The sequence below is a fragment of the Pseudoliparis swirei genome, chromosome 7 (assembly GCF_029220125.1).
Source record: "Pseudoliparis swirei isolate HS2019 ecotype Mariana Trench chromosome 7, NWPU_hadal_v1, whole genome shotgun sequence".
In the NCBI taxonomy this organism is placed as follows: domain Eukaryota; kingdom Metazoa; phylum Chordata; class Actinopteri; order Perciformes; family Liparidae; genus Pseudoliparis; species Pseudoliparis swirei.
Genome location: NC_079394.1, coordinates 3,307,220 through 3,379,308, shown reverse-complemented (window position 1 = coordinate 3,379,308; position 72,089 = coordinate 3,307,220). Strand labels below are relative to the sequence as shown.

The 72,089-nt window shown below is 41.6% G+C and overlaps 2 protein-coding genes across 7 annotated transcripts in view; both read right to left on the bottom strand.

Moving 5' to 3' along the window:
* si:dkey-40c11.2 (drebrin-like protein) overlaps positions 1-19,628 on the bottom strand; it is a 24,140-nt gene extending 4,512 nt beyond the window's left edge. Inside the window, exons 1-12 of the mRNA XM_056420047.1 lie at positions 19,610-19,628; positions 15,452-15,524; positions 9,141-9,196; positions 8,803-8,915; positions 7,974-8,048; positions 3,971-4,114; positions 3,590-3,667; positions 3,276-3,427; positions 1,397-1,451; positions 563-637; positions 304-415; positions 1-166 (exon numbers count right to left, since the gene is read on the bottom strand). The exon at positions 1-166 is cut by the window's left edge and continues 374 nt beyond it. Of these exons, the coding sequence (XP_056276022.1) occupies positions 1-166; positions 304-415; positions 563-637; positions 1,397-1,451; positions 3,276-3,427; positions 3,590-3,667; positions 3,971-4,114; positions 7,974-8,048; positions 8,803-8,915; positions 9,141-9,196; positions 15,452-15,524; positions 19,610-19,628 (1,118 nt within the window). The remainder of the gene's footprint in view (positions 167-303; positions 416-562; positions 638-1,396; positions 1,452-3,275; positions 3,428-3,589; positions 3,668-3,970; positions 4,115-7,973; positions 8,049-8,802; positions 8,916-9,140; positions 9,197-15,451; positions 15,525-19,609) is intronic.
* Positions 19,629-33,919: 14,291 nt separating this feature from the next.
* rhobtb4 (Rho related BTB domain containing 4) lies at positions 33,920-71,758 on the bottom strand. Of its 6 annotated transcripts, none has more exons than XM_056418694.1 (12): positions 71,672-71,758; positions 70,838-70,984; positions 52,361-52,562; positions 51,948-52,051; positions 48,496-48,681; positions 47,283-48,102; positions 46,440-46,659; positions 45,494-45,612; positions 40,744-40,894; positions 40,380-40,468; positions 40,168-40,273; positions 33,920-39,049 (listed from the first exon to the last, which is right to left on the bottom strand). In XM_056418694.1, exons 3-12 carry the CDS (start codon positions 52,550-52,552, stop codon positions 38,871-38,873), a joined length of 2,166 nt encoding a protein of 721 aa, XP_056274669.1. In that variant the 5' UTR covers positions 52,553-52,562; positions 70,838-70,984; positions 71,672-71,758; the 3' UTR covers positions 33,920-38,870. The 6 variants fall into 6 exon arrangements, with proteins under 6 accessions (XP_056274669.1, XP_056274668.1, XP_056274666.1 ...); XM_056418693.1 differs by having other exon boundaries at positions 70,838-71,154; positions 71,672-71,754; XM_056418691.1 differs by having other exon boundaries at positions 71,055-71,752.
* Positions 71,759-72,089: the final 331 nt, after the last annotated feature.

The window sequence follows — 72,089 nt, the reverse complement described above, 5'->3', positions numbered from 1 at the left end:
GGACTTGTTGAGGGAGACGTGGCACGGTGGACGGGGGAGGGGGGAGCTCGGGTGAAGGGGGAGACCAAGGGTGAGCTGTAAGGGGAGCAGGACGCTCTCTCTTCGGCTTTAGAGAACATGAAGGCCGTGTCCGTCAGGCTGCGCTGGTATCGCCTGAAGGGTTTTCCTGGAGGAAAGGGAAACGGAGAAGTTTCGAAACTGCAGGTTGTTGTTCTCGTTTCAATCGGCTTGTTTTTGGACCTCGGAAACACACGTCCCCCACGCGGGACCACCTCCGCTCGAGCTTCCACACATTGTGCATACCAGAGCGGGAGGATCCAGGGCTGGTGGGACTTTGTGATGATGATGATGATGACAGCTGCCTGAAGAACTCCCTCGGGTTCATAGAGCGCTGGGACACCAGCTCTGCTGCCTCCTACAGGTAAAGTAATGTGTAGTATAGGCAAGGAATTGAGAGGATTAAACAGATGGAGACAGTTCCTAATGACACACGTGTGGACCATTCAGGCGTTAGACAAAGAATTATTTTTAAATAATGTCAAGTAGTCTGAGATTCACTTACTGCTGCTTTCTCTATGGACTCACTCCGACAAAGACGAGCCCTCATATCTGCCACATGCTCCCTCTGCTGCTGCTCCTGTCAGTGCAGAAATCATATTTACATATCCACGCATTTTGATGTTTTTAATCTCTTCATTTAGAATATAACTATTTGAAAAGGTAGAGGACAAAGCATTTGAGACGAGTGAAATTTCAGTGTTTTGACATCGAGTCCTAATTAATGATACGGTGACTGGAAGTAATTTTTTTTCTTTTCTTTGAGGCAACTGCTCACCTCTCACTAGACACGAGTACAATCAACCTTATGTCACAAATATGAAGTATGTAGTATGATATAATGTAAGCAGTCTGCACTCAACCAAGCTAAACCGAGGTAACTTTACAAAACCATGAATGTACTGTTTAATATACAACACACAACCAAAACAGAGATTTTTTTCGTGGTAAATCCAGTAATGTTTGTGCATTCAGTTATAAACCGAATGATCAGCAGTACATAGTCCACTTTCCCCAGTAAATGTAAATCCACTGTACATTAATTAGTTTGTGCACATCAGTAGATATTGTGGAAAACCACAGTGGTCGTCACATGGATCACATTATATGGATCAAAGGGTCACCAATAAATAAAGAAACAATTTGAGTATTAAAGATCAGACCTCTCACAGCCGAAGGTCAATCTGGTTCTTACACGGGGGTCAATGAGGTCAGGCACTCTGACCAAAAGTCAGAAGTCAGAAAAGCAGCTGTGCCCTTTGACCCTACAGTGCATGACCACTATTCACCATTACAAATTTAAAAAACACATCTTTAAAAGACGCATCTGTTCACTCACCCATTTAAACTTCTCCTTTCCGCGCAGCTCTTCTTCTTGCTCCGCCTGTTTTCTTCTGAGACAGGAAAACACAAGACAGCGCCATGTTACCGTTTCCCAAAGTCATTCCCCAAAATGCAGTGTCACAGAGTATGTGAAACTATTACTAAACACACATAAACACAACACTTGTTTTTGCACCCATTTTGAGATGAAATAAATAAAAGATCTTCGCTTTTGTTGATGCACACAAACAAACCTAATCCTCTCAAATTGTTTACAATCCATGTTAGTGAGCACTTCTCCTAATCCACCTGAAAGGAGTGGCATTTCTAGATGCATGATCATTACACAGGTGTGTCTTGTGCCGATCACAATAAAAGATCATTCTGAAACGTGCAGTTCTATCACAAAACACAGTGGCACAGATGGTGCAGGTTTTGAGGGAGTCCGCCATCGGCATGCTGACTGCAGGAACGGCCACCGGCGCTGTTGCAACTTCTACGGGGGACAGCCCAGGTCTCTTATTTGTCATTTCCTGAGCCGCTATATTGACGGCCGTTCCAAGGCTCTTATTTCTGCTCTGAGGAGCGAGGAGCCGTGATCGAGGATGCACGAGAGCAGCTTTCCAGGAAGTGTTTTAACACTCGACACGCCCCCTCCTAATTATTCAGCAGCTGATCAATAGAGTTTCATACCAGTGAAGACGGATCACAGACTAAACTTATTTTATTATTTTTCTGATTCAGCGTCTGGTTAAAATATATATATATATATATATAAATATATAATATATATATATATATTCCTTATAGATCTGAGAACGTTCTTTCTTTATTAGAAATAATTATCTTTTCATGATCTTGTATTTCCATTTTAATAATGGATACAATTAAAGTAATTTCTGTTCGGTCGCGTGAGGCTGGTGTACTGTTGGGTTTGATGAGTTATATAATTTAAGGTTAACCTGAAACATTGAGTCTAATAAATTAATTCCAGTGTTCAAGAGAAATCATAATCGTAATCTGGATTATTTTATAATGATGTCACAATCAAAATTCCAAAACATACTGACGCAAATAATTCATAAATAAGACGAATGCATTCCGCTGGAAGAAATCGTCCGTGCGCTTATAAGCAGATCACAGATCACCGTATAACTTCCACACAAGGATGATAACGTGATTTACTGGTGTTAAACTAGTGTCTAACACCAGGAAATCAACTGAAAACATTATACAATCATTTCTATCATCAGTGGATTTTTATTGGACTGTTAGCTAAAAACTATCCGGACTAGGAAACAATCGTGTTACACTGATCATGCTGTTAAAACTGAAAGTCATCAGAAACAGACGTCGCTTCACGTGACGCTTTAGAGGAAAGGACATCGAACATATTTCCTTGTTTCCTCTCTCCTCGCACGGTTTCCTTGCAAAGGAAAAGATGCAAGTGAGGAAAACGAGGATGCAATTAAGAGACTTGGGATGTGCCCTACGAGAAGGAGGCGTGTCGCACTGCACGAGGCAAATGTCGGTCACAGCCGATACTGACTAACATGCATTCCTGTAGCCCGAGTCATGTGAAATCCTAATAAATGTTGGTCTTTTCTTGTGACCAGCCCAAGGCACACCTGTGTAATAAGGATGCCGTTCCGTCAGCATCTTCATATGGCACGCAAAGACGCACGTGTTCGCCAACACAGATTCTAACACATTTGTGCACAAGATTTCAGTGAATAAAACCTTTTGTGCGCATAGAAATCTTCCTGAGAACTTCAATTTAAACTTCATCTTTTAACAAGTGTTGCATTCATATTTTTCCTTGGTGCACTTTGTTCTTCAAATCTTTACAAAATGCCGCCACTGGAGGGCACTATGTAAATCGACATTGTTCCTACCTCTGCTCCTCAATCATCTGTAGCTTCTCATTCATCTTCCTGTCCCTCTCGTCGGCATCCCTCCGCTCCTTTGAAACTCTTTCTCTTTCAATGCGACGTCTCTCCTCTGCTGCACGCCTCTTATCCTCCTCTTTCCTCTCTTCCTCTTCAAGCTGACACACACATCGGGAAACAATGGGTAAAGTGTTATACATTTATTTAACTTCTGAATACACGAAATAACTGTCTTCAATAGCTTTTCAAATATACATTGCAATAAACTATATTTTAACCAATTAAATATGGCCAAATAGAGACAGGGTTATTTTCCATACCTCTGCACATGCCCAGAAGGATTCTCTGTTTATTCGTCTCATCTCCATTGCAGCATTCGTTTTCCTGTAGTTAGTACCCTACAAGACAAACGAAGGAATGAATGAATAGCCACAAATGTTGTACATTTTCCAATAATGTGAACAGAGGCATATTTTTTGGTGTAACTGTATTATACTGCATCATTGTCAGTAACTATAATTACAAAAATGTCAAATATATTTCGATATTTTCATGGGAAAGACTGAATAAACATACTAGAGGAAAAAAGTTAAACGCTGAAGTCAGAGGAGGGAAATGTCGACATTATGTTGCGTCTCAATCTGTATATGAAAGTCTCTGTCTCCATCTAGTGGAGAGATGAGGTATTGCAGTAGACTCACCACTAATTCCTCCTTGTCCGCCGACCGAGAGCTCCTTCTCACCCACTGTGTGGGAGTTTGGGCCTGGACCTGACTGAGCTGTGCGCTTATCTTCTCTTCTGTCACATCCTCCACTTTATCTGCACTAATGAACGCATGTGCTTCCTGAAACACGGACAGCAGGGAAGGAAAAAGAGATGGCAAGTAGAGTAAGAATTTGATCCATCCTTACAAACTGTATTGAAGCCACACACACACACTCACACACACACAAATGCTAGAAATCCACACACACACACAAGTATATGCAGACCCTCTTGTGGTTTCCTCTTGGTCTGACTTGGAGTTATGCATAGTTGGAGCCAAACAGTTGTGAAACTGCTTCAGCTATAAGGATTGTGAGAGAGCGATAATCCTTCCTGGCTATAGCGTGAGGACAGGAATGCTTTGGTTTGGATGGTTACAGATGGCAGAGGGAAGGATAGGAAAAAATTAAAATAGGAGATGTGATCGTGAAAGTGAGCAAAAAAAGGCAGGAAAAGAGAGGCCTAGATTTAAAGGTATGAAAAATGACTATTTACAAATCATATTTAAAAACCACAACACCAACACATAGTGTTCCACTGCAGCTATTTCCATGGGGCAGATAGGTGTTAAACATTGAAATCATGCATGTATACAGGCATTTGTATGTGACCTCAAAATAATTTCGATGGAGAGTCAGACCAGGCTTGTTGATAGTGGGCCAGGTATGTCAGCCTCCAACAGGAAACCAGAGTGTTATCTGAGTGACAACGCTGACACTGACACTGAACAGAGCATTCAATGTGCCCTATAATACATGTCACTCCGGTGTATAATCCATATCACTCTAGCTGTCACTGCCAACTGCACACACACAGACCAGAAAAGCAACCCGCAGTGCTGCCAGGGATTCTGGGAAAGTCACGGAAACAGAGAGAACCAAAAATCTACAGCAAAAGCGCCCAGTAGCAACACATGTTTTGTGTTTTACTGACAGCAACCTGGCCTCCTCCTCGTGTACGGTAGTTGATCACGTACAGGATGTAAACAAACTGGCAGGGTTATCAATGGTGTTCCCATCACTGCATGACAGTTCATATGAAATGGATATCATTAAACATGCACGATTCAGTGTGCAGGTGACTCACAGATTGACAGATTTGCATGAAACAGATTTTACTCTGGAGACAAAACGCTCTATATGTTCTTCCTTGTATACTGTACACACATCTAGTCAAACCTTTTCTAACATAAGACAGCTGGGAGTCATTAAGCAGCGTATAGTAAATAACGCCCTCCTCTACCCTCCTCTTACCTTCCCCTCATTATTTCTTTCCAATTTCTTTTCATTTTATGCTCAACCCATTAAACAAGTGCCAATCTGCTTGCTTTAACATTTGATTCTTTCCGTTTGAGCTCTTCGTACCGCGTGTGCAGTAAAGTGCTCTATTAAGACAAATGTGTCACAAATACCCTTATCGATGCTCTGAAAATCAGCTTTGAGTTATAAGAATATTACCTCTCTGTGCGGAAAAGGAGCTGATTTTAGATTGTGGTACGCTGTCAGCTAAATCATTACCATTTTGAACACTCTACTTTAAATGTATGAAGTAGGAGGAAGAAAGTTGATTCATGGACTGTAAGATTGTTACATTAATAGCTTATAATGTTCAACAGAAGGTTCCTCAGTTACTCACACACACACACACACACCTCGGATTTAACTTTATTCTGCTATTACTTCTTTGTAGAACATGTAGAACAATGGAAACATTTTTACTTTAGTTTTCCTAACTTAACGCCACACTTGAGTACAGTATGTAACCGACCCAAATCTGCTGCTGCAGACACTTTAGAATAAACCTCACTGCCAGCTGGGACATGCAGAGCAAGCTAGAAAGAGATTAGGTGAAGAAAATAAAAAGATAAATAAGGAATACAAACTCACAAAGTGCAGAGGGAAATCCTGACTAACTTCATCCAAGGCAATGAAAGCTAAAATTCTAAGAAGACAAGCCACTCGAGCCCCAAGTTATTATCAACGCTCAATGTATGTACGTGGGTTATCTCTCTAATCTTGTTTCTCGGTCGTCGGGTCTGTGGCATCTGTTTATTTCTGCTAGATGTGTACAACAGTAGAATACAACCTTGCCTTGCCTTGGTGACCTCGGTAGAATAATAAGTAGAATAATCATTAACATGTTGTTTGGATCACAGAGTAATTGAAAAAAAAGAAAGGTGACCTGCATGATGTAATGCCATGTCTTGCATTCACTCAATGTAGAAATCCATTAAAAAAATACAAACATTGACTTGATTGATCATCTATGAATAGATTAATCAATATTATCGTAAACACATTTTTTTTAATGGACAAGACACAGAATCAAAGTATGAAGCCTGCGATTAAAGTAGATTGGTGCTTGAAACACAAGACGGGTGTGAGATCTACACAATTACAAATACTGGTATCAGTTGGCATGAATGTTCATTTCGATACAGTGTCCCTACTTATAATGCTATTTTTTTCCATTTGGCTATAAAATATTTCTAAAGCTTGATAGAAACTGTTCAACAAACCAATTTGAGGACTCATTTAAGGAATTTATCCCACGCCAACCCCCGATAGTTTTCCAGACAGAGGTATGACGCAGACTGCCGTGCTGTTTTTAAAAGCTTCTCATTACTCTTTGTCAGCATATGAGGCCAGTTTTCAAAGGTGTTTTTTGCTCATGAATAACGTAGGTAATGAGAACTGTGAATAATCTTGTGACTTTAACAGAGCACACAGCGTGTATCATCCCCACTAACTTTATAGTCAGACTATTTCTGCAAATGCCATCAATATGCTTGGCTATGATGTCCATGGTGCAAGGTGATAGAGTATGTACTCTTTCATTTCTAACCAGCTATAACTAATACATCTAAGTCTGAAATGATGTGTAAAGGAAAATATATATTTTTTTTTTTCTTACAGTTTATGCAAACAACTGTCTGAACAACAATTTGGTCTTGACCAAAAATAGTTTATGTTACCTTTTTGGTTTTCCTTACAGAGACATGTTAGTAGTGACAGTAGTAAACACAAGTTGATTGCATTGCCGTGTGTGTGTGTGTGTGTGTGTGTGTGCTAAGGTTAGGGGTTACAATTCTCCCACAATTCTCAGGAGAAGAGACAATTTTCTTCACTCCACGCCATATTGACCATGTGATCATTACCGTACAATTTTGAAATCCCGCAATAATATGTACACAGGACCAAGGGTGCACACACACACACACACACACACACAAACACACACACAGAGGCGCACAAAATCCCACCCTCTGCCGGAGACAGAAAACAACGAACATTCCACACATGCCACAATGTTGACTGGGTGATGCCTTTATATGGAAACTAGTAAACCTAGGGGTCACTTCAACCACTCCTAGTTGGACTGAAATGCAAAATAAATAATTTGAGGGACCAGATGGAGATAAGAATATGCAGCTAACTTGGTGATGGACAGAGTTCCTGTTTGATATTCTGCATACACACCTGAATCATAAAATCTCTCTTCTCCATTCTCTCTACTTCCTGTCTGTCCGCATTACCACTTGAGTTTCTGTTTTACCACAAACAATAGAGCCCAAACTCAGCTGTCTCCCCCTGGAAGATAGACCAATCGCCTAGCAACCACATGACCGAAACTGCACTACAACAGGAAGTGGAGAGAGGACAGGAAACTCTCAAAACAATACAAAGTAAACTGCCGTGAGTAAATATAGAGTTTTTTTGCACAAAACTGAAAGAGCACAGATTTGTTTCCCTCCAGCAGATTGGGGAACACGAAGAGACAGTGATGTTCATGAGCTGGCCTGCTTCCACCGCTCAACGCCTAGAATGCCACATGTGGAATTATGTCATCTCGCATGCACAGTTTAATGGGGAAACAAAACAAATAGACAAACTACTGGATGAAGTGCACACAGATTAGTAAAGCACATTGTGATGTACCTTGAAGAAGTTTTTGATGGCTGGAATGTGGCTGGCACATTCTGTCCTTCGGAAGTCATCCACATTTTGACCGACCTGCAGACAAACACAGGATGTAGACACGTGCATTCATACCTCTCTTGGAAGGGACTAAAACAGACGAAAAAAAAGAGGAGGAAGCAAGATTGGGAACAATAGGAACAACATGGTTCACCATTTGGATAGATAGCTCACTAAAAACATAAAAGATTATACATTACGTCATTGTGAGGTACAATTTACAGCTTATCCCCACTATGCAATATTATTTTATGTATTTATAGACCTAAAGTTATCATAATGCATGTGTATGTGTATTGTTTTACAGATCTAACACGATGCCACCGGACCAGCACCATTATAAACCTTCTCACTGCATCTGTTTCTTGGACAAATTCATGACCGGATATTCTGTGGAAACATTTCCACGTGTCTGACAATTATCAGACATGCGCTGTGATCCATGTACGACAATGACAAAATAAAATTCTCAAAGTATTTTCCTACATCTGACAAAACAGTACCATAGACTGTGAATAAGTCAAGTATTTTAAGATTGAGAGTATATCGCAGATTAGTGCATATAATGTATATCTTGCGCATAGATTGTTTCTGTGTATGACCACTTGAACTTAAAACCACTGTCTTGGAACTGGTGCATAAAGTGAAATTCTGTGAGCATGTGTTTGTGCACCTGCTATTTAAAAATGTACGTGCAATGCTTATATGTGATTTTGTCGTTTGTGCTTGTATGCGTGTTTCTTTCACACTATGAACTCACGTGAGCTCCATGAATCTGTCGGCCACTCACCCAGCTGATCATAGCAATCCGAGGGCCTCCTGCATCCACACTTTCAACTTTGCACAGTCCGTATTGAGGCTTGGAGATGTGGAACTTCTCCGCCAGCTCTGCCACACCACCCGCTGCAAGGAGAGCCAAATAAGGAGGAGTTGGAGTGAACATAGAAACATGAGACTGAAATGATCCATTTTCTCTCAATCACAAGTTTTAAGAGTGTTAGAATATTCTAAAACCACAAGAGGACATGTGAATTCCTTTCAGGCAAAAGTGAAGAAGCTGACAAGATTCATTGTTTTTTCAAGTTTTTAAATTCTAACAGGCATACCACATATGACAGTCCGCCTTACCTCCTGAGTCAGCCAGTTTGAGCTTGTTGGAGACCCCATCATATGTGAATATCGCCCTGTGGACATACAGACAAGCACTCAGGTGAGCCACTGAGAAATGTGAGTGACAAAGAGAAGACAGAAACATTCGTAAAGAGTGTCAACAAAACACAGGTTGAATTTTTTGATCTAATAAACAACTCGTGTTTTGATTTCTGTATACCCAAAAGTAAAGGCTCATCCAAAACGTCCATGTCCAAGAATGAGCATGTGGCCAGCGGGGTATGCCATGTGTTCATCTTTCATGGTGCACAGGGGACACACAAAGACACGCACACATGCGTCGCCAGATGTTTTACAGCACAAACTCGCAGTGCAGTGCGAAGCATCTCGACAATGGACCAACAAAAATCAATTGTCTTTAACTGTGACACATGCACGTTACCTTTTGTTTCCTTTCCCAGAAGCCTTTACAGTACAGGTGCAAAACAACAAGGCGCTTAGCAGCACAATAACCTACATTCACAGTATTTACCTCAGAGATGGCTTCTGAATGTGAAAAGAAGAAGTCAGTGCAGTTCACAGCGACAGGTTTTTTTGACATGTTGCAGGTGAAAACCTGTCCTACCGCACCCTTCAGTCAATCAAACCGCAGGTCACTGTGGCAACTCAACAACTCATAACGTGTTGCCGTGATACCAGTGAGATACAACTGAGCTGCTGAACAAACTACGCGAGTGCAGCTGTTTGTTTTGAGCTTTGTTGCAGAATCTCCAAGGCAGAAAAATGCGACTTAAGGATCAACGACAAGGTGCTTTGGTCCTTGTAAAGCTACACATTTTCCTGCAGTGATCTATAGAAATGGTTAGTTTAGAGTCCAAAATGATGCCCATCTGCTATTTGACATGACATGCTACTCACATAATCCTGATTCATGTGTGTGTTTGAAGCTCAACTGGGGTTAAATGTGTGTGTGAGTGTAAGGGACTTTACGAGGTGGCCTGCAGAGAGATAAATTGTCACAGCTTTATAGGACTGTGGTTGTGTGTGTGTGTGTGTGTGTGTGTGTGTGTGTGTGTGTGTGTGTCTGACTGTGTGTCTGTGTACATTTCTCTCTGTAGGACCCCTGGGGGTGTGTCAATAACATCTGGAGCTGAGTGGCAAGAGTGTACGGCCACGAGCAGTTATTACAATAGGCCAAAGGTGAATGTTCTTCTGTGTTTGTGTGTGTGTGTGTGTGTGTGTGTGTGTGTGTGTGTGTGTGTGTGTGTGTGTGTGTGTGTGTGTGTGTGTGTCGGGGAGGAGGGAGTGAATGAGACTGTGAGAATGCATCACAGGGGCGGAGAGTAAAAAAGAAAAGATTTATCATAAAAGGATTTGGCCTTCTATACAAAATCTATGAACTGTAAAAACAACAGCAGTTTGCTTAAAGACTCACAACTGGCCAGCTGACTCAGTCGGCATCTCTGAATCACTCTGTTATTTTTTCCTGATACAACAAGTCTCCGTCTATCCGAAGAACAAAGAGCGACAAAAGTCAATCGCTATGTGTGCGCGAGTGTTCTGAGGACAATACCCATATTGTGCGCCCTGCCGAGCAAGTTGCCCACTGGCCCTGCGTGTGTGACGGGCTGAAACTGATTTTTCATTTGGTTTATTGTGCTGATAGTCGGGACAGGTATTTACTGAATGTATATCAAATCAGCGAGCAAGAACAAGTGAAAAATCCTGGAAACATTCTCCAGGGATTTCTGCCATTGTGTCAGCTTTGGGTCAACTGGGTCTTTCACATATTTCTTCAGTGAATAGTCTGTGTGTGTGTGTGTGTGTATTTTTTATTCAGTCAATCCAATACAATACAATATTATTATATATAATATACAAAACAGAAAGACTGAAAAGGTATAGGTAGAAGCAACATATGCTTATATATTCCTATCCTAATTTATTAACAAACAAATCAGAAAATTAATATAAAATAAAGAAAAATAACAAAGAAAATAAAAAAATAATATATATATATATATATAGATATACACATATCTTCCATATAAATACATTTCAATCACACTGATAACTCTCAAGAATTGTTTTATAAATAATTCCTTTGAAAACCAAAAAGGAGTTCACCATTCTTATATCCATTTTAACGTTATTCCATAATTGGACCCTTACAATAGAAAGAAATCTTCTTTTAATCACACTTTTAGTCACAATATTTATAGAAAAAATGCACTCTGTTCCCTCATTTGTCTTAAAAGCATCAGGGGCTTAGACACCAATCCACATTTACTGATCCTTGGTCCTCAAGACATTCCTAAAGGTCACCATTCACAAGCAGTCAAGGTCAAAGATTAGTGTGTCTCTGAGGGAGTCTTAATTGCATGAGCAAATGTTCCACCCACAGGGAACCGGCTTGCACATAAGGATGCTCTGTGATGTGGGAGGCTCTTTGTTCTGCAGAGCTTCCACTTGGATGGAATTGGCAATGGTCTATTTTTCAGGATTATTTTCTGTTTAAGAATTTACTTCCTATAATCCTAACTTTACAAACAACCAAAATAAAGAATTATTATTCTTTTGTTTTTAAGTATAAATATGACCTGGTACCTTTATTATTAATTCAGCATTTAGAAGAACCATAAATCCCCACTTTGCTACTACATTATTTCTATGGTTCAGGGAATCGTCGTTGCTGACATGAAATAAGGCCCGCGATAGTTCACAGTTGCAGATATTACATGTTTTTAAAACGGTGCTTTTACTCCAATGCATTTACTATAACAGAGGATAACATCAAACCCTGCGGTAAACCCATGGTTGTGAATCTGGATATGCCAGCAGTGTGAGGGACGGTTCTCCCTCTGTACTCGCTACACAGACGGTGAAGGTGAAGATTCACACTGCAAGTGCATTCCCTGATGAAGTGTCTCTGAAGCAGTTTCTCTCTCTCTCTCTCTCTCTCTCTCTGTTTTTGTCTGCAACTTGGTTAGCTTAGTGACTGCAATGTAGTACTCGAAGTATTCAAAATCATTCAGAAGTAACAGAGCAGATAGACCCCCATTCCTTCGCACATGTAGGTTTCATGAGAGCTACACTGACTGATGAGAAAAACAGACTCTCTTATGTCGGTACTCCAGCCCTCAACCAAACTGAGCCAGCTATGACCTCAGCGCTGAGAGGGAGGGAGGGATGAAGGGCGGAGAAGAGACATGTGAAATGTAGGGAAAGAGGCCATCATCTAGGGGAGTGAGGGGCATGCAAAGGGAAGATGGTGAGGCAAAGAGAAGAGAAAACAATGATGGCATAATATGAAACAACATCATCTTTTCTTTTTTTTAAGTAATTAAAAATGAGGAATTAAATCTGTGCATCATTACCACAGCCAGCGACGAAGAGTAGCTCTAAAACAAATAAACAGCCATTCATCTCAGCGTAAACAGAGACAAAGGCCCACATATACAGTATATAAACACAGACATGCACGCACACACACACACACACACAATATACTGTAAGCCTGAGCCAGTAACAATAGGGATTATTTGCTTTGGAGCCCCTATAATACCTCCAAAAATGCTCCGCTCTACCATTTCAAGATGAACATAACAGAACCAGATGGTGAGCTGTGCTGGAGAATGCCTTGTTTTCACTTAATTCAGGCATTCCAGTACACCAGGCTAAAATATGAACCATTACAGTGTTGTAATATGCAGGGGAAAAAACACAATGTACACACTTCTCTTGTATTTTATTTCTAGAGATCTTAAGGGGGATTTTCTTCCCTTGTACTCCCATCCAATTTTGTTTTGATACTCTCAAAGAACACATTTCATTGTACTTGTCCACTGTTAGACAACAAGAAAAAGCTAAATGAACCTATGAGAATGTATGTTTGAGTCTCGGAAGCAATATCCATTTCTCATAAACCTTGTTCCCTCTACCGTCGCCTCTCTGTCCATATATTCTCTATCTCACCATCATTACTACTCTAAATTCATTATTCTGACCCCCGTCTCCGACAACACATATTTCTTCCCCTCCTACTTTAAATCCTGGAGCACAACATACCTCTTTCACAAGCCAGAGCAATATCTCCTCCTCATCTTTTCTCCCTCAACTCCACACATCCTACCCTCTGTGTCTCTCTGAATCTGACTCTGATCTTGTGGGCTCACGGGTCATTTATTCATTCCAACTTTGCCAGCGGGGGAGATATGAGAGATTTGTGGTTATGGATGCTGTTGCGATATGATAAACTGCACATGAAGAGAAAGATATGAGAAAATGGATGAGAGGCGAGGAGCTCCCCTCAGAATTCACAGCCCAGATCAAGCTCTCCACCAGATCCATATTGTGTTCCTGTTTGCCTTTTTCTCCCACATATCACACACACACACATCCCCAGTGGTCCCACCAACTCTCATGGAAGACATTCGACATGTGATTTTAACAATGCAGCCTTTTGAGTGCTTTGTTCATGCTCTAACTTCTTTCAGATATTCACTGCATCTACCTTTCCACAAGCGTCCTTCTGTTCATTTCATTTGACATCATCTGTTTTCTCTCCCCTCCCCCATCAGCTCCCCAACTTCTTACTCTTGGCTCGGAGCTGACCTGGGCTCAGTGCTATTTTTAGTCTCTCTGTCTACCTCTCTAGCTGTCTTGGAGTGGGGAACTCAGAGATGTCCCCACAGCGCTCATTTCCTCTCGCCAAACATGGGCACGAAAAGTCCAGCCAGACTCGACTGCTGAAAAAAGAGTCTCCCCCCCCCACCCCCCCACCCTGTCCGGCATGTTGCTCATATCGTGTCCATGCGGCGACCCCAGTGGTGCGCGCATTCCTCCGTCCGAGACATGTGGAGGTTTATGGGTAGAGGTTGAGAAATGTGAGTAAGCGAGAGGAAGTGACGGAACGAGAGTGTGAGTGGAGAGTAAGAAAAGGAGAGAATGGCTCTACATTTGCAGGCGTGGATAGAGTGATAGAGCACCCTCAGGCGATGATGCATCGCTCTGACTGAATAGCGTGGCACGGTAAGCCACAGGCACATTTGAATTGTAATGTACTGAAAGATGTTTCTCGGGAGCATAAGTTTACATCTTATTCTGTTCTAGTGGAGAAATCCCTACACAAGGCATGAGGACCGTCACATCCCACAATGCCAAGTACTTAACACCGCTGTGACCCAATCAGTGCTTCTCTCTTTGGCCCCTCATTAAGTGATGGAGCGCAGATGTCAACATGATGTAGACTGCTGTTGAGGGTTGGTGCTCATATGAACACCTCTGTACTTATCCAACTCAGAGAAAAACTCCTGAGACACAGGGATAAGGGAGCAAAAGAAAAAAGATATGTGATAGAGTCTCTGGAGAATGGAGAAAGGGAATATTCAAATAAAACAAATAAGGCAATAGAATACAGAAAGGGATAGTCCTGGTTCTCAAACTCATGGCTTGCTGCAGAGGATTCAGTAAGGTGCCCTGCAGAGAGTGGGCTGGAACAACTGTAATCCCCAAAGACCAAGCAAGAGGGCCCCTTAATACGAAGGGGGTTTAAACTCAGCACTTTAGTCTCCTGAAGGACATCTTAAAATGTTGAGTGATATTCATTCTACTTGCCACAAATAAAATGCATCGTTGTTATTAATTTAATAAAGAAATGAATTGCTATTGTATTGTAGAGTTTAGCTCTCTGGAAAACAATGCCGCTGTGCTGACAAAGCCACAAGGCAAAAAGTAGACAGAAACCGAAGACAGCAGCTATGGGGATGTTTGTGGAACCCCCGAATTATGTGGGGTGAAGTTACAGATGAACAAGACAAATATCCTCAAGTAGTATGTGGTTATAGGCGTACGGCGAAATATCGCTTTGCTGTCATTTCAACTGCCAGACCAGACAACACTTAACATGCCGCTCTCCCACTGAGATGAAGTCCAGAGCAAACCAGGTCATGCAAAACACACAACTTGCTTTGCATGCTTTAAATACTTTTGCAAACATTGACAGTTGAACTAAAGGATGTTGGGACATGTTCGAGTACCGTGACCTCCCGTTAATCCACATTTACAGCAGTTTACTTTGTATTAAAGCTGCTTTGTCCTTTATCGTCTTGTTTTTTGTACTCTTGCAAAAATAAAAAGAGTGAAGTGCATGTACATGAACATTTAAAGTAACCTGTACTGTGTCACAATTAGAAGATGTCTGTGTTTTTATATCTTACATTGATGAAGTAATGCTATAGAGTTGAGAAATCATGTTTGAAACTTCCACGTGAGTCAATTTGAAGAATAACTTGGCTGCCTGACCCAGAAGACTGAATAAGAGAACTTACTCAGATCCACCCACTGAGTAACACTGGCTGATGTGCAGAGTGTTTGCCTGGGTGGAGGACACAGCAGAGTCCCCTGGAGACTATTACAGACCACTGCAGCTATTTAGCCTGGAGGGAATGGAGAGAATGGAGGGAATGGTAGATAGTGAGAGAAATGACAGAGGCGGCGGAGAACAAAATTAGAAGAAAGAACTGAAAATGTAGCACAAAAAAGAAAAAAAACATGAGTAAAAGGTGAAACAACAGAGTGCATAACATATCTTCGGTGGGGGTGAGGTAGCAGGGGGCCGGGGGAGGGACTGAATGGAATGCTGCTGACAGGAGGAGAGGAGGGAGGAAAGTGTCTGTTCTCAGCAAAACACAGAGACAGAGCAGTTTAGAATATGACAAACTAAACAAATAAGTAATTACATTAGTGCTAAGGACCAGATGGAAAAGAGTGGGGGATGGACAAAGAGAGACAAAAGCATGCGGCTGTATGGTAGAATTCAAAATGTCCAGAAACAAAAAACAACAGACACAGAAACAACACATCAGAAGTAGTGAGTCTGGGGTCTGACGTCGCAGAACAGGAGTGAACACCGTCATCAGGTAACTGCAAGGCAGTGCTTGAAGTGGTTGGTCTTGTGTTGAAGCAAATTAATGCACAGATAACAATAGCCAGTCATTGTGCAAAAACAGCTGCAAGTGTACTAATTACTTTGCCACCACATTCAACTCTGTGTAATATAATCCCCACCATTAAGAAAGGCAATAGTGTCAGTGTAGGTGTGTGTGTGTGTGTGTCAGAATTAAACACAAAATGTGAAAGCAATAAATATTCCCGCACCTGAAATGCCCCACTATTTAATAATCCTTGGAAAGGCTGAAGCATGGAGTAGCTCAGTCTCACTTTTTTTTTTTAAAGAGATTCACAGAAATCATGTCTTTCTTTCTCAAAGCTATCGGACCTATCTCAATTCAGCAAGAGGAAATAGTCTAGACCTCCCTTGTTGTGTGTTACATACTGGATGTAAGTGCTGATAACAGGATGCTGGTGTGGATGCACACTAAATGTGTGTAGTAGTAGATCAAACAGTTCATTTACTATCATGTGAGCTGCATATTATTGGATTTTCAACATCATTTTAAACGTAGCATTAGCATTAGCGAGAATACAATAAATGGAGTGAATGAAAAAAACTATGTTATTCTGTATAGCAAAGTGAATAATAAAAGTGTTTGGAATAAAGTCTTGGTAGGAAGGACATTCTCTTCTGTGTCTCTGCATGTGTACGTGCCGCGCAGTAAAAGAGACGTGTTCGATTACTCATTTGCATGTAAAATAAGAAGAGGCCTTTTCAGTCTTGCCAAATGTTTGCAATTTGTTAATAAAAGAGAGCAGCGGTGAAATCAGCGTTGAGGTTTAATAGAAAGTGGGTACACCAAGTTCATTGTCAGGAGGGTGTGTGCAGAAGAGTGATGGTGCACGTGGAGAGGGAGTGCCGACCTATTCAGGTTGGTGAAAAGCCACTCAAAGATCGGGTTCACGCTGGGAAAACGATGAAAAGCAACAGGGGATGTAGATAGGTATAAACGGGTAGACTTAGAGGGGTGCATTTAACCATGGTTGGGAACAATGGGAAACAGCCGGACAGTATTGGAGGTTTCCAAGGGGGCTGAAGAGTATGCGTTGTTATTGGGTGTCTAGTTAGGCGCATTACAGGGTTCTCTATGGGGTGAATTGTTATAACTCTTACAGGTTGGTACATGGTGTGTTCAGAGCTACGAGAGGATGGATGGCAAAATAATGACCTGCCCTACACCTGCCAGGGGAAGGAGGAAAAGGAGATGCAGCGAGGAGAGGAGTGAGAATGACGAAGAAACCTCTAAAATTGTGATCCACTGAAATTACTTTGGCATTTCCTGTGGATGCTGTCCTAAACGGCTTACTAACACACACACACACACACACACACAAACACAGGAATAGCCTCATGTTTCTTTACACAGTTATAATGAGTTCATTAAAAACATGATGGCATCTTATCGTCAACCATTTCCTTTTCGAAAAACAAACTAAACTCTCTCAAGTATCACATACCCACTTAGAGCTCATTTGGCTTCTCGGCTGCCTCTCTCAGTGCTTTGATCTTCCTCTCATTCCTCTTCACCTGCCCCCTCACATGTACCCTTCGCTTAGCTCTGTCACTTCCTCATCTCCAATCATTCTGCTGTTCAACAACCTTGTGAAAAGGCCATCTCGCTGAACTTGTCTTAACTCACTGTAATGATTTCTCTTTCCTCTCACGCGTTGTCCTTTCTCATCTCGTTATACCTCCGTTTTCCTGACCAAGTGTCCTTGCCCATTCATTTGCACTTCTTTCCCAGCCTCTTCAATCCCTCTCCACTTATCTCCCCCGCTTTATTCAGTCTCTCTTAACAAACAATCTAGTTTTTTTTTCCCACCAGGGTCGTCAGGACAACAGAGCATTCAGACTCTCATCACCCCCACCCCCCCCACACACACACTCACAACCATCCACCAGCAGCAAGTGAACAAACAAGACAAGAAAAAGTGGAGTTCCCAGTCAAGGCGCTGCAGTGTGACTTTGCAAGACACTCATAGTTAACCATAAGATTATAGGCGTGGTCTTCCTTTGTAACCATGGCGAAGGGAGAAACTGTTGAAGCAAACGATGGGTGCGTCATTGAAGTGGCTCAGTGTCAGCGTGTTTCCGTGTTTATATGTTTGCATGTGTCGATCCACACTTGCATGAATATGTGTGAAAGTGTCAGATGATCTCATCACTGTAATTAGAAGCAACACAACAATAAGCGTATTGTCTGTGAAAGTATTTGTGACTATCAGACACTTCAAGCTCACGGAAAGACGAGACGCAGCCAAACAGAACGTGACGAGATGTTGCGGCGTGCCCTTGGTGACGGCTCCACCACATGAATGCAGGCTCAAGACGCCCGAGAGGAGCGACTTGAGAGCACATCCTAACTTTTACGAGAAGTGGAGCATTTTTTCTAGATTTCACATATTTGGTTTATTTCTGTAAATAAGACAACACACCTGTTATCTCACCCACAATAATCTTCAAGAGGTTACCCTCATTTGGCCCGATTCTAAGACCATCTGTCCTGAGTATTTATTTGAGCAATTACACAACTGTGTGGGAGCTCACAAGAGAACATTGTGTCTCACTGCATCCTGTGTGGCACATTGGTAGGTGACTCTCATATCTGCAATGCTAGAATATGAGTAAAATTGTACCTGAGTGTCAAAAGCTTGGTTTCACAAATTGTATCTTTGTAAAACTCTGCAGATCAAGTAATTATCAATATAATAATCTATTTCTGCAATATCAATTTGTTGCTCGGACGTCGCCTACAAGTACTTTAGCTGGGCTTAGAAAACACACAAACACACACACACCGTATTCATTCTCTTGCCAATGTTTAAAGACACACTAGAATACAGATGTGTATAGACAACTATCTGACACACCCTTGGAAGCACCACACTGTCTGTTACACTCAAGGCCCATTAGTTAGATTAAACAAGCAATTCACCTCAGCCCAGCTTCTATTTTTCATAGCATTTGCCTGAACAATTCATCTGGTTTCACAAACACACAGACAATGTTTCAGCCTTGGTCGTGAGCTGCGAAGGGAAACAATAACATATTTGTTGAACTCACTGCCGTGGGCATAAACAGGACAGATTTCCAGTGGAAACAATGTGCAGAGGGTAACTGGATTAAGGTCAACTGCTCTGAGGCACTTGAATGAACAAAAGGAGGATTTGACAGAAAGGTCAGGTGTTGGGTTGACTGACAAAATACTTATTGGTTATTGTTCACAGCGATCTTTAAACAAACCTTTTATTGTAAAGAAAAAACAAATATGTGACACCTTGAAGAGATCTTTGTCATAGTAGCAGGTCTTTTGTGTTTCTCTTGAAGTTATTTTGTTACCAATAGAACATTGACACAGAGAAGAAGTCATGAAACATTAATTACCAAACTTTTGCATCTTCTGTGGGGCAATTACAAGTCATACTTCAAACAACACGGTGTCAATTTGTGGTTATGTACCCAACAGTTTGCACATATACAGTATAAAGTATAAACTATACTTCAGTCAGGTCTCATCATGACGGAGACCTACCATTACCCTGCAGCTTCATCTTAGACCTCAAATGAACCTAAACAATGTTTAGGGCAGAGTAAGCAGTTGTTTAGTGATTACTGTTAGGGACATTCTTGAGAGAATTACATATAACAGCCATTAAAGCCATTATTGTCATCATCTTCCAACATGCCACCCACAAACATGCTCACACAAGCAGCTAGGTAAGCGTAGGGCTCTCTTCACCTTTTTGCTTTCAGGTGCAAACTGTAGATCTTTGATATGGGCACTATGTTAGTAGCATGCAATAGCTTTTAAAAATGTGTCCCAATGGAAAATTTACATGAATTATGTCAGCCCTAATGTCCCACTAGAAGCACTCGAATGTCCCAAGCACCACTCTGGTGAGCCCAAGTTCGTGCTTGAGTCAATTAAAACCCCTCTGGTGAAGCAAAGTTCCCGTCCAGCTAACTCTTGCAACAGTGGTTTGGCCTGAGTGTAGAATTAATCCTAATCCTGACTCCTTTGTGATTGTCACTGCTGCCCCTTGTAGAGTCTGTGAACACTATGCTGTGAAAGGACGCCCCACTATCCGATTTTAAGGCCCATGAATTATTGCAATTGAAAAACACCGAAACTGGTGTTTCTGCAGCAAAAATAGTGTGACAAGTGATAGGATACACGCCTCATTGGAAACCAAAGGACATCGATGTCTCACAAACATTGCACCGTATTGAACAAGAAGCAAAGATAGAGCACGACAGGGTGACACAGTGAGATAGAGAGTGGACTGGGCATTGGTCCAGTTTAACTTCCCTTTGACTTCCCATGAAGTTTATATTAAGAATCGATCAAACGACTCCTTTTACCCTTTATCGTGATAACAACACGGTGTGCAGCCTTATCCTGAACAGCCTGAGGAAACCAACCAGACTGCTTGCTTTTGTCTGATTTCACAATGAAGCGTTGAAAAGGATTTGTTTGAACATAGAAAGGTGTGACCACTTTGACGAGGCTGGCTCGGGATCACACAACCATTTATCATTCAGTCTCTTCCTGACAGGTGAGTGTTTGTGGATAATTAAGGAACTGAATAAAAAGCAGAACAAGTGCAAGGAAGTTCAGGCAGTGTAACTTCTTGATAACAGTGTGGTGATAATGGTTGTTTATCTTTACAACAAAGATAACTGACTAGCTGAGTCAGGACACACTGTACACCTAAACACAAACATGATGCATGTGCATCTACACACACAATGCCAGCCATGCGTCATAACTCCCTCCCATCCTCTTCCCACAACCACAGGTGTCTCCCAAGTTGCGCGTAACTTTAGACACAGGAACTCTTTAGGTCTCGGTTAATCATGCACGAGCCTGTGGAAATTCTGGCAAGTAGCGGCAGCGCAAACACCCCTGGCTAATGCTGAAATAAAGGCTCCTCCATTTATCAACGAGAGAGTCCCTTCACAGGGTATCAGAGGCCTGGCAAGGAGAGGCTGTTGCTTTTTAAATGAAAATGGGTAAAAGTGCGGAGTGAAGTTTTCCAGAGACAGTTAAAAACAAAGAAAAGATGAATGGTAAAAATAAAAAACAATCCATCCATAGACAGATAATTCATTCATTTAGTGGGTTGAATGATATGTTGTGTTGTACTGGAGGATTATTTTCAGCTACAAAAGAACGACACGTTGGATATTATTCACGTTACTGAAGTGGAAGACTTAAGATATGGGATGCCAGAGGTAAATTTCTATTTCCCAACAATGCTAAAACTGAAACTTAAGTTCTGGAATTCCCTTCCCATAGGGTGAATTAGGGTTATGGGTTAGTTCTTAAATATTTTTTTTTTGTGGAACTCTCTTGAACAGGTAAAGCTAAATAAAAAACACATCACCTTAAATTGGGTTTCAGCAATAAAAAAATTATAAGGAATATCAAAATCTTAGCATGTTGTTTTCTTTATGAAAATAAGGCTACAACACACTTCATTCATACATAGATGACCTGACATCAGTGTAGAGCTAGACTTTCAACTGGGAATGAAGACAAGGTGAATTGCTCTCTGAAAATTCTGTCTGAACTGAATCACTTTGTTACGACAATGCAATCAGATATTTACTTTATGCGTCACTAATAATCCCTGCTAGAGGACATCTTGAAACACTTAACACAGCATCTAAGTGTGGACAGCGAGAAAGAGTTCTATGAGTAAGAAGGTGTGTACGAAGTCACCAGGGCCCACAAATGTCTGGATACAGCCCACACCCAAATCTGACGAATAGTGGTCCAACTGCTCCAAAAATCAGTAAGAATTGTCATCTGATCAGTTTGCAAGGCTGAAACGATGCTGAAAACATTTCTCTAAACTGATTTTTCCCACCACTTTATCGGGCGTGGCTTGAACAATGTGTACACATCATTTCATGCAAAATTAAAAGCAAGAAGCTCAAGTAGCGCCTCTCCTCCTAACAAATAATAGCAATAAAGGCACTAACATTATAGGTTTGGGAGTGGTGTGCTATTCATTAACGCACAAGTGGAGTTGAAATGACGTTGAATGGCTCAAGGTTGTATTGCTTTACAGAAAAAACATAATACAACACACTTTTAACATATAGAAATGTAAGATATATAATAAAGCTCTAAGTATCAAATAAAATGGGAAAAAACAAAGAATACGTCACTTTCAATAGAAACCTTTGATGAATGCTAAATTACATTTAGGAGTTTAAGATCAGAAGTGTTCCTAGTCCCTGTTTGTGTATTGGATGTATTACTACGATGATAATGTTTACCCTGATAGAGCTAAAAGTGTATACGCGTTCTTATGTGGTGTCTCACGAATTTTATATTTTAATAAACAAAATAAGTGTGATCACAAAATGTGTAAAACCAAAAACCACTGAATGCTTTAAGGTCAACAGAATAAGTGAAATGGACCCATATCGGTTTCACCGGCTATTAGATGTTCCACTCACCAAAACTAACAATTAAGCATTAGCGAAGAAGACTGTAAAATAAAATGTTAGCTAGCGAGTGCTAGCAGTAAGTGTTCGCTAACAAATAGCGTTTGACATCTTTTTACAACATTACAATGATACATTATGCACCAAAGTAGCTTGGAAACATTTGACAACCTTCCGATGACTGTAACCAGGTCATCAGACCTAGAACGGAAGTGTTTCGTTCAATTAACTCCCACTAACACCAGACTAGCCATTCCTTACAATGGCTACCAACAACTATCAAAAAACGTGTGTCTCACTCACAGAGTTTCAAACACCTCTAACTCAACGGACACCGTGTCCCTCACGCTCACAGCTGGGCAATAGCCATAACAACTATGTGGCCTCTTGTAGCAAGAATGTTAGTCGGTGTGCTGAGTTTAGGGGAGGAGACTTACGGTGGAAATGACAATGACGGCACGCAGCGCCCTCCAGCAATCGCGCAGACCCTCAGCTTGGGAACAGCGTGCTTAAAAAGACGTTGAACTGAGTAATCATTATACATGAATTATGATGTCATTTACAGAACATTCCATTTCAGAACTATTTCACTTTGATAAAATTTCTGCTTAAACTAAATGGAATTTCACAAACATAAGATATTTCAGAATTCTAGTTTCCCAAAAGTTTTCAGACAGAGGTATAGAGACCCTTTTAAAGTTTATCTTGTCAATCAGTTTCAAGGTTTGTGAACGATAAGGGAATTGAAAGAGACGATACTGTTTAACCTAACGCTGTCATCTATTTCTTCAATATAGCGCTTTTCCATTGCAAGGTGTGATGTATGTACTGTTAATATCTAACTCATAACTGTAATATCTAAGAGGAAAGATTAATTATCTACATTTACAAACAATTTCGAACAAAATTTCTTGCTAAACATATTTTGTTACATTGTTACAGAGACTTAGTGTCCATAGTACAAGTTGTTGATTTTGTGTGTGTGCTAGTGTTAAATTTCTAATTGAAAACAATTCTTCACCGATTTGTGGGACAATTATGTTACATTCCCAATTGAGACATTTCAACCACGTGAAACCCAATCACACCACAATCTGACACAACACACAAATCCACAATCCGACACATCCACAACAACATCCACAATTCACGGGACAAAGATCATCATTGGCCTGGGAAACAGGGTTACAACAAGGACAAAGTACCTTCAAAAACCAGAGAAATTGCTGGTCACTTATTGACTAGTTGAATCAGCATACACATTAATCAATTTGGTCCGATGACACAGAATATCCAATTGTACCAATTCTCTTGACACCAACACACCTGAATATAGTCTCCTTTACCATCCCTACCCACTCGACATGACCACGGAGTTATACCACAAACAGGCAAACAACTAGTCTCCTGAAAAACCAGAGGGCAACAATCACCAAATGACACACAGAGACAGGGAAAGACAAGAAGTGTAAATAGCACAATCAACGATGGAATTCAAATGGGATCATGACAGTCTCACATAATGGAACCAAAGTGACATGATGTTTATATGCATGCCCCAGTTTAAGAAAAATCAACTATGAATTATTATGTCGATACACTTTTGACCTAAAGTGATGACAAACAATGGGGAGTGCTCATACCTTTGAAGTCAAACATGGGCGAGACAAAAGATGGATGGAACAAGTTGGAGATCTGCTAAAATCACATTGGACATGAGAAAAACAGTGAGACACTGCATATTACTTTTATTAGACAAAGTAATAATCATTTTCGTATTGATACAGATTTAACAAGCAAATTTAGCATTATGACAAATTTCACATATGCAGATTGTAACTTTACACTATCAAAATCCATGCGTGACCCTTGTAACATTCACTAGTTCTCAAGCATATATCTCAATGCTGAAAACATCCATAGATGACTAGTATGTATATTTAAGAGGATACCAGATGTCAAATGACAAACTATTTTCATAATTACCTTTTACACATTGACTTAAACTTGAAATTGTGAGCGTATTTGTGGATTATATTGCACTCATGCATAATGTATATTGTTGTGCTTCGACTGTCATATATCCACGAATTAACTCCGTGACTCATACTGTCTATAAGCAATCCAGGATCATAACATTGGGGTATTAAGTGTAACTGCAATTCGAATTTGGTATGCACTTGCTCAGCATGCCATTGAAGTAGGTGAACTGAAATGAGACTGTATTACATAGATCAGAGCTTGAATTCATTTCCAAGACATTTGAATTACTTTGGCAAAATAAGAACTAAGTTCCAGTTATCAAAGCAATTGTAGTTGATACGATCATAATGATGGCACCCACATTGATCCCTGTCATACAACACCTAGTGAGCATGTGGAGTCAACTAAAGAACTCAGGACATTCTTGACAAACTCAGTGTCAATAGAATCAGTTATCGGTAATCCAAGTAACATGAAATGGACAACGGATACATTCTCAGTCATCAAGTGGTCTGAACAAACAAAACAGCAATGCAACAGTCCTTCAAGTAATTAAGACAAGTGTTTATTTTCAAGATCTCACAGGCCAACACAAGAACTGCGCAGCGTTCCTGGTCATGCCATTGACGTTAACAACATCGTCAACGTGTAAATGCATCAGTAGATTCCCAGGACTTTAGTAAAAGAAATGCTAGTACACAATGCTAAACAATTTGTATAGAGTGTGATAAACAAGGCTTTAAGCAAGTCTACATCACTATCCTGAGTGTTCCGATAAGCAGAATCAACCAGTCTTCACAAACAAGCAGTGCCGCTGATCCTTGATCACTTTCAACTCATGCAATGGTATTGACTGAACTGAACTCTGCCGTAAATGCCATCCTGAGTGTCAACTGCAAGGTGCTTTGAGTAAAGATTCAGTCACATGAAAATGTGACTAAGACTGTTATTGTGTGTATTTTCCAATTCTTGTGAAATGTCTAGAATTTCTAATCTTTGAAAGTGTTGTTGTGAAATTGGCGTTTGGATTGAATGAACTGAGACGACATTTTTGTAAGTCTTTCATAACTGGGTGATGTGTGTGTGTGGCGCTGGTCTGATGGCTGTAGGTTTTGGTTGCTGTGGTGTACGGTGTGTTAATGGCTGTGTGCTAAATAGGGTTCTGGTGTTGTTTGAATATGTGAGTTCTGAGGCGGATATGGACTTGAGTGGTCATGAGGTGAGATTAATACAATTGAATGTAAGTTAAAAGATGTGTTGTTTGAAGTCCATGAAGTGCTCAATCTGAACTCTGGTTTGATGATATACTGAGCAGGGATGACATGGTATTGACAATGTAGCGTAAAAAGACATATCAGAAACAAAGCGTCGCTTAAATGTTGCTGTAAGGTTGCTGGTGCACTGGCAGCTGTGACATGATCTCTGAATAGATCTGGTTTTGTCTTAGATAGAACAGCAGCAAGACTTATTTTACAATTCCAGGATGAGTGTCTATGCCGTATTTAGTTCGAAATTGATTGGCTGTGTTAGTATACTAGATTTCATATGTGTAATTGTGTACTGTAATTATGGTATAAGTTTGAATAAATGAATCATAAACAAACTAAAATTAAAAAATGTTAACAAAGGATTAAATATTTTCTATATCAACGATTAAATTACAATAAATTGAAAAACTCAAAATACAATAGTTATACTAATATTATCAAAGCATACAATCATTGTCTAATCCAATACACAGCCTAAAATTATTTACTTGAAATCAAATTCAATAATACAATAGTTATCAATATGACTCTTCTGATCGTCTTTAAATTTTATCAATATTCATAGAGAAAGTTGCCAAGTTTACTTAAATAGCTTATCATGCAAGTTGCTTGAATGAATCTCAAATTTATCCTATGGTCACTTGGTTAAGTAATGCTGTTTATTTGTTCTGATAAGTCATGTGGAAATTATTTGAAGTGCAAATCCAGTTAATTTTTTAAGTTATTAAACATAGCATTACAATATTAGTGATTAGTTTCTTATGGATTATTTATACTTACAAGAATTCCTTAAATTAATCTTGATAAATTTTCATAGATAACATTATTCATTTAGAATCAAATTTGAATCACTTCATATTCATTAGGCTGTAAAAGGATTTTCCCTTGAACAATATGTACCATGTTTATATGTGAGTAATTTCACTTACTAAGAGTGTAAAAACATGTTCGGACATTGTTGATAGTGAAATGCCACTCTGTTCCATGGTTCTGTTACTTAGTCAGACCAAAGTAAACAAAACCATCCTCAGAGAGCATTCTGAAAGTACTGATTTAACAAGCTACTCTCTTGTTCGACTAACTATGAGTTAGTAGCTAAGACTTCACACAGGAAGGCTGAGGGTAGATGGCTATGTGAAGTCAGCTGTAGTATAGAGCGTCATTAAGAAGGGGAAAGGAAGGAAAGAACCCATGACTATATAACAACATAACATTTTCTGAAGTAATTAAATAGGATTAATACATTTGCCTGAGGGGACAATGAATAGACTGAATAAACAAAGATCACTTGCATACAGTACAAAAATTTTTAAGAATGATGAAATAAACACGATCACATACACAAGGAGAATTAAGCTAACAATCATTTTTTACAGGACAAACCTCAAAACTGTTGACATCATTGCACAGATACTACTACGATCCAGGGAAGCTGGTCATGGGATTCCTAATTTCATAAAGATTCCAACACCATAAACATATCTAATACTTTCAACGGATAACAAAGAATGTATAAGTTTAAAGATTAATTGCTGTACTCCATCCAATTTTTGAACTCAAGTACACATCATGTATCACTAAAATTAGAATAAACAATGACTAAATGACTACAGTTACTCTGAGACTATAATCATCTTTCTATTTTATGATATCTTAAGATTTTCATGACATAATTCATACTCCAGAAACATAGATTCTCATCGAAACACATAATTTTATTTAGTCCAACAAATCATTTCATAACCTTCCTTTCGTCCCATTTTATCTAATCCACCTCTTCCTCTAATTCTTATCTGGGCTCACATCATTTTTCTTCCCTTTCCCCTTAAATTTGGGAAACATCCTTTTCACAAGCAGCAAATCTCCATATTTCTCATAACAAATCCCTCTGTTTCAGACGAGCTCCATCTTGGGTACGGGTCATTTTCTCCACTTCCACGGAATTTGGGGTTTTAGATCTTTGAATATACTGCACATGAAAATTAAAAAATTGATGTGAAACCCCAAATTATGCTGTTATGCTCTACCTATCCATATTTGTTCCTTTCCTTTTTCTCCATATCCACAACACATCCCCTTCCCCAACTCTCAAGTTCGAATGTGTTTACAATGACCTTTTGGCTTGTTCATCTTAATTTTTTATTTACTGCTGATTTCCCAAGCTCTTTGTCACCATGACATCCTCCCCACCATGAGCTCAAATTTTTCCGCTCGAGCTGACCGGCTCTGCTATTCAGTCTTCGCTACCTCAGTGTTCATGGGGGCCATGTCGCATTCGCTCATTTCTCTCGCAATGGACGAAAAGTAGAACGATGGAAAAAGCTCACCACTGCAGAGTGTAACCTTCCCGGCGACCAGGGTGCGCATCCCGTCGAGCATGTGATTTTTTGGTAGATGGAGTAAGCAAGGAATGAGACAGATGTGAGTGGGGAGAAAGGAGAAGGCTTAGTTGGGGAGCGTACAAGGATAGCACCGTCAGCAATGGATCTAAAACGTAAGCACAGACATTTAATTGATTCTGAAAGTTAGGGCATATTTACATCGTATCTGTTCATGGAGAATCCTAACAAGGATAGGCCACAAAACCGAAACAGGGACCAAAGGTTTTTGGCCCCCTGAAGATGGAGGAATCAAAAGAATGGTTTAGGGGGCTTGCCTTTATTATCCTCAGAGAAACTCGAAAAGGGAAAGGAGAAAGAAAAGGTTTAAAGTTTTAAAAGAGGAATTTTAAAAAAAAATAGGCTGAAGAAAATTTTAAAAATGTTTTTAAATATAGGTGGAAAATTTAAATACCCTGAAAAATGGCCTAACAAAGGCAAAACCCAAAAGGAAAATTATTGGGAATTTTTTTAAATTTAATCAGTAAAAAATAAAATGAAAGTTTATTAATATTGTTATGCTTGGGAAAACTTAAAAACACCAAAAGCCAAAGGAAATTTGAAAAAAAAAATTTTTTTTTAACCAAAAATTTTGTGAATTTAAAAAAGGGGGGAAAAAACGTTTTTTTTCCCAAAAAAAACCCCCCTTTTAAAAAACCCCCCCTTAAATCCGGAAAAAAAAAAAAATTTTATGAAAAAATTTTAAAAAAATTACTTTTAAAAAAAGAAGTTTTTGGGGTTAATTTTAAAAACCCCCAATAATTTTAAAAATTTTTTGGTTTTTTTGTTTTTTAAAAAAAAAAGGAATATTAATAAAATTTTTTAAAAAATGTATGTCAAATTTTGCTTGGTTTTTTTTCAATTTGAATAATGCATAAATTTAAAAAATTTTGGAAAAATGGAATTTGAAAAATTTGGGGAAGAAAAAAAAAATTAAGACCCCCAAAAAAGGAATGTTTGGGGGGGGAAAAACAGAGTCCCCCAACTATTCGTGGTGTTTAAAAATATGTAAGTAATACCATAATGTAATAATTTCACATATCTGGCATGACACTTTAGTTTACACAGCCTCCATTTTTGTTTGTAAATGTTCTCCCCAAAGAATCAAAATCATGGTAAACCCTGAATGCAAGTTGTGTTAAAAAAGCTGCATTCGTTGTATAAGCAAGCATGCAGCACACACATACTCTGTTGTTTGGGCCAACGCTTGCATGCCAGAGGGACAGGGGGCATGACATCCCCACGCCGCTATTATTCTTACGACTTCCTGCTATTAGAGGCTCTCCTGCCCTTCCAGACTCTCAGCGCTTCACTGTGGATGTGAACTGCAGCGCTGTTATGCTCCACTTCAGAGGACTTTGGCATTTCCTTTGCTGGGGTGCGGTGGCAGCTGTTGTTGGAGATGGGGACTAAATGTGGGAATGATTGTATATCCAGTGGGGATTTGGAGATGTGTCGGGGGAGGGGCGTGTGTGTGTGTGTGTTTGTTTGCTAATGGAGATTTTCTCCTCATTTACTGAAACTCCTCTAATGGTCACAGTTTGTTGTGTCCAGCTTCCTGCCTTGCTGACACAGTCTAAACTAGCAGAGTGGGGGTGACAGCGTGTTGAGTGGTCCAGTCACACCTAACATCCTCTCATCGTCTCTCAGCTCAATCTTAAAATCCATCCATCAGTAAGTGTCTCAGAAAATACCCTCCAATGATGTGTGGCATTGCAGAACATACAACAATCTCCTTCTGAAGCGATACAATAAACTGCCGCCACTCAAAAAGAAGCTCACTAGTCGGCATGGATGTGTTTTGCCTGCGTGGCTGGCAGGTTGATGTGTGCTCAGTTCTGATGGGTGGTGTTAAAAGTTCAGAGATGTGTTTGGGTTGAAGGTCACAGCTTGAGCTGACAACCTCCTGTTGTCCTACTTCACTAATCATTTCCCATCTTCTCTGCATGTTGTGAGAGGCGGGGTGACCTGCATTTGCTTTCATATTTGCACAGTTGCAGTGTAATCTTCTGTTCGAGTTGTCATAAATATATCCTTTCCTCTGACATTATCCCATCGCCTTGTGGATTTACTGTTTCACAGTACGACGTGCTGGAATGCGTCCAACCTTTTGAGAGGCTTTGTGCCAGCTGTATCTCAAACAAGTCAGACCTTGCTGAACTTGGTACAATTAATTCATCTCATGGAAATCATGAAGCACGGTCGCTTCTCTAAACCAACATTGGCTATAAATGTCATGTTTTATTACTCATTCCATAATGTTTTAAAGGCTACACTTAAAGTGTCCTTCCTTAAATTGAGCTGTGTTTTAGGAAGGTGATATTTTTTTAGAGCAGATTATTTATATGTGTCAATCTCCCAGAAGTTTGCAATGTGATAAGAAGCTTTTCTCTGATGGATGTTTGCTGCTAACGTCTATGTAGGATGGGCAATTGTATGTGTATGACACAAATAACACAACATAAGTTATAACCAACAATATTACATAATGTATCAGTGAGAGAGTATGTTTTTTGCTGTAGCAGAGTGAAAACACTAAACCTTTCTCTCTCGCCTCCTCCTGTCAAGACAATGCTGAGCTCACTGGAGGAGTCATGTTATTTCTCTCCTGGAGGTCGATAATGAGGTCGATGTGGGAGAGGCTCATCATGATACAGCTGAGTAAGTCAGTGGTGGTGCAATGTGGTGCACACGCTGTATCTGACAACCACACTCAATCATGTGCAACAGCAGCTGGTAGCAGCTATCGACATCAAGACCTCGCATTGGAAGATGCTGGAGGTCAAATGTGGTTATTTGAGAGTGGTATGAGAAGAAAACATCAGAGGTATGTGGCAAAGTAGGAAACAAGAGGGAAGAGAAAGAAGAGACAGAGGGGCACACTCGCACATCATCGTCAAATATAGTCAGAGAGGGAGAGAGAGAGAGAGAGAGAGAGAGAGAGAGAGAGGTGTCTTCTCCCCGGGTGTCCAGGTGAGGTCACTGCTCAATAAAACTTCCACATACGATTGGGCCTTCCTCGAGGTTTTGAGTTGTCCTTGCTTCAGTGAAATATGACGAGCAGAAACAAATGGCAAGGTTACATGGAAATAAAAAGAGACCATAAATTTAATCAGACTGTGGTGTCAGGATAATGAAGTACTCCTAAACATTGCTTTGAGAGGCCCTGATTTAGAGGTGTATGCGTGTGTGTGTGTGTGTGTGTGGGGGGGGGTTGTTTATGGACCAGACTTTGGGGAGGTCTTGATATAGGATGGAGGAGGGTGAAATAAACCAAGGAATGTGTCTGCCACACCTCTAGCAATGGACCTTCTTTTGTGCATTGGAAATTTCTTGTTGGACCACTTTTTTATGAAATGTAAATTGCGTGAGTGTCAAATCGGAACAACGCTGACCCGCTCTCCACCCGTCTCTCCCTCCTCCTGTCTGTCTCTCCACCCGTCTCTCCCTCCTCCAGTCTGTCTCTCCACCCGTCTGTCTCTCCTCGCTCTCAGAGGGTTTATCGTGCTGCATTCAGTGAAACGTAATCTGCACACTCAGCTGTTCAGATCCACATCGTGCAGCACGTGTGTTTTAAACACACCAGCTGGAGTCTCGCTTCAGAGCCCCAAATAAAAGCTGCTGAAACGTCACTTTAGAGTTCAGTAAAATAAATGTATCTCATCACTTCATCACTTGTTAGTAACAACACTCTTCATCACGGATAATAACAACACTCTTCATCACTCGTTAGTAACAACACTCTTCATCACTGATATTTATAATATTCTTCATCACTGAGACTAATAACACTCTTCATCACTCGTTAGTAAGAACACTCTTCATCACGGATATTAACAACACTCTTCATCACTCGTTAGTAACAACACGCTTCATCACTGATATTTATAATATTCTTCATCACGAATACTAACAACACTCTTCATCACTGATATTTATGATATTCTTCATCACGGATACTAACAACAACACTAACTTCATATTTTCTTATCTGCTCCTGAGGTAGTTCTGGAAAATGAGAGCCAGATGTGGTGATGTCATCGTGTGTCTTGGACTCAAGTCGTGTTCTCCGAGGCTGCGGTGGGAGAGTGGGGGCAAGGTCGGTGGGAAACTTGAACACAGCCCCCGGATCAAACAGCTGACGCAGCATAAAGGTCTGTAATCAATGTTTAAACTAATGCTTGTGAGCATGGATGACGCTGAGGTCTCTGCTGCACATAGCGCGCTAGTAAATTCCTCCATTTACTATAAAATGAGAGGAAACGGGCGTACGTCATTGGCTGTTAAGGGTTTCATGGCAGGCAGCTTCTCTGCTGTGTTTTCCTAGAAGAGTTTAACTGTAACACACATGCTCTCACACATGTCAAGATGGCATAATGACATATATATTGCACAATACCGCAACCGCCACCTTCCCTCGTCACTCTTCTCAAGTTACTCATCATCAGCCACATCACTAAACATCACCGTGGCAACTCCCAGACCACTCCCTCCACGTTTCTGTGGCTTTCCGGGATCTTTTACCATACTTACTCTATTAAAAGTCTTAGCTCACAGCATGTTGATGTTGATTATGCACGGTCTCAGGAAGCCGCTGGGTATGAGTATCTGATTCCGTCTCGCTTTCATCCAAAGTTTCAAGAAAATGTGAAAAGAAATGTAAAAGAATACATTTATGAAAGAGGGCTGCTGCCTGCTGATCTTGAAGACACCTTAACATATTGAAACTAAACAAATAAGACATTAATGATGAGACAAAGGCATGCAACTTTCAGTTGAGCTTATGCAGCAGGGAACTTCTGACAGCAGCCGGGTCAGGGGCCTGAAACGGTAAATATCTGTGGTCCTTGACATGTGCTTTAAAATCTGGGTCTCGTAAATCATTTGAAGAATCCCCCACTAAATGTACAGAGCTTATCACAACCCGTGCCTGCTGGACACAAGGTTGGAATCTCTACTTTCAATTCTGTAAGATACATGTTCGTTAGTTTTCATCACAAAAACTAAAGGATAGTTTGTTTGTGTTTATGTGTGAAACTTTGAAACAATTGCTGTAACATGTAGACATTGTGTGTTTAACCTATTCCATGGAGAAATATGTATTTCTGTAACTCACACAGTAAGGTTGCGCAGTGTTTCCTTTTCTCCACTAGGTGACACAGCTGCATCACACTTCCAGTGTGTGTAAGTCTGCATTAATAGTGTGAAGAAAATGGTTGAGAATGACAAGTTAAGGACCGAGATAATCTTATTTTCAGTTTCGGCCTTTTATCTTCTTTTGACATTTTATCATGTTAATTGTTAACAGACACATTTTCTACAAATTAGTGTCACCTAAAAGGACAAAATGTATCATTAGATCAATGTTCTGGAAATGGTCTCAGTTCAAATTCACAACAAAGAATAATGATCTGGATAGTTCCACATTTTCAAATGTTTTCTCATGCAGAACTGTCTGTAGTATATATATATATATAATTATAAATATTTGAAAATGTGGAACTATCTATATATATACTACAGACAGTTCTGCATGAGAAAACATTTGAAAATGTGGAACTATCCAGATCAATATTCTTTGTTGTGAATTTGAACTGAGACCATCAGTTAATTACTTAATGATTTAAATCTAGATGACCAACTCTTTATTGAATCGCAAGTTAAAATTAAGTAACATTTAGTGGAACAACTAACTTAGGTATCAGAGTCAATGAATGATTCAGGAGAACACACAATAACAACAAACACATGAGACAAGTTTAAAAGATTTACATTTTTAATAAAATCCATGTCAAACATCAAAATACTGAAATGGCAAAAAAGGAGAAAAAACTACTTCAAATGTTGTACAAATCACAGTGGTTAAAAAAATCTTATACATTTTTAGTTTCAAAACATTTTCGCAAAAAGAGCAAAACATTCTGATTGTGGTATATTTTCTTGAAAGCCCTTAATAGATGGTGAGTGTGGTGGACTCTTTCTTTTGCCTTTTTTGTAATACACAACATAACATGAGCAGTAAATGTTAATAAAACTCATGAGTCAATGGAAACAAACATAACGAAAATATAAAGGATATACGATCCACTTAAAAATGACAGTATAAACCAGGGGCTAATCACACCATGTATTTCTATATCAACACTATCCCCGTCCTGGGCCTCTCCGCCCATTAAATCCCATTTATACACCAAATTAATAAACACTGTAGATACAGTATTGTGAACAGGTTCAATCCAGATTTATAACACTGTACTGTACTTTGGATAACAACTATATTCATTAAAGCGTAATATATATTTACACATATACATATATATATGTACATATATATATACACATATATATGTACATATATATATACATACATATATATTTATATATTTACATATTTATATATATTTACATATATATATATATATATATATTGATATAGTTGTCACAGCAAACATATGCCATTATTCCAACCAGTTCCCCAAACTAGAATAAACTGACTTCATGCATGATTTCAACATAGTACATTGCAGCTAAATAGTGGAAGCAATAGGTTATACTTTTGAATTTGGCTTAGAGAGAAACGGATCACAAGAAAGTGGAAAAGTAATAAGATATTTACATTTTCATTAAGAAAACTGTTAAATATAAAGAAAATATGTATTACAAAAGTTGTATTAGGCTACATAATAGAAAGTGCAGGCATCTGAATGTGTGCAAAAACATTTGTTCAAAACTGCTGGTTTTCTGGGTTTCTTGGTCATTTCTAATTAAAGCAGCTTTAGTATCGAAGATATTACATACTGAACTTGTAAAGCTCCATATCTGTGTTATCATTGGAAGTTCGCACTGTGACCTAAATAGCCAGTAACTAAGATACTGTGCATTAAAGAAAGCTCTCTAATTAAACATATGTGCTCCCCCTAAGATAAATAAGGAGAATGTTACAGTAAAAAGGACGTGTTCAGATAGGACAAGACGAGCCTGATGAAGAACACAACTCTACAGCATAAAGTGACTTTGGCCAGTAGGAGTCAGTGGGGAGAAAATATTGAGCTAAGTTTAAAATGTTGCTTCTCGGCCCCTCCCCCTTTTGACTCCATTTATTTTACCCACAACTCTGAATTCACACCAATGATTATCGAATACTCAAGCTGTCATTAACTGGAAGTTAAAATATCCAAATAAATGTTGTAGCAATATATATTTTAAACATAACATGTTTCATTTATTAAATATGGTCATTTGAGTTTAAAATTCAATTTTGCATACCAAGTGACCCCGATAGGGTCCCGACCCAAAGGTGAAGGAGCACTGCTGTATACAGAAACCTCTCTGAGCTCCAGACACATGTCAATACACACAGGGCTTAACACAAACATTACATTTGGCTTTCAACCATTAAGGACATTCTTGAAAATGAGCATTACAATACTTGATCTTGATTGAAATTTAGCTTTTTATGGATTTTCAATTTAACGCCCAATATCTTAAGTCACAAGAATAAGATTTATTGGAGTAACTACCGTAACAGCATCAACAGATCCTCTGCTTTTTTCTTTTTAAAGCAAATACCGAGGCATTTCATTTAATAATGTTTAATTACTGGTGCTACCTTGAGCTGTGCCGAGCTTACTTCGTAAACGTTGTGCATTAAGCCACAAAGCAGGACGAGAGCTGCTGAGTGGTTCAGAGCTAGACGTTAACCAAGAAGCTGAACAAGTTATGTAATTCAGCTACTCGCTGAGCAAGTTGTGGGAAATTCTGAAGAAGTGGAAATATCATGCTACAATCATCAGGTTTACAAAATGAATGTTATATAAGGAGCAATTCATGCTAAGCACAGAAAGGTATAGTCGTAGATCCAAAAAAAGGAAGAAAGTGCATTCGATATTCTAACAAGTGAGGTCACCATGCAAATTAACCACATTACAAAAGTGGTTGTACTCCTCCAGCACACAGGCCAGCCAGTGCTCATTAAAAAGCTTTGCTTTCTCAAAGTCCGTGACTTTAAAGTTTCCATACAGTAATCAACCTGCTACTCAATTGAATCGCTTCCTCTCAATCACCTGGTGAGTAGAGAGTCCTTCTACATAGAAATAATTACCAGTTTAAAAAAACATACTGATCAAAGCCATAGGTTTTGACCAATCTACTGTTCGAGACTCTAAAAGAAGTTTAATTTAAGTCTGCTTCAAAACAAGCCACAGGCCTTACGATTCTCAACAGGAGTCCCCTCAAGAAGGATAAGGGCTTAGAGTGCATAAAGCAACCAACCAGAGCATTCTAACTGTATCATGTCCACCACTGCAGAACCTGTCTGCAGGTTGGAACTACCATGTGGCTGGTTTTTAGTTTTATCCAACTATAAGGCACACAGACCAAGATAAGAGGCTTAATGGGTCATCAATAAGACAAATGTTAATAGCCATCCCTTCTATGGGGAACCAAAAGGAGGCCATGGATAGCCATCAAAAACTGTCTCCCAACTTTTTCCTCTGTAGGTTTTATTTCTAAATTCCCAAAGCTCTGCACAGGGATGAGTTTGAAATATCCAAAGTAATTCCACATGGTGTAGGTTGCATCTAATGCCGACGGAGGAATCAGCTCAATTCTCACTTGGGTCTCGTGATATCCTGTCTGACTTCTATTTCGGTAGCCGACAATTACTTTAACGCGCCTTCCACTGAGAACGGCAGAACGCACAACGCGTCTCACGCGATCCATCCATCTCCTATTGTTGGATTTAGGTAAAGCTAAGGGGCGCAAAGCCTCAAATAGAATGATGTGCAAATCCCCCACAAGGTCTCGTTTTCACATTCAGTGCTAAAGCTCCAAGAAATTAGCACTCTTAACGAGAAAATCTTATTTGCTCTCATATGCCGTTCCTTTGAGACAACAACGCAAATTTAATCCAAGGGAATATAATTTTCCTGGTTTCCAAGGAGGCAAAACAGATCACACTGTTTTTTTTAATTCAAAAGCAGTTCCAGACATTTCAAAGTTGTAACCACTGTTTGTAAAGGCATAAATCTACACATATTAAAATCAGTGACCTATTTATTACCTTTTACAGACAGAGCAAAATAATTTGAGTTCAACAAATTCGTCACTTGAATACCATCATGAGTATTCTGCCCGTTCATTGCAGGTAAACACGTAACAGCTAGACAGACTCTTAGTGTGTGTCTGTGTGTTCATGTGGACACTCTCATTGTGACTCAAGCACCATTTTCAATTCCATCAGGAGAAATGGAAGGCAACGTCCAGCATTGACAGCCGTATTTTTCTGACAGCACGGACACCACCAGGAGCAGGGGTTCAAATCCCTCATCATACTGCCTACTTATCCCACGAGCCACGTTCTCTTTTTTCCTCAATGCCCTCTTTCCAAAAGAAGCAAGGAAGCAGAAATTGAGAAAGTGAGGAAGAAAGATCAAAATAATCACAGCTTTGGTATCCAGTACAGGTGAAGATCCATCCGTCTGTTTCTAAAAGCACTAAAACGCTGTGCTTCACCTTTCTCATAACACTGTAAGGACTTATACTGATCTTCATAACTGAAACTTGAGTGAAGCAATCACAGGCACAAAAACTAATGTTACTTAGTGTGAAGGTTAGTGCCAGGGCCCTGAGCAGTGCTGCCCCTAGTGGTGTAGGGGTGTAAAGGCAGGCTGGCGGAGGTGCTTTGACGCAACCAAGTGGTCGTGGACGAAGTAACAAGCGCATTTGTTTAATGCCGCATCCATCAGTCCTCAATGGCAGAGGTATCAAGTAAGGCTAGCCCTCTTTAGCCCCATCATTGCTATAGAGTGGTCACTCTGAAAGTCTCTGAGGTGCATCAAGGAGAGCTTGTCTTATGCTTTTTATGCACGTGTGGTGTGCAGGAGAAGGGGGTTGGAAGAGCAGGGGTTGATGATGGACACCAAGGGCCACTTCAGGACTAGACTGGAGGCTAAAAGATCGAGCCTTCTGACTAGACGACACCACCTTGCTAACAATTGGTTGCCCTTTCACCCAAACCTGGGCTCTTGAGCAGTCCCGTCGTTGCAATGGCATCACGGTTCTCGACACGTCCTGGTAGTAGTCAGGTTCCTGGGAATCCAGTGCTGGCTTTAGAGGGGTGGATCTTTTGCACCAGTCTGTGTGCAAACTAACAGTCTACGTAGAGGTGAAGGCAGAGGTGAGCTCCCCGAGAGGAGCTGCAGTGGTCAATGAGAAAGAGTCTTAAGGTCAATGTGAAGGAATGAGACTGAGATAAATAGAGAGCCCTTGCTCCCAGTCCAATCACTCAAAGGCTGGGACACTGGGAGTGCTGGTGCAGGGACAGAGCTCTTGTGTCGGGGACAAGCGGCTGCACAGGCCCTTATAGATCAGGGCATCTGGAGGACTCGAGTCAAAAGCATCAATCAGTCATGCCAACTGCAAACATACACTCGCACATCTATGCACAGAACCTTCAGTTAAGTACACACTTGTCAGAGAAGCATACGACAATGCACTCATGAAGTCCCCCGCAATTATAAAGAGGCACATACATTCCCTCAAACATGCTGACATTCAGGCACAGTAGCACTACTTATCTACTGATGACAGAGGGTTCAATATCGACCTCCACTGTATGAGTCGAGGGTGGGGCCTGGGGAGGGGCATTGATTAGTTATCCTGGATAGACCCAGGTCTGGATGAAGATGCAAATGGTGGAAACCCTCTAGGAAACGTGCGGAGAGGACGAGGGGTGCCTCCAGAAACACCAACCCTGTTTGGTGTGCTGCTTGCGCAAGATCTCCTCCTCACGCTCACGCTCCTTCTGTGAGCGCAGATAGCGGTCCTCCTCTTTCAGGAACCACACAGGAGGCCAGCGCTGCTTCTCAAAGTGCTTCTGGTTGTCTACAGAGAGAGGGACAAAGACATGTACAGAAAAGGGGACTTTTTAAAAAATAGATAGGAAGGATTTCAGGTCTCAATTCAGATACGCACTGAAAAAGAAAGGAACCAAATCAACATCCACAATTATTGGTGCGCATTAAGTGACTGTAAGAATAAAGTCATAAAAAGGTGAAATATAGAAACAATTAACAGTGATGTCAAGGTGTAAGGATAAGGGAATAAGGAGAGGTCACACAAGGTTACCCATAAAACCCATGAGATCAAAGTGATTCTCATTCGAGTCGTAGTTGGGCTTCCCCATGGTCACATTATAACTAACTCTTTATAAAATGTGTGTGAAATGTATTCACGCCTTCATGAAACACAAAGATGGATATTGCAAGTCATATTTCGTTCGCTATGCTCGTGAGAGGCTCATGTGTTTCACTACTATTTATGTATGTTTTAGCTTCCTTGCTTGTTTACCTTTGCATTGAAATTGCGGAAGGTTATGTTTTGATCGCCGTGTATTTGTATGCGTGCGTGCGTGTTATTCGCATAAGTCAAAAAGTATTAAACCGAATCGCATGAATTTTGGTGGGATGATTGGTTAATATCCGGGGACCATTTGATTAGATTTTGGGATCGATCGGATCAAAGGTCAAGGTCATGAAAAGGTCAAACTCTTCTTGAATCGCATGAAATTTGGTGGGATGATTGGTTATTATCCGGGGACCATTTGATTAGATTTTAGGATCGATCGGGTCAAGGTCATGACAAGGTCAAAATCTTATTTTTACCATAGCATGGTCAATTTTTTATCCATTTGTCATGCAACTAATGCCAAAATGTTCATAATTCAATGCCCAATCTTGTGATATGCGAAGGTATGCGCTCTACCGAGTGCCCATTCTAGTTTCCAAATGTTATCTCCCCCACTGAAATCTGATGCTTGCTATGAACAAGTCACAGCGTGCCGTAATTCCTTTGCAGTGTGCTTAACCCAGAACACTTACTTCTTTTCAAACGAGCAGTGCAAAGTAAACTCTGTAAGAGTTGTTCTGAAGGGAAAGCTGCAAGTATGAAAGGGGTTTGGGAGATGCAGACCATCAGGGCCGAGAGAGGCGAGGGGCCCGTACCTGCTGACATGACCTTCATGTCTTTGGGAAACTTGCGGCAGATGCTATTATAATTAGTGCAGATGTGATGAAGACACCAAGCTGATAGTTGCTTGGCATTGTGGAACTGCAAACAAACAAAAACACGCAGAAAGTAGTTAGTGCAGCTGTGAGAGAAGAGGCCTTTAAACATTTCAGGGTGAAATAAAGGAGGAGAAGAAAAAGGGACAGACCTGTGCGAGCTCGAGGTAAGCCAACACTTGTCCGTCAATGTCTCCTCCTTTTGCTGACAACTGGAGAAGCTCATCCACCGCATGCTGCTCTGGGGATGCATACAATGCACACAATAATGTCAATATGACACGTTTCATTGCAACACTGGCATGGGCTGACACATCCCCTAGTTATCTCCTAGTCGTAAATCAGTCTGCAACGAGCATCAACTCACTGCACCTACAATCTGCTGGGTCATTGATGAAAAGGTAGTTTATGCCTGATAAAGTTTAATTAAAACCATATTCTGCAACATATATTCAAATGTAGAAACTCAAGTAGGAGGCTCTCTTTGCAACATTTCTAACTCGACAGGGTCTTTACCTGTGAGGGCGACCAGGCGTGGCAAACACAGACGGTTGGAGAGGATAATAAGTTCAATGGGCTCCAGACCAGGAGAGGGTGTCAGCAGACCGCAGTACAGGAACTCCAACACCCCGCGCATACAGGCTGCGCTGGTGTTGGGAATGGATACCTGGAAAATGGTGCAAGAGAAACAAAACAACAACAAAAAACATGAGTAAAGAAGGGCTGGAAATCAATGGATACAAATATATAGACGTTCATTTTCATGAGAATTTAAAAGACAAAATGATATGTTGGCAAGTATATGCTAAATGAGTGTAAGTGCAAAAGCTAGAAATGGGGTGGGGTGCAAAAAATACAGTAACAATTAAGTGTGGAGTACATTTGGGGCAGAGGACGTGCTGTTCTGGTAGCAGTCTTTTTGATCGAGGCTCAGATGAAAGCGCTGTCTGGGGCCTAGTGATGCGAGCATTATGGCTTAGCGTAACACCCAGAAGCACACACAGGCCCCCCTATCAGACTCTTTTCACAAATGAGACACTCAGACTAACTATGTTCTAAGAGAGTATGCTCTTAATAATGAATTGCAATAATATATGAACAGAGGACATACAGATGTAGGCGTATGTAGGTATGTGACTATTAGTGATGCCTAGACCACTGCAGACATGCACAGCTAGACATGATTGTATTATTAGAGTCAAACAACATCTAGTTTTTGGTGGGGCAAAAGTGCAGAACCAGTCCATCATAAAAATAAAAAAAACACTTGCAACAACCACTAGATGTCGCCCTAGCATCAGACCATCGCTGCAAAAGGCACTGGCCATGCTGCTTTTCAGTGTAGCCCACTGACACGCTTATAACACACAGTTATATACATCAAATAATAACAAGAGCAAGACCTTTTAATGGTCCTATTTTCGGAGAGTCGGACAAACAGCCAACAGAAAGTCAGTGGCAGGTGATGCCGTTTATACACAAGGACCAAAGGAAGGCAGGTGATCATGGAGGTGATGACCTGCCCCCTCCAGGAGCTCTGAGTGTCCCCATCGAGACGCTCTTCCACCCGGCCAATTAGGAAAATGTCAGCTTGGCGCGACCTCTCGTTACGGCACCAAGACTCGGGTGGTCTCCAGAACGTGAAGCCCCAGCTGGGGCCCGGAAATATTAATGAGTGGGCATATCCACAGAATGGAAAAGACCCATCAGCTGTGCTGACATGGTTCTTTCGTCCCCTCGTTCTGCCGTCTTAGAGCTCAATAAAAAGTTTAGCACAAGTTTACTTTATTGTAAACCCATAAAGGACTTTAAGTAGCACGGTTTTAGAACACTTCCTGGAATGTATTGTATTGCATCTTAACTTGCAGACTTAAAATGTTATAAATTTTTGTATAACTGCTACGAAAACTGGATTAAGCCATTTTTGTTTCTCCTTTTTTTATGTGTTATTTAATTATTAATATATAATAGTAGAGGTATCTTCAAGAGCCATTTTCTGTTTCTAACCTCTCCTGAACAATGTGCAAATGTGGTTCCATTGTTCCCGTCTTTTTCTACATGTGTATTTGTGCAAATAAATAAACCTTCTGCTCAGAGAGAAAGCAATGATGAAATCTAATTACACAAAGTAAAAGAAAAAGGGCGTAAATGAGATATATCAGTCTTCGAAGGGCTTAAAACGAAGTGCACATTTAAAGATGTAATGAGTGTAAAATAGTCAAAACTCAAAATAATGTGTGGGTGAGGGAAAAGCAGTGAATCATACAGCCGCCACCACAGATCAGGCACAGAGTTAAAGAGAAAGATTAAGAAACTAGACATCATTCTTCCTCTGCAGTGGAAAAAAGGACATGATTGAGTGTTTAATGTGTATTACTCCACTGGGATGCAGATGGTGGTACACACCAAAGAGCCTAATCCAGGTGTGGACCACCACAACCCACTGAGCAGTGAGATATATAATGAAACAGACACTAAACCTGCCTTTTGTTTCCTAGTGCTTGAATACTACACCATCGATTTTAAATACGACATGCTCATTGTGTAAGGCGTCTACAATGTCGATACAACCAAGTAATAATGCTGATAATGAAAATAAATTAGTTGGAAATAGATATCTTAATACTTTTCTGCACTGAACTAGTCACGTTATCGCAAAACAGCATCGCAGCTGAAATGTGTGAATCTAAAAATACTGAGAAGTGTGATGTGAGCATGTAAATAGAACCGCTGATCACACGCTACTCTCACGGTGGAAGTCTCAGGTTTGATGAATTATGATATCATATATTTATATAATGATCTTCCTAAACCGAAGAGAACAGATGCAATATGATAAAAGATGCTATATTCTGTTCATAAACATAACACATTAACTGTTGTGTCGTAAAATGATGAAAACACACTTGTTTAATTTGATACATTTTGTGGAAATCAATTAGGTTTATTTTGGATATCTCCAAGTATATTACCCTGCATAAAGTAAATGACTCAAAGATGTATCTTCTCAATTATAGATTCTTTACTTATATTTAGTAAATCTCCGTTCCCACATCTCTTAATATTCTCACCAGTCTGGATTCTCTTTTCGAGTCACTGAACAGAACTGGACCGTCTGCTGTGTCACAGTTGTGGTTTTTGTTGAAGCTGTTGCTCTAAATCAGGGGTCGGGAACCTATGGCTCGCGAGCCATATATGGCTCTTCCGATGATGGCATATGTCTCCCAGACAATTTTGAGTTGAGAAAAAAAAAATCTCCACCCGCCACCCTGTAATTTTCTCTATCGTGCCAGATTACCCTTTACCCCCCCCCCCCCCCCTAGCATCATGCAGCACCAGAAGTCGCATTAAAATGATACGTTAAAAGTACTATATATGGCTCTCAACGAAATATATTTGGAAATATTTGGCTTTTATGGCTCTCCCAGTCAAAAAGGTTCCTGACCCCTGCTCTAAATGCTCTGCTTCTACAAAGGACCAGTGTTTTAGGAAGCATTTCTACTCACAACTACCGACACTACTTTTCAAAATAGCCTTTATCCGTTAAGACGAGTGCCTCAAGGTGAACACGATATGTTGCGAGTCGATGTCATAGAAATTCTGTAAATGCAATCTGTGCATTAGCAACACTTCATATCTTTGCCCGTTAAGGAGGACATACATCATTTAGGACAGCGGACAATCTGGCAATGGGCAGCTAGCCAATGTATTGGATTTAATACCCACATAAAAATGCAGATACATTTACATGCAAAATGTACTGAATACACTCATCAACACAAGTGCCGACAGTTTCATTGTGCAGTCGGCCTTTGACTCTTTGTCTCCGGCACACCTGCCTTCTATGCTGTGCCAGCTCGTTTCCATAAACAATGCCACAATAGCCACAACATGAACCATTTAGAGTAACCATAGACACCGGCAGCCCATCGGCACCGAACACTGTGCCCCCTCAGTGACGCTGGTGTCCTGTGCTCACCACCGTTCACAATTGCCGCAATGGATCGTTTCACACCCACTCACATGGTGTGTTCTGGAATAAAATCCAGGCCATCCGCGTGGAAACACACACAAACTAAACGGTTTACTTTTCTTCTTCCAACATGCCTTCGAGCTTTACACCTAAAACTGGATGCACAACATCTGTATTCCTTGTATGTCCCTCTCTGATTACTTCCAATCCTTCTGAGGGCCTGAATCTATGTAACCTAACCTGACTGACCGTGAAAGTAATCATACCCCAGAGGATCTGGTTCGGCAACACAGCCCAGAGGGAGGCGACTTAAAGACAGACGGAGAGATGAACTTCCTCTCTGATTAGGTCAAGTCCGTGCACACGCACATGAAAAGCACCAAGCATCCAGAAGCTGAACTCAGGTGAAAGAGAGCACACCTGAAGAAACCAGACCCATCACTTGCACCAGTGCTGACCTCAAAAGAGGGACTAATACGGCCTTACTTTGAGTACTAAGACAGGTTAGTGAAACATCCTAGTTATGCTATCACAATGGCAACAAAAGAAAGTATGTCTGTGTCAGAGACGCTCACAAGTCCTCAGGTCAAGTCTCAAATCTTTAAGGGGCAAGACCAGGTCAAGCAGGGCTACTGTATTATCAGCACTCCTTTATCTATTTGCACAATGTCAGCATTGATTAGTTGTTTGATATGTAATCACTTTAAAACAGGCGATATCAATGCAAGAGGGAAAAATAACACAATTATTAGGTATGCAATAATAACCATAAACTATTACACAATTCCACTGTATCCACTCATGATATCTTATTCTCTACTGTAACTTAACACAGCATCCTCGTCTAACAAAACTCTGTAAGACTTAAATGTGACTTGAGTCCAAGTCCAAGTCGCACATGTACATTTTAATTCACTGTGTACTCATTATGTGTGCAAGGCCTTCAGGGACCTCGTAATTGCAGAGTTACGACCGCATTTGCAGGTGAAACAAAGGTTTGTGGGTCAATCTGATAAAAGGCCTGTGAACCTTCACACACTAGAAGCACACAATAAAAACAAGACACCCGTTTGCAGGATTTATAATGTCAGGAGGGTAAGACATCTTATCCAAGCAACCTGGTGACCTTTGCTGACTCACTTCTTTTACCAGATGTTACAGGAGTGTGCTTAGGTTGCCCCGAAAGACTGACCCGAGTTACCTTCCCAGGATTCAGAAAACAGAAACTAAATCCCTGCTAAAAGCTTTCAGGTGACTCCACCTTGAAGCTCATCCCGGTGCGTCTGAACTCACCTCCTCAATGTAGCTTTCCATGAAAGAGCCTCGGAACATGGCGGCCATCCAGCTGCAGCTGGAGATGAGCAGGGGCTTGTGGGCCGGGAGGCAGCCGTCGTCCAGTCGAAACACCACATCTAAAACCGGGGTGGGAAAAGAGCATTCATCTCTCGGAGTGCCACAGAAGCCCAAGCTACAGAGGGGGAAAGACAGACAAGGCAGACATCCAGACAGACAGACACAGAGATAAATTGACCACCGCAGGGCAGAACAGCCTTTGACACAGAGTAAAGGAATGAGAGCAGATACAGGGCAGTAGGTCATGGAGTAAATCCGGTGTGGAATCTGGACTAGAGCGTCGGTAGAGGAAGTGTTGATAAGGAACACAGGCGCTGTATGTGTGTATTATTGTTGCAATAGGCTAAACCTGATCATGCAGTTTTGTTCCTGCAAAATGTATCAATATAATCCCTAGAAGCACTTCAGATGAAGATTCCCATTACTATAATCAGGAAGACAACAGATACATTATAGAGAAGTGAATGTGAGATAGGCTTTGTTCAGAGACAGCTTATCTCAGCTGTGACATCATACATAACAGCTTAGGGGAGCACACAACACCAGGGACGCACAGGAAGCACACGCGAGTGAACCAAAGACAAATCACCTGGTCCCTTGAAAAGGACTTCAGAACCAGGTAACCCACAACATATAAAATGGAAAGCATGTGATCAAAATGTACATATGCAGGATGTACATTTCCAGAGACTGAGAAAGAATGCTGGACATGAGCCAAGTTTTAATGTCTTTCTCGCGCATTCTCCTCATCAGCTTTCAGAATCCTCCACGATTCCCACTCTCACACACATCTACAGACACACACCTAATGGTGGAACACATCGACAATAACCAATGCTACTGACAGTATAGTGGCGCGCTGTATGTGGTTGGCACATTGGTTTACCAGCAAAGCTGCCTTTATTGAGACACTCCTTGATGCGGTTGGCCCTGCGGACGTGGAAAGCCTTGGTGATCTCCTGGTTCATGAAACTCTCTCTGTTGAGAATATTGGCCACCATCATCCGCAGGTCAAACACCTCCAGCAGCTCAGCGATGGTGGCCACCTGCATCAGATCCCCTCGGCTCTCGTCCAGGCTGCCCGTGTACAGGTACTGAAGCACTGCCTGAAACCAGAACAAATTCACAAGTCAAATATACACATGGCACAATAATATGAGAATACACTACCGTTCAAAAGTTTGGGGTCATCCAGACAATTTTGTGTCTTCCATGAAAACTCACTTTTATTTATCAAATGAATTGAAAATTGAATAGAAAATATAGTCAAGACATTGACAAGGTTAGAAATTATGATTAATATTTGAAGTATTAATGTTGTTCTTCAAACTTCAAGCTCAAAGGAAGGCCAGTTGTATAGTTTATATCACCAGCATAACTGTTTTCAGCTGTGCTAACATAATTGCACAAGGGTTTTCTAATCAGATATTAGTCTTCTAAGGCGATTAGCAAACACAATGTACCATTAGAACACTGGAGTGATAGTTGATGGAAATGGGCCTCTATACACCTCTGGAGATATTTCATTAGAAACCAGACGTTTCCACCTAGAAGAGTCATTTACCACATTAACAATGTATAGAGTGTATTTTTGATTAATGTTATCTTTATTGAAAAAACAGTGCTTTTCTTTGACAAATAAAGACATTTCTAAGTGACCCCAAACTTTTGAACGGTAGTGTATGTTGTTTTGTATTTTAAACAGTGTTAATTTAAAGTCCATAGAGACCTTAAATGGTTCTTCCTGTATAAGCGCATCCATGGCAACGACAGTCACGAGTCGGGGTCGTCCCATCATGGGATCGTCAACAAGCTCCAGACACACACTCAGGAACCCCCTTCCCCATCCTGAAAGCGCTCGGCCAGTCCCCAGTGCTCCCAGGGAGTCGTGGGCTCGAGAGGGGAGCGTATTATCACTCTGGGAAGTCCTCAAAGAACCCTGCTGGAGCAGCTGGGGTCGATTCAGTCCCTGCACTCCTCCATCCACCCCGTCTTCATCAATGTCCAGGCTCTTGGTGCGCCCGGCTTGCTCTTTGGCTCCTCTCCTGCTCTGCTCATCTTCCTCGCCCATCTCCAAGTTCTCCTTGCTCTTCTGCTCCAGCCCCCAGGGCCCCATGCATAATCCACCAATATCAAGGGTGAAGAGGTCATAGAACTTAGAGCAGGATGTTGCCAGATATACTTTGTGTGCAAACACGGGAGTGGCCCCACCGTGCAGGAGGAAAAGAACGTCTGTGCACAGTGGCTGGCAGAAAAGGGAATCGGGGCCGTCGCCATCTGTGGGAGGCGGGTCTGGAATGCCCACGATGGGGCGAGGTGGACGAGGAGGCAGGAAGGGTGCCTGGAGAAGGGGCCTCTGGACCCTTTTCAGGTGGGATTTCCAGAACTGCAAGTGACGACGGGAGATGAGGGCGGCTCGTATGGCATTGTCGAAGACATCTTTGACTCCAAACTGGGCGACAATGCTGGTCTCAAAGTAGGGAATCCCAAGTTCCTTTGCCACTTCGTGGCCTCTCTCTGGGGGAAGGATATCGGTAGGTTTGATTGGTCTGTGGGACAGGAAGAGATAAAGATGTCAAGACGACAGTGTTCAGATAAAGATAACAAGTGAAAGTACAGGTAAAAGAGAAGCAGGAAGTCGAGAATCGTTTACACAATGTGATGTCTTCCTCTGAGAACTCACTTTAACAACATGTATTTTTCTACTTTCCTTTTACTACCAGTACCATTTCATAGTTTTATGATGGAATAATTGGGTGAAAGTTAATGTAAAAAAATGTAGATCATCATCTAGACATGTTTTTTCTTCACAACATCAATCAATGATAAGTAGAACAATTATAAATGTCTTATTTGACGAGATTCAGTTACTTTTATGTTGCCACCGGAGTGCATGTTTATCTGAACGTGTCTGTTAATGCCTGATGAAGAAGGCGTCTCACTTGGCTAGGGGTCGCCGTGCACGGTTAACTGCATCGAGGTCGGCATAGCGCAGGTCCAGCTGGCAGCCAACCAGAATGATGGGTGTCCGGGGACAAAAGTGCTTGATTTCCGTAAACCACATGGTGCGTACGTGGCGCAGGGAATTGGGATTAGCCAGTGAGAAGCATAGCACCACTACGTCAGACCTACAGGTAGAGGAGAGATAGAAAAAGTCTTTAATATATACACTTAGGACCTAACAGAGATCATAGATGAGATGGGAAAAAAGCTGATTTATTGTGTCAAGAGCAAGTGATTTCAGCAGAGGGAAGACATACGGCCTTTGACGGAGTCAAGGTGACAGAAAAGTAAGAAAAGAAAAAAAGGAAGTTAGGACTGAATCACTGAATATCTTGTCAGTTTATGTAAAAATAGGTGTGATATGTGTGTAGAAGAAGCTTCTTCGACTGCTGCAAGGCATTGTGGGAGCATCAACAGTGACATCAAGAAAGCTGGGGGTCACAAGATGCATGTGTGTGTGTGTGTGTGTGTGTGTGTGTGTGTGTGTGTGTGTGTGTGTGTGTGTGTGTGTTTGTCAGGGCCTTCGGGCTGGTGATCCGTGTGGCCCATCTCTCTCGTTCTCTTTCTCTCTCTTACGTAAATATCCCTAAGCCCTCCAAAGCTACATGGAACACAAACAGAAGGCTAAGAATAGATCAGGATACACACACACACACACACACGCACAAATTCATTTCCTCAACCAATGTGTTTGAGCAAACACACAGCAGCACTTACAGCTCTTCTCTGGGGCTGATAAGTACGCCCGTGGCATGTTTACACATGCGTGTCTGTTTCTAGGTAAAATCAAGCTCTGTCATTGGGACGGATTATTTAGAACTAGTACAATGATTACAGTGCAATAATCTATAATTCCCAAATGTTCTACTTTTTAAAACAACACAACAACACAGGGCTTTGGACCCCAGGAGCACAATACCAGGACTTTTAGCAATATATATATATATATTATTCAGGTATTCGAAATACACTAGAGGAAATGAGGCACTAAACCACATCCTGAACTTGAGAGCAGCATTACACACCACTTAAACACATCTTATCTGCTTGTTTTATTCATTAACTTTTATATATATATATTCAATATTTACTTTACTTTGTGCATATCAGGTAAAAACTCCAGCAAAGAGGTCATTTCCACAGTTTGGAATAAAATTCAACAGTATCAAGTGTTTAAAAATCTTTAGAAAAAGAAGCGTCCTTGAATAAAAATACTTAATTTGCATTACAAACATGCACCTAAGTTAAAAGTTGAATTACACAGCACTATATCAGATACTTTCTAAAGTGTCATAGTGACACAGGTTCCATAGTCCAACTTGTCTCTCACTAATGTAATCTTTGAAAGGCTCCTGCTTCCAAGAACACAACACAACCAAAGCATTACATCACATCTCTCACACACACACACACACACACGACTGCCATTAGCACTGTGCAAGGATCATTACCATGGTTTAGTTTGTTTGAGTTCATGTTATGTGTATGCGCCTTTGTTCTTTGTGTCTACATGATTTGTGTCCAACCTCGGCTTTATTGACATCGTTTGTGCCAGTATACCTTCATGTTTGCACAATACAGGACCAAAATATGAGCCCATGAAAAATGTTAAGCCTGTCCCATACAAAAGGTCATCAACTGCCAGATTATGTAAAAAGATAAAAAATACATAGACACACAAACAAACACAAATGTTGCGGAATTACAAAGTTACATGACAAATATTGTTATTACATTTGAAGATTCTTTTAGAATAATTTAAAATCACTCTGATACACGACATGAATTTACTTTGACAGGACAGCAACTTAATAATGTTCTTTTCAGAAGAAATGACAAAAAACAAATAAATTATTTTGAAACATACCATATTTGTATTTGGATTAACGAGCATAAACTTTTACAAATATTTTTGATATAATGTACTTTATTAATATTATATTTTTATTTCAATCTGACATTACTTACCACATTAAATGAAATTAATCAATTATCAAGGCAAAGACAAATTTGATTGGTTAATTGTTCACTTTGATTTCTCTTTCTTTGATGAAAATAAAATCTGTATTAACCAATAATAATAATAATAATAATAATAGGTGATTGTTTTCATTAGTGTTTCTTTGTGTCTACCTTGACCCCGGCTTCTCCCCCAGCAATAAAGCAATGAATGGCTCTACTGCAGACAGACTTACCAGAGCAATCAGATATTGTTTTGCTTATTTAGGCAACAAGCAAAACCACTTTTTTTTTCCTAACAACATTCTGCTGACTGAAAATAAATGTTGAGGTTGGCTCAGGTTAAGTTTGTCTCAGCCTATTTTCTGACTGAGATCGTTTTCACAACCAGAAAGTTCCTCTACTAACAAAAGCATGTGGCAGTCTGGCTATTGTCTAACAATGTGATGTTTTGAATGTGCATGTCAACAAAAGGCTAAAGAGTAGAAGAAGGTGTGGGGAGGTTCAGGACCTTCAAAGTGTCAAGGGTATAGAGGAGGCTAATGTCGGAAGTTGAGTTCCAGGGTAATGAGGGAGATGCGGGAGAGAGGAGGTGAGGCAGAGGAGAGTCTGAGGGCAGGTTGGAGGAGAGGCCATGGCCGAGATGAACGAGTGGACGAACAAGGCTGGAGGAGGAGGAGGAGGCGGAGGAGGAGCAGGAGGAGGAGGAGCAGGAGGAGGTTGGTGCCTGGAGCTACAGAGGCCTGGGAGGCAGGCGGGTGGAAAACACCTGTGCTGGCACTGTGTCTAATCAGCTGACTGTAGGCTGACAAAGCATACAGGACACGCATACAGGACACACACACACACACACACACAGACAGAGGCAGATCAATGTACAAATGCACGGACACTGAGGGAGTGGAAGAACACAACAGAAGGGAGGGAATCTGAGCCTCAAACTGAACTACACACAACCTGTCACGCAGACACACTTGCCAAAAGGTGACAGGGTGACAAGTTACACAAAGTGCATCTACCCTCCCTTGAGAGAACTCATTGCCCGGTGTGATGTGTACATGCATGTGTGTGTGTGTGTGTGTGTGTGTGTGTGTGTGTGTGTCGAATAATGTTTGAAATGTATCTTCACTTTTAAAATTTGATCACGTTTGTTTCAATTGGTATTTGTCCATTTTTCTTTGTATTTAATGGCAATAAAGCAGCTTTGATAAAGAGGATAGAGCCATGATCCAATCACGACTGGTGGAGGAAGGATGTAACAGCTTGGGAGCAGAGTTCAACCAAACTTTTGGCTATGTGGGCATTTGTTTGCGTGTGTGACAGACGAGTTGCATTCTCAACGTCTGACAGTGAATTTGGTCAATTATTAGCATAAATAAATTGTGTCACAGCCTTACAAGTTGCTCCTGTTACTGAGCAGGTGTCCGCTCACCTGCCATAGGCAAATCGCCTGTCTTTGTGATGATCCCCGAACGTGTCCCACAGCCTCAGGGACACACTGACCTCATCCACTACGTCACGAGATCTCTCTAGCACCTGAAAAACAGTCACATATCGCTGTAAGCAGGCCAGAAGGTCATGGCTTCATTTCATAGTTGCGAGTGGAATTGAAGCATTATGCAATCACTCTGGATGGGATAACAAATAAATAAACAATGCACAATGTCAAACTGCATGGTCAACGTTTTTAGAATTAAGTTGTATTGCATAGGCCTAAAGAGAGAGTTTTTTTTTTTTACCTGTGATACATATGAACAATAAACAGAATTAGCCTGAGTACCATATCCACCAGTGTACCAGAGATGTGTGGCTCTGGCCACACTGTGTTTGGCTGTGTGTGCCTACCTCCTGACATACGCGGTACTGGTCGATGGCCCAGACGGTTGGCACGTGAGTGGCAAGCAGCTGATACTGTGTGAGGGTGGCATTGCAGGCCCGGGCACAGATGAGTCTGGTCTTGCCTACTGCATTATCCCCCACCACCACACATTTAATAGTTTCCACATTGGGCCGCTCATAGTCTGTGTCTATATCCATGGAGAGGGCCCTAGAGAGAGAGAGACAGAGACAGACAGAGAGAGAGAAAAAAAGAGGTCAATATTCATGGAAAATGTAAATCACATTGATAACACATCCCAGGAAACTGACACTGCGACTGGCAGCAGAGCAGGTACAGTGTACGTCTAATTCTCGCCCAGCCAGGCGAGGGAGGCTACGTTAAGGCTCCCGTAGCTGTGCTGACCAGCATTCAGACGCGTCTGCCAAACTCCTCGACAGAACACAAGGTTCGCAGGCTGAGGAATGAAGGGACCGCAGAGCTATTTCTGTAACGGCACAGAGAGAGCGAGAGAAAGACAGCGAGACTTCCCATGAGCTCACTGTCCTTTATTCGCTCGTTGTTTGTCTTTCCCTGTATCCGTTCCCCGTTTCATGCATAGATCGCATCTTTGCTTTACAGAAAACATAATGGGAAAGTGATGAAACATCTACCTTGGCAGCACAAAAGACAGACACAAAGGCATTCCTCGTAGCTGTTAGGTCATTCTGGAGCCCAGAGGGAGCTGTGTGTAATCTGCTGGGTTCAAACATATTTACTCAAGGATTGTAGAGAGAAAAAAGTGTCGTTGCATGTTCGACCACCTGTCAACTCTGCACTTAACCAGAGCACAAGATAGAGGTAGTTATGTGACATAGCTTGACTGACTTCCTCTTTAAAAACCACACATCACTGTGAAAAGCTTATCAAAATCCCCTTTCCATAAACTTCTTACATACATTTCTGACATGTCAAAACACATGTTATTATCCATTTTCTAAAACATTCCTGGAAGAATCTGCAGTATTGCATAAGCAGCCCACACACACACACACACAGATAATCAGTCCATCCGTACTTGCAACTCGCTCAAAGACCCACCCCGTAAAGAGAGCAACTGAAACATTCATAAAGACCTTGCTGATCCTTTGCATGGATGCCAGTGCGACACTTCAGACCAACAGCTAAAAATGGCATCTATTCATCGGCCCTATTGGCCACGTGTGCACCCTGCTAATCAGTCATGACTTGCTCTCCATGTCCCCGCAAACCTCAATCCCCTGTTCTTCATACCACTGCGACAATATAGAGCGTATTTCTTCCCCAGCAGAGACCTCAAACGACACTTTACAATGCCGACATCAACAAAAGCATCTTTCCTGTCAGAAAGAGTCCCAATTACATCAGCCATAAAATACAGCGCGGAGAGCCTACCTTTGTCTAAGTGAGCTGAAGAACAGTTTCCATCAAAGAGGCCGTTTCTTGAATGGTCCATATGGAACAGATAGAACTGAGCCTTTCAGAGCTATAAATACCATGTCCCCCTTGCCACCTGTCTGGCTGCGACACCCACTACAGGTAGAGGAGTGAGATAGAAGAAGCAATAAAAAGTGACCACGACCTCGCACTTATCTAACAGCGATCTGCCTCATGGTCATGCTGCAGCCCTCTTCGTGCTGTATTAGGAAAAGATGGATGAACACCACAAGGGTTTCTGTAACCTCCCCAATATGAGAGGATGCAGACTATTGTAAATTCCTCGCATTTCCAATGGAACAGTAGATAAGCAAAGGGGATTGCAAGAGAAACAAGGCAGGGGCGGGATTAATAGAGTCTTAGAGAGAAAGAGAGGGACTGTCACCACCGCATTAGAATCAGTCAGTTATGCCAAAAGGGATCAAAAGGGCAAAACCAGCAATAACCGAGGTGGCTCAGGGGAACATATCGCAGCTTTTCCTGCTGCTGATTCTCTCTACCGTCAAATATGTGGTTCTCGAAAAGCGGAAGATGGGTAGAGAATAAGAGACCAACAGTTTAAGATCATGTCCTGACCCCAAGGAGTCTGGAAGTTAGTACGTCTATCGGCATGTGAGCGTGCATGAGTGCATGAGTGCATCTGTGTGCGCATGAGTGCATCTGTGTGCGCGTGGTAATGGGCTTAAGCCTAGGAGGCATGGAATGATGCGAGCAGTGATGTAACCAGGAGGCGGAGTTGGTGGTGGTGTGCACAGCTTCCCAGGGGGGTATAGAGTACCCGGCTCCTCCATCTGAGGCTCTGCGTCGGGCTCCGAGCGAGAGTCTGGTCAAGTGCCAGTTAACACCCATAAGGCCATAACGCAAGTGTCTACTGGCACATTACTGAACTTTGGAGATAGAGACCTGCTCTCAGGTTTATATGTAAAGTGTATGAGCGTTCACCAACTTCAACAATTACTTGTAATTGCGTGACTGAAGGATGAGCTGAAGCCGGAGACTGTGAGAGCAGAGCGGTGCAGCTCAGGGGAGCGGAAACAGAAGCTGCACAGCTCAGGTTTCATTTTTAGCCAACGACCGATAGTGAACTGTACACAGACGTCTAGACTTCATCTGCTGGCCAGTGTCATCTTCCCAACCAGGCCGCAAAGGAGGCTGCATGGGCAAAGAAGGGTTGTTTTTCCAACAATAAAATATGTGTTGAAATACATAAGAGATTATGTCACAGTTTTTTGTCTTTGCGTGTATTTCGGACTCTTCAGAATCAGAATCAGAATTGGATTTATTGCCAAGTAGGTTTACACCTACCTGGAATTTGTTCTGGTGTATAGGTGCATACAGTGAACATAAAATGAACATAACAGATACAACATACAAACACAATAAGTACTACAATACAAAAAGCAGGGCAGGAGTGCAAAAGTGCATGTGCAATGTTCAGTGTGCAAAGTAGTGTGTGCATAACACAGGCTTGAGGTGTGGGGGCGGGATAAGTGACCACGTCAGGTGGGGGTCCGGGCCTTGTTCATGAGGCCAACGGCAGCCGGGAAGAAGCTGGTTTTGTGGCGTGAGGTTTTGGTCCTGATGGACCGCAGCCTCCTGCCAGAGGGAAGGACCTCAAAGAGTATGTGACCCGGGTGGGAGGGATCGGCCACAATCTGACCCGCCCGCCTCAGGGTCCTAGAGGCGAACAGGTCCTGTAGAGATGGCAGATTGCAGCCAATCACCTTCTGGGCAGAACGGATGACACGCTGCAGTCTGCCTCTGTCACTGGCAGTTGCAGCAGCGTACCAGATGGTGATGCAGGAGGAGAGGATGGACTCAATGATGCAGGTGTAGAAGTGCACCATCATTGTCTTTGGCAGGTTGAACTTCTTCAGCTGCCGCAGAACGTACATCCTCTGTTGAGCTCTGTTGGTGAGGGAGCTGATGTTCAGCTGCCACTGAGGTCCTGGGAGATGATGGTGCCCAGGAAGCGGAAGGACTCTGCCGTGTCGACCGGGGAGTCCCTCAGGGTGATGGGGGTGGGTGGGGCTGGGTTCCTTCTGAAGTCCACGACCATCTCCACTGTCTTCAGAGCATATAGCTCCAGGTTGTTCTGCCCACACCTTATTGTGACACATTGACGGGTAAGACCACGGGGACAGGAACGCTGTGACAGGGTCTCAACCACCCACTCACAAGCATCAAACTTCTGGTTTTTACTATGGAATGTCACGGTGTGTGCGTGTGTGTGTGTGTGTGTGTGTGTGTGTGTGTGTGTGGTGCAGGAGGACCAGACCTACAAAGAAGCTCATGCATAATTTAGATGATGTGCGCCTCAGTATGGCTTTGCTTTAGGACAAGAGGGGGTTTGATAAGGAGATAGCTTAAAGCTCTACTTTATTGCACATTTCATGGCATCTTGTTGTTTTTTTTGCCACACTTCCTGTCTAAATCCTTTCATCTACCTTTCTGTCTATCTATGTCTCTCTGGTTTGTTCCCCGCTGTGCCCACTCAACCTCCTGACCTGCTCACAAACTCCCTCCACTCTCCTTCGTATTCATTCTCCAAATGTAACACTCCAGCTCACAGTTATTCCATTCTTCACTTCCCTCATTGTCCTTTAGTAACCTCCCTCCACCGCCCTCTCTCTTGTGCTTTCACAGGGGTTTTTTTCCCCTAACATCCTGCTCACGTCGCCCCTTGATTTAGAAGTTATCTATCCATCCATCTATGACCTCACACTTTTGTGGATATCAATCGATGAGCAGCATTAAGAAGACAGCCCTCACGCTGCAGGTTTGCTTCCCACTCGCTCTCCCTCTCTCTATTATGCAACACTTTTAGCAATCCACTGGCAGTCACAGCTCATCCCAAAGCCCTCCACAGACTCCATCTGCCCTCTTTGTTGTCCTCTTCCTTGGAGCTAGAGTTCACCGCCCTGACTGAAGCCGCCTGCCACTATCGCAGGCCTGACTGCATATTCAAAGTGTCCGTGTGTAATTGCTCGATGAAATGATGGCTACATGTGCAGTCATTGATGCAATCGAGTTGTTGTCTTACTATTTATTTGCCTTCGAGTCCGTTCTCATGAAATAAAATGTCTACTCATTCGTACTTTTCCGGTGTGTGTGTGTGTGTGTGTGTGTGTGTGTGTATATCTGTGTGTGTGTGCGCGAGACAGTGACTGCCACAGGAGCAGCTGGCACAGACTGGTTACATAACCTGGTCTGTAGCCTTTGCTTGGCTCCTTGGATGGCTGACAGTAGACTTCAGACTCACATGCTAGCGCAGACACACACACACACACACACACACAAGCATGCCAGCACGTACTTGCCTCACCCACTGCAGATGGTACTGGTATTACTGTGCGCACCGTGGCAGACGCTTTGTATGCATTAATCCTCATGAATGAGTGGGTCTTTGGGAGCAGCATGTCAGCCTGATGAGAAAGCCGTCCTCTCTTCTCGGTGCTGCGATGATGCTTTGTGGACACAGGAAGGAAGGCTCCTTTGGATGGCTACATTATCTTTATCCCTCCCATCTTACTCCTCCTCCCTTTCCCATATTTTACACCTACTCTTTCTCTCCATCTCTCTTGCTGTCTTCACTGGTTTGTATTGCTAAATTGTTACCTTTAGATGCAGTGTTTGCATACAAAGTGTGAAACAGATCATGTCGACATGGCGGGTTGGATGTGTAATACTAGCCAACATCATTTTATACTGATATTTCGAAATACAATGATACAGTTTTCTAGATATACATATCATGTTCTGATACTGCGGCTTGTGTTTTTTTCTGAAACTGATTTCAAGCAATTGTGAATTATTGTAACTTCAAACCAAAGTGAGCCAAATATTATTGAACTTTACCGTAGGGGAGGGTGATGAAGTTTGCCTAGCAGACACATTCCAGACACGAAATCTCCTTTGGGGATTTAAACATAAAATACACTTTTAAATAGCTTTCAATAGACCGGACCCTAATTATCATTATCAGCTGAACATTGTTAAAAGTGCAATACTTTTTTCTTACCAAAACGCGACAGTCCATGTCATAACTGGGTTCAGGTTAAGGGCAAGCACGACCTATCCCTGTACCCTCCACTAAAGCCTGTTCCAGGGATCAGGGCATTCAAGGTGGCCATATGATGCTGGCTGACTGTTTCATATGGGTTTGTCAGTGCAGCACTATATTATCTCAAAGCTGTTGACACAGTCAACGCAATGGGCTTAGTGCCTAACCAGGACAACACACATAACAACAGCCTCAATTATTGGCAAATAGTTTACCCACATCTTGCAAATATTATTATTTGCTGATAACTGGAAATTGATTTAGATTGTCAGATTAATAACTCATTATTGTATTCCAGGTAAAAGAGAGAGGCTTCTTCACCAGCCATAAAGCCATCTGCACGCAATTCCTCTGATTACGTCATAGCCACGTCATCTAGCATATTGTGTGTACGTGTATGACTGGGTGTAATTATGTGCATTCTTACAAACTCACACAAATATTGTATTTGTTATTTCAGATGTGATCCGCCTGCTGTTCCGGTAAATACTGTGTTTAGCACCACTACACTCATCAATGAACATCACCTCGTGGACGCGCTCTCTCTCCGCAGCCATTCATAACTACCTGGCTCATTCATATTTTGGGGGGGGGAAACCGATTCAAAAAAAGCAGGCCATCTATTGTATTGGCATCCCTGTGTGCGGAAAGGTAATGCAGGTAGCACACATTCAGCGTGGTGGTAATTGAGGTGTCTGTCCATCTGTGCTGTAAAACAAAGGTGGATACCATCATCCATCCCAAATGATGCGCTGATAAATCTTGCGTAATGTGCCCACTCTGCGCTGCACTCCAACACGTGTTCAAAATCCTCTGAATGAGTATGTGCAGCACGCGTGGGATTAACCCAAAACTCTTGCGAAAACAACACAAATGTAATACTACATGTAAAATATAAGAGCCTTTGAGATTACAGTGGCATGATAGAGATTTGATAGATTAAAAATCCATTAAACTGTCTCCAATAGAGTCATGGCATGGTTTGAATACAGCTGATGAATTAAGAATCTTTGGAGTAAAAAGGTATATTTCCACGCAGTGTGAGGATTGCTTTGTGCAACACGAATTGCATTGGGAGCATGTGACCCATGAGCTGCAGGAGGGTCCCTACCTTCCGACGGTTCCGGAATTGACCCACATGCCACTGAGCTGGCGCTTCAGCCCGGTCACTCAACCCGGACAAAGGCGCGCGCAGAATGAAGAGGTGTTCGCGGTGGTCCCGGTGTTTATCAAAGAGCACCTTCGACTGGCGGCTGCCCTGTCACATCCTTAACGTCCTCTCACTTCCCCTTCGCCGCCTTCTTAGTCCAGCGTCTCACAGTCCTCAATAAGTGTCGACTCGCTGTTGCACACCTGACGTAATGCTATTGTTGTTGTTGTTGTTGTTTTAATCGGACGCCTTTTAGGGTAGAATGTAAACATAGCTGGCTCAGAGATATGTCTGGTCTGAGACACCTCAGACCAGAAGGTTGTGTGCTCAGGTTGTTGTTTCCCCCAGCTGATTTCAATGAGGCCACGCCTCCACGACTCCGCGTCACTACACAAATGCGAGCGACTCCTCTTGTGCTGCGTTCAAGTGCTGTCAGAAGAATAGGCCTCCGTTTTAATAGATACCCACATCTGCACGTCTGCCGATGTGGGAAACTGCACGGGTATCTGCACGTAAATATATATAGGGTTAGGGTTAGGGTTCCCAAAGGGAAAAAGTATAAATATCCATCTGATTTTATCCTAATTTCTCCTTTAATCCTTTACCATAAATATTAGGCATTCCCTATCCAAACTAAAATCCAGATAAATTATGCAATAGTTTAGGTATTACTCATGGGCAATGGAGATAATTTTCCTTCTCTGGTTATTCTGAGTGTGCATAGCAACTAACTACCACATAGCAACACTTATCCATTGCTACAACAGACAGTGGCCAAAAAAGAGAAGGCAGATCATAGATTGATGTGGAAAACACCCAGCCGGTTGCCCTTCACATGTTTCTAAGATCTTGATGTCTGGGAGTTAGCTTCTGAAATGTTAAACTATATCAGAGAAGAAGAATGTTGACATGTTGCCAGGAGGTAAAATACCTCACTATTCTGCCAGCAAAGCATTGTTTACTTAACACCTAAGTTGCTTTGTCAATGTTATATTATCCAATTAAATACTTTGCCCAGCCAAGTTTTTAGTCCATCTGCCTTTCATCGTAGCCAGGCCTGCAATTCTAGATAAGACGAAAACGTGGACTTTGTATTAAATTGCATTTTATCTTTCAATTAATTTGGGACAATTTGCAGTGGTTGGCCATGTAGGGACCGAGGACAGTTATATCTATCAACTTCCTTTCATGACTGTGGAAGACTAAAGATGGACATCTACTGGTATAATTTGGTACTGACTTCTCTGAAACAAAGAATGTATAAGTGCTCTGCAACATTATCTCAGTGTTGAAACTCAAGGCCACTGCACCTAACCTACATGTATAACATTACTTTGTCCAGATCAACAGCGGCTGCCACACTATATACTATCCTGTATACACGATACACTTTAGCCAATGACGCAAGATAATGTTAGAGCAACAAATATGTTACTTGAGCCTATTTCTCCTCAGTCTGTCTCCACAAACTCTGTGTGTTTTCATGTATGTTCTTTCACACAAAATAAAAAATCCCACATGCAATAACACCACAGTTACGGGAACAAGATTCTAATTTTGAGTTTGAGTGGAGGTGTCTTTTAAATCTATTTGTCCAGCGCTGAGAAAACTGTGACCCCTGACCTGGCTGGCAAGGCCAGAATGAAACAGCATGAAAGATGGACCGGAATGCTGCTGGAGAACGCAGGGGTTCAACAGCCCTGGCACGGCAATGGACTTGTGAGAGCACTCTCAAGCAGCACAGGCTGAGCTTCTGTCTGGCCTTTTCAGCTACAGTAGTCCAGAAAGGACTGAGTGGCTTTGCTTTTTTTGCTTTATCGCTCTTTTATTAACTGTGTGGGAAGTCCACTCCCATTGCTTTTACACTTTGGTGAGATTAAAGTTCGGAGAATGAGCTGAGATCATTCGTTGGCATAACTAGCTCAACACGGAGTATCCTGCTGCTTGGACAAATACTCAGTTTAGTCTGCAGTGTATTCAACTCCATCCAATGTTCCTCAAGTTTTTTTTTTACGGATTGAATTTGTTTATTTTGGGGAAAACATTTTGTTCAATTTTAGTAAATCCCAAATTGGTATCCTCTGGAATCTGGATACCGTTTTAACTCTGACAATTTTTAATTTGACCTCTGAAAATGCCTTCACCTCGGTTTTCATCAAACATTTAGAAAGGGCTTTTTTTTCAATCAACAATTTCACTATTTTAAAATATGACACCTTTTCATACAAAGTATGAATTGCTGGTGTTTCAGTAAAATGATCTACTTGCCTTGGAAAATGGAGAATATGTATGATCTTTATGGTCATAGAGAACTTTGGAATGAATTTCTTCCCCTCATCTCATCCCCTCTTTTCCACTTCTCCACTGGCCCTATTCTCACCCCCACAGCTCACCCAAATATCCAACAGGCCTGCGCACCCCCTGCCTCAGCACTGTACTGGAACTGTTCTAAAGCTGTCAAAACACCCAGCTTCTCACACTCCCCAAGTCCACAGAGAGTTCTCCTCAAAAACACATGGTCCCAAGCACTAATAAACACACACACATACAACACACACTCAATGGAAAACATGCAGCCCCGCATACACTGACACAAGTAGGTCAAAGCTGCAGTCTTCCAAACAGTCCCCTAGCACCATGTAGCTGATAACAGTATCAAAGATTAGAGTATACCTTCACCACGGACACACACACACACACACACACACATGATCAAACACCACGTGCATACCACATGTACGGATGTAGATCTACACTATGAGATCATTTTAATTTTTTGGCAACAAGAAACAAAATTCATCAACAGAGAAATTTCAATTTGTTCCTCTGGGAAGAAAAATCAGAGGTCAAAGGTGAGGCATGAGAATGGAATTAATGACTGTGCCCAAGGTCTCCTGTATCCCAAACAGTAAGCTAAAGTTATAACACTTTCTGTTGACACGCTTGTCATCCGGTATCCCCCCCCCCCTCCCTTTGCAACAGAAAGTGTTTGCTGACCATGATACTGAGGTACGATCAGGTCGTGTCTGTGCTGGTGATGATGGGCCATGATGGTGGAGTATGTCGGGAATGTAAAGTGGCTTGAGGTCCTGGGGCAAAGGCTGGATAGAGGTTAGATAGCTAACCCGAAGGAAAGGATGGAGGGTGGAATGAGTGAAGGAGAAAGGCAGGACTGCTGAGGGTCTACGGCGGCGTTGGTGGTGGTGGTGCATCTCTGTGAGAATAAACAGACCTCTGATTATCATATGAATGGCAACTTACATTTCTACTGTGAGTGTCTGTCTGTGCCTTGCTGGCTGGCCATTTAGAGTCATGTGGCATCTGGCACACACAACCACCAACAGCACATCTGCCACCATCATTGCAGACGGTACCCATGTCATGTTACCTCTGCGTCTTTGTGGTTTCCTTGGCATGGCCCCAAGCCTGTTTCCTCCGAAACCAGGGTCTAAGACAATCGAGTGCCTGGCGATAAACAAGGCGCACAAGGGTTTTTGAGAGGCTGAAGGTTTGTGTGGATGCTCTAAATTCTTGGGGGGAAAGGCATAAATATTCCGTATTAAGACACACTGTGCATAGCACAGGCATGATATACTGTCTGTATTCTGACCTGAGGGGATTGAGATTGTACGGGCATGTCTCGTTTGTTTTTCTATTCCCAAATTCCTGTACAGACGCACACGATAATCCTAGCTTGAGTTACTCTTTGTGTTTACATTAAATCTAAAATGCAGGCAGGCTCCTCCACTAACAAACACATTTTTTGTATTATATACACGTATTAACAAAGACAAATGCACACTCTCTGCTGGATGAAGGCACACGGGTCAGTAGAGGTACCTCTTAAACTGTGGCTGTTAAGTGGCAGTGCTAATCATATTAAGGCTCTCTTCAGCTGCTGCTCCAAACTCTTAAAGTGATAGTTCACTTTGAATTTGAATACAAGCACAATTTTAAAACCTGAAGTGTTGCCGTTTTGTTGGAGGAAGTGGTATCCTTTTCAAGCACAGGTAATACTGAATTATATGTTTGGATTTGACACTAGATTAGGTTCCTCAGAATTGCATCAAATGGAGAGTAAAGATTTTGAAAACATATAATGATGCACATAGAATCTGTAAATATATCTGGACCTTGAGTTGGAAATAAAAGTTTAATTGATTGAGTGTAAAGATCGCAGTGGCCGGTTGACTTAAAGAGCACTTGATGAATAATGCTCCACCAAAGTGAAAAATCACTTTAATTACCTTGGGAAGTGAATGCTGAGCAAGTAGGTGTAGAACTACAACTATAGAAAGTCTGATGGGATCTTGTGAGTGGACCAGTGGCCTTGGTCTAAAACTATGTAACATGTAAGATGTCGTCAGACATGCCAAAACACAGCACTGAAATTTGAAGAATACAGATGGATTTGTACCTTATGGTAAGATTCTGATTTTCCGAGGACATAACAATATCAAAACTCTTTGCCACAGTTTTCCTTTAACAAGTTTAACAAGTTTAACAAGTGTAATCCTCTGAACATCTTCTCTGCTACATCTGATTAGATTTGTAGCACTTACTCCCCAGATGCCACATGGGTTCAATGTCGGTTTGAAATGGATTTAATCCACCAAATATATTCCGTTAAGGGATAAGAGCAGAGTTCATCATGGACTACCTGTGAAGTGCCAGACATTAAAGTTCTGACCAATGGGACAGTAACCAGGGGGAGGGGCATGCAGGAGCAAAATAAAAATGCAAACGTTGAGAGGAAAGAGGCATTTGGCCTCGGCACAGGTCAGTCAATATTCCAGAAACCACCTGATCAAACACGAACTGAAGCCAAGACAAATACCTCTGGACTTCAGTCCGGCACATATAGAAGCAGAGATTACACAACACACAGTCAATACATCAACCCAGCAAACTCTGCAGAGTACTGTATAGGTTCCCAGCCTTTTTGTCTTGTGAGCCGTCTCATCACACATTGCATATGTCCAGCAGTGGCAGCCAGTAAAACTAACTGGTTGTGTATTTGAATAACTTGTAGAGGCTTGAATTATCCAGTAATTCATAAGAAATAAAGAAGCAATTACAGTGGAGAACCACAGCTCTAGCTGTAACAACTACATCTTGAATGCTGCATCCTGCTTTAATCAGCTTTTTTTTTAATACTGGCTTATCAAATATGGAGTATACGCTGTTTGTTGCCAGATATAAAGATTTAATTGGATTATCTAACTGATGTATCTGTTTGGTGAGTTTATTTAACTGCAAAATATCTAACTCAATACATTTCAAGGATGATTGTTGAAGTAAAATGTTGATATTATCTACCAATATGTTGTTGTTTTTATTGCTAAATATCTATGTATATCAGTCGGCCTCTATTTAAAACGCACTGCTACTCTCAGATACAGAAATAAAGAAGAGGAAATGGGGGGGAGGTAAAGAACAGGAGTGTAAAAAAGCAAAAACCCCAGACAGACTGAGACACAGACAAATAAACCACATTACAGAGAGCTGAGGCATATCAGGAAGGGCCTTTGTTGTGTTGCGTTCAAATACCCTGCATGTTGTTTATCCATTCTGTTACTTAGAGTTCCTCATATTGTATTGCACTTGCACAAACAAAAACAAACCTCACAGGCTGGTCAAAGCTTTATTTCAGGCATTAGAGGAGCCATGTCATCCATCAGCTGGCCCCAGAAATCACCAAATATAGAGATACAAGTTTTACCCGACAGCAGTGGAATGCAATACCCGGCCTGCACACTGCTTTAATCTGTCAAAATGGAGGTCAACATTGAACTCCACTTGTGGGAATATCGTTAAATAAGACGGCACATGCAGACAGATGCTCACACACGACTGATACACTATGCACAGTCGGCATCCGAAAATAGAGTGATGGAAAAATCTATACTGGTGTGCGGTTATTTCTGCACTGCTGCGCCATGGCCTGGTGATACAACCGGCATTCAACAGTTACCTCACACTGGGGACCACATGTCCTTCATTGCAAAGCTTCAGCCACTGAGGCTTTAATCATTTGAATAAGGGCAAGGGGCATTGGGGTGGAAGCTCTTTGCACATAACTGTTGATCCCAGCTAATCCAAACCACTTGTGAGCAGAGATCATTCGGACCAGAGAAATGTTTAGATGAAATGTAATAATTTACTCATCTCAAAATGTCCCAAATTATTTTATACGGCTTTTAACCATTTAGTTTAGATAAACAGTTTGTCCCTACTGTATTATTGATCACTGCGGGGAGGGGAAAGTAAAAGGCCATTTAACAGAAAACCATAAATGCTATAATATAGATTATACCAGTATAGATTTTGCTCTCCTGCAGGTTTCTTCCCTTTTTTTCCCCCTGAAGGGTTATTTGGGAGTTTTTCCTGGTCCGATGTGAGGTTTTGGGGCAGGGATGTCTATGTGTACAGATTGTAAAGCACTCCGAGACAAATTTGTAATTTGTGAAATTGGGCTATACAAATAAACTGAATTGAATTGAATTGAATAATGGAGCCTAGCAACACTCAGGAAGTCAATCATTATTAACAACAGGATCTTTGTTGACAAATGCATCGCTATTAAGAAACCCATCATATACAATAGTAATATGTTAAAAAGAGCGACATGTATTCTAGTGAGAAATAGAGAGATACAATCGTGTCAGATCTATATGCAACCTTTAACTAGGTATATATAATATATATATGACCCAGGACACGCTGGAGGGATTATATCTCCCGGCTGACCTGGGAACGCCACAGGATCCTCCGGAATGAGCTGGAAAATGGGAAGGGAAAAGGGAAGTCTGGGTCAGCCTGCCGGGTCTGCTGCCCCCGCGACCCGATGAGAATGGATGGATGGATATATATATATATATATATATATATATATATATAATACCGTTCAAAAGTTTGGGGTCATCCAGACAATTTTGTGTCTTCCATGAAAACTCACTTTTATTTATCAAATGAATTAAAAGTTGAATAGAAAATATAGTCAAGACATTGACAAGGTTAGAAATAATGATTAATATTTGAAGTATTAATTTTGTTCTTCAAACTTCAAGCTCAAAGGAAGGCCAGTTGTATAGCTTATATCACCAGCATAACTCTTTTCAGCTGTGCTAACATAATTGCACAAGGGTTTTCTAATCAGATATTAGTCTTCTAAGGCGATTAGCAAACACAATGTACCATTAGAACACTGGAGTGATCGTTGATGGAAATGGGCCTCTATACACCTCTGGAGATATTTCATTAGAAACCAGACGTTTACACCTAGAATAGTCATTTACCACATTAACAATGTATAGTGTGTATTTTTGATTAATGTTATCTTTATTGAAAAAACAGTGCTTTTCTTTGAAAAATAAAGACATTTCTAAGTGACCCCAAACTTTTGAACGGTAGTGTATATATATATGATTCACATATCATCATGCTTCATGGTTCATGGTACAACTTTTTTTTCCCCCTTAATTAGTTTTAACTAAGGAAAATGTTTCTGTCGTACGCAATGAAAAAAGATTCATCCGAGCTGAAACACATAAATTATGGTGAGTCAACTTCACATTTTCATGGCGAGGAAACCACAGAGACTGGAGTCAGACACACACTGACTAGGATGATGACAGAACTCTCATCTGCAACTTACCCTCAGTCAGTAAATATGATTCATCCATTCTGTTGTGTGTAAGAGAAAGAGAGAGACAGAGAGTGTCAGTCAGGTTGCATCAGCCTCCTAAAATGTAAAAAAAGAAAAAAAATGGGCAGGCCTCGATCGAATAGCATGTGTGTGCAAAGCACAAAGAAAACAATCCATTTATAGATTTAAAAGGAAACACCTTTACCTGTGGATAGGAATAATCACACACAGTTACATCATTACAGATTAAAATCCTGTGGTTCAACATTTAAACTATCTGACCCTGATAAACAGGAATGGCACCCTTGGGCGTTTCCAAATACGGGGTGTGTTGGAAGGTTTCTGGATGCATGCGAGCCGGCAGAGCGGAGCAGTGAGCGGTGTGAGGGGGAAATGTTTGAGGAGACATTCCGAGAAATTAAAAGATTTCTGGGTACAATGAAAGCAATTAAGCGCCAGAACACAGCAACACCCAAGGTCACAGAAAGCTAAAAGAAAACACTGATCCATTGTTCTTGATCACATGTTCAAGTGTCCCACTAAACCCAGCAAACAGTGCTAAAATGACATGAGGCCAAACGTCTACGTGGCGTCAAGCAAGCATCACCTGAGCACAGCCAATCACTGATGTTGCTGAGGGTTTTAATTGGGGTTTCTTCATTCTCAATGAATGAAAGCCACAGCTTTATAATAGTGTATGTAATGGGATGTGAGTTATTGCAGGAAGACGCTGGACAGACAGGCAGACAAGATGCGGAAAAAAGGAAGAGGAAGAGACAGACAGACGCGGCTTCCAGGCATTGAAAATGAGAGACGCGAGAGAGTATAGCTCACTTTCACAAACGAGAGAGGAGGAAAGAGACACCCAGGGATCAAATAGCATACAGAGGTGCAAACATAGAAAGATATGCATGTACACTGGCATGCAGATGCAAAGGAGAATATATTTGTTGCAGTGATAAATCAACATGGCCATGATGCACGGAAGTACACACACACACACACACACACAAGCATGAACATAAATAGAGAGGAGCTAGAGCCAAGCAACCAAGCTGTGCCTCTTGGTGTCTGTGGCATAACATGCAGTCTTTTTCTGAACCCACATGAAGTACCCACAAACATGAACTCTGTAAAGATACATGGATTTGGTGAAATTAAAAAGACATGTCTGAAGAAGGAGATATTCAAATTCAATGTGCTGTGTGTGGGGGTTAGGGGTCAGGGAAGCAGTAGCAGCAACTTGTATATGTTAATAATATTTTAAAGTGTGTCTGTGCAAATTGGCAAATTGGAGATTTGGGCCTAAAACCTCAGTGCCCCTGTCAATCCACCTGCCATTGTCTTTAAAGAGCAGCCTCCTCTTCCTCTAGAATGCCACCTGACCCTGACCGTGTCTTATCTCAGGCCTGTGGTAATCAGTATTTTTTAAGCTTCACAATGTGAGCAGGCAGTTTCCTACAGATGACGATTCGTAGAAAACTGCCCAGAACCTGAAAGTCATGAAGTCACACCAAGAAACATCCACGAACATGTTTTGAAGTGGATTAAAATACATTTTGCAATGCAGCAGCGACATTGTGTGATGTTGTTAATTAGTTAATAAAGCGGTTCTTGCCGCATTCAAACCTTCAGCCCAGAACTCTTTTCCCATGCGTATAGTCTGTCAACAGTCAGATTGTGCAATTGGCCTCCCTGTCAGCGCAGCCATCCTGGATCTGGACACACAACCCCCCCGGCCCGGCCCGGCCAAGACCGGATGAAGACACCGTCCCGGACATGAAGTGGCTCTCTTATCTCCTCTCGCCCTCTTGGTCCGACCCTGCCCTATCCTGTCCTCGCTGGCGACGCAACACCTTCCAATCTGAGTCTCTCACCACACGCAAACAGCCCATTGCCTCACACACATGAGCGGTCTGGCCTTGTGCTCATGTGTTTTACTTCCTGCATACGTAAAAAAAATCAAGAGTATGTTGTTGCAGGCATGTGTTTGATTTTCATATTATTATTGTTTTCATCGCTGACGCTTTGTGGACCAAACTGGTAATAAAATGACTTTTGTTTCCTAAATGTAACTTCACACGCATACAGTATAGAAACAGAGAGGGTGTTTGTGATGGTGCAGCAGATCACCACATTCGAGGAAGTGGAGAAAGATGTTCAAAGGAGTTCTACATGTGGAAGCAGTTGTGAAACATCAAGTTTTTTATTTGCTCTGAGAAGCTAACAGAGCCTTTTTCCTTCGAGATAGAGGAAGGTTAACTGTTTCTATTTTAATTGTACACTTAGAAGAGAAAGTAGGGGAAGATGCAAGATTTTGACTTGGCTTGACTTGATAAGGACATCACAGATGTAACATGTTTACATAGCGCCTGACATACTCTCTCTCACTTGATCTCCTTCTCAATCTCTTTGTCACTCCCTCAGCCTGCTCTGCTCTAGTTTCCCCTCAGCCAAACCCCCTTTGTGTCCCTCTTCCTCAGGATCTGCACTCCTTTTCCTCCATTCTACTCTCTAGCTCAATTATTCTCACTCATTTTCAAACAAGCTCTTCTCTTCTCTTCTCTTCTCTCTTCTCTCCTCTCCTCTCCTCTTCTCTTCTCCAAGCACACAAAGCCTATGCTCCTTAGCTAACTCCTCTTGCATACACATTATTTGCTTACTGACACCCTTTTTAAAAAGACAACCAATGAGGCAGACAATAAGAGAGACACAAACTGTACAGTTGCTATCACCAGCACAAGCATTTGCTTCTCTCTCTCTCACTCACTCACTCCCCCCCCCCCCCCACACACACACACCATGTGTTCACTCTCTCCAAAACTTACTCAAGAGGACAAACATCATGTGGTGCTGGTAAGAGAAGAAGACACTGTTGTACGGTGACTGTGAGTCTCTGTTTCAGTTTTTTTTGTGCTTTTCGATGTGTGAATGCCTGTGTTGGCGTGTGTGCATTTGAATGTCTTTAATTTGGGATTGCTTTAGCGCTTTCATAGTTACATTTCTCCATCCTTGCATACATACACGCATGCACATACAAACAATGAAATCTAGCCTTCCCATCGAATACCTCACAGCCCCAAGTCATTCTGGATCCTGTTGAGGTGCGGTGTGACTCTGAGCAGACTCTGTGTGTGTGTATTTCTGTGTGTCAGCACAGCATATGTGTGTGTGTGTGTGTGTATGACAATGCTCAACTCACACAAAGACGTGGCTTCTTCTATGACTCCCAGCTGTGTGGATTTGGCTCTCTAGACGGCCGTCCCGCAACCAGGAATGTTTAGTGTGCAACTCTACTGGAAAGCCAGTTACATACACACACTCACCGCCTCCTCTGGAGACACCCCACTCCTCTGAGCAGGGGCAGACATGAGGGATGGGCCTCAACCCAAAGGAAGAATGGTACAAATTCCACAGCTGATAGAAAAACATTGAGGAATGGGAGAGAGTGGAGGAACTGATGTCAACTTTATGAGACCATCCCCCCACACCTACCATCTGTTCTGTGCTCACAGTGTTGGAAAAAGGAAGAGGAAAGAATAAGTAAATAGGAAATATTCTCCTGTGGGCATTGCTGTAGCTGATAACTGGATGTTGTTTTGGTTGCTGGCAGATATACCAATGCTCCTTCCATGCTTTGTGTACTTTAGCATAATACAGTAACTAACTCACTTCGCTCTGGAGACACTGAGTGACACCACACCTCAGCTCTGCTTCAAGCTGGACTCACTCACTCACCCAGGTTGCAGGTGGTGTATATGTTTAATTCGGTATTTAACCAAGTATTTAGATTTTCTTTTTTTTGCGTTGACTTTAAGTCTCACACCCAAATTGATTTAATAAACTTGAGTTTTTAGCTGATCATTGAACACAAAAGATAAGCTGTGTTTTATAAATCTATACAAGTTTTGCACATAGGCCTATAGGCGTCAGACAAATGACAGTTATAATACAAGATGCTTTACGGTGCATGTTAGTTGGGTCTCATCCCCCCAAAACAGCTTCACAAATACTGTCCGGAGCAGAAGTTATATATCAGGAAACCTGAGCCACCCAAACTAACTCAACCGTTATGCAACCCTCAACTTGTGGTCTGCGCTGCAGACCTTCTGGCTCGAGAGCGCAGAGTTTACAAGTCAAGACACAGAGCAGGCTATGTCACAGTCTACCTCGTGTGTCTCCAACCTTTGAGAGACTTCTAGGATCACCGCAGGTCTTTCTCCCCTCGCCGTCCTCTTTCAGTCCACACCACTGGAGCGCTCGGTTCCCTTCAGTTAATGCTGGGCAGCGCTCGTCTCTCGCCTCTCCCCATTCAACTGCAAGGCACAAACACACGCGATCACTTCACGGCATTCCTCTGGATGAAAACATCCAATCACAACACACATGTTGTAAACACTTGCTCCGTCTCAGCCTGGACGTGGACGTCCTCAAATCGATCGGCTTCGTTTCTAAGACGCTCGCGTTTGGTGAAGACCTGCCAGAACTGACAGAAGAAGAAGAAGAAAAAAGACTCCCGACTGTTGCAGCCCAGAAACGCCAAGAGTAAATGTAATTACACGAAGACTTGCTGCATGTTTGCAGAAGCAGCAGAAGCCCTCCCCTCCCCGCTATTGTGCTCAGGGCTGTGTCTGGGCTGGTGTCCGCCTGTGGTCCTGATGCGAGTGTGGTCCGCGTCCCTTTGTTGTTTCTGTCACACCGATAGGGATCACATGGAGGAGGGAGCCCTTTCCGACTTTTTTGTGTGTCTTTTTTATATTTATAAAGTAATGATCCGACTCTGACTTTACATCACGAGAGATGTATCCATGATTTATGTTGGATGCAGCTCGCATGCATTTGATCCTCGTCGCATCTGTGTAATCGCATCTCTAAAAGCTTTCGACAGATAATGTGTTCACTTCCCATACACACAAATATTATGTGCTACAATAAAAGTCAGTTTTCCCTTTTCCTCTGCCGCGCCCATCTTTTTGTTGTTGTCTTGGACCCTTATATCTCACCTCATTTCTGGCCAGAAGTTTAGTCCTCGCTGGGTAGTGGGGTGACGCGGTTGTCTCTATCTCTCTCTCTCCTCTCCTCTCTTTTCCTTCTCCCGGTGTCCCTCCTGGCGGCGGCAGAGCGGGTGTGTTTCACTGGAGACCAGCCTTCACCACTACAGCACGCCAGCGCAGTGACGACAGCCTCATCCTTGTCATCAGTGCCACGCCCATTCATTCATAAAGAAGAGCGCGTGCCAGCCTCCGGGCCGGACTGTGCGGTGAGGTAAAAGATGCATTACTGTCTTAAGAAATTCAATAGTTATTTCACACAATAATGTAATTATGTGTGCAGGCATGGTTAATTGTCCACTATATCATCTCTACTTATAGTATAATCTATAAAGAGGCTATATGCATGTAATGTAACATAAATATTGAA

Bases quoted from the DNA above. Each gene is read 5' to 3' on its own strand.
- rhobtb4 (XM_056418689.1), bottom strand. From the start codon at position 59,010: ATGTGGGTCAATTCCGGAACCGTCGGAAG. The intron at 52,052-52,360 runs GTAGGCACACAC...ACTGTTTTTCAG, and splicing joins AGTACCGCGTATGTCAGGAG to GTGCTAGAGAGATCTCGTGA. The intron at 48,682-51,947 runs GTGAGCGGACAC...CTCTACCTGTAG, and splicing joins AGGCGATTTGCCTATGGCAG to GTCTGACGTAGTGGTGCTAT.